Here is a 72,089-nt window from a genome sequence, read left to right as displayed (position 1 = left end):
TAAAGCATCATTCCCTTGAAAATGTACCCTTTTTATTAATAAATAATATAAACATGTACGTCACGAAATGAACAGTCAGTTATAAACAACAAAGATTGATACATTGATTAGTTTTGATGTTTCTTTTTATTCGTTTTGTATTAATATTTCTTTTTTTGTTTTAGGTGATCTACCTTCCATCCTTAGCTGTTGCTTAGTGTCTGTCTGCCCGCTTGGCTCTTTTGCTTTATTTCATAGCTATTTCATAGTTTGCTAATTTTTAAAAATTTAATACTTTCTCTTTTTTATAGTTTAGAAAATTAATAATAATTTCATCAGCAGTGGCAGCGGCATCATCTCCATCAACACATTTGTAAAAAAGTTGAGGAAAAAATTGTAAATTTAAACTAAACTATAGTTTGGCAAAGTTTTTAATGTTGTTTTTGGGGGGTTTTTTCCTATCAACTGGTTGGCTTATCTTTGTCAATGGCAGAATATCACCACAAATTTTGCAAATTTATTTATATTTAATTTGTTTTGCTTTTCATTTTTTATTTTATTTTTTATAACTGAAAGGAAACAACAGTCCATTAAATTTAACTGAAATTGGTTTTTATAGTGAACAGCAACTGATTTTGAGAAAAAAAATAGGTTTGGGAAAAAATGAAAAGAAAGCAAAAACAATACAATAAAAGAGGATGAGAAAGAAGTTTTAGAAAATAGCTCAACAACCGGTTTCCAAATTACTTGTGAATGGAAATATTTGATGGAATTTCAAATTGTAACATGATACAAAAAATGTGTCAAAACATATCTGTGTAAAAGAAGTCACGCCCAATTTAAATAATAATAAACTTTTATGATTTATATTATTTATTAGCATTGTGAAAATTCCTAACAGCTAGCGCATTGTTTAACCGCATTTTAAGCTTAATAGCTCATTATATTAATACCGAAATATATGTTTTCTCACAAAACACGTTGGGATCGCTATTATTACTTTAGACTATTATCAACATGGACAGTTTCTACTTGGCTTTCAAATTTAATCGGTTGTATTAAATGCTATAAATATTGAATTACGATGATAAACTATTTGACAATAATTAAAAAAAAAATAGGGATAATCCACATATTTATTCATACATGGAGTGTCATATCCCACTTTTACTGTATGAAAATCAGTTATATCGAACACTGAACTACTTCTGGACTTAAATATTCGGCGCAGAAAATGCATTGTATTCAAAGGCCCCACGACAATATATTAGGTTGGGAAAAAATAAAGCTATTATTTTTCGGTAGAGGGCTGTACTGATAGATTTCTCGTAAAGTATCAATCAAACAATTTCAGATTTATGATCCTTGGAAGGGTGACATTTCGCAGTAAAAAATTATTTTGCTATTTTTTGTTTGTTGTTGGAAGTGAATTGTGTTTATGGTTCCGATATTCTAACAGCCAATTATGTGCAATTTTGGTTTCGTATATTCCGTACAGGATTTTCTAATTTAAATTATGCCCTTACACCTCTTCTGCAAAATCGTTTCTTATAATTATGACTTTCTTGCTGTAAATGATCGAAATGTAGTACATTTTAGTACTTTTCAGATACTTATAGTTCGAAAAGGTATTTGCTTCCTCCTAATCAACTTATCAGTGACAGTTATTTCAAATGTAAAGTTCATATTTTCCAAATTCTGTTTTCCAGAGTACACATATACTTCATACGATTCAAATTTTACACACAAAAATCTTGGTTCAGTTGACCCTATACATATTGACAAATCATTTTTAAAACATTCATTCTGAATAGTTGGTGAGATTCCATATCTGTGTAAAATTTGTTATGTTCGGCTAACAATAGAAGTCTCTAGAGCCAATAATAAAGCTTTAGGTCCATTCAATTCCCTAAACTATCAACTTCTCGTTGCGGTGTCCTCCAGAATTAATTATATACGCCATGGGATCCAAATTTTACAAATTTTCACCAAAAAGTCTAGGTCCATTGACACGCTAAATATTGACCGATCTTCATCAAACCAGTCATGCGTAAAAACCCTTTCTTTGCGTAAAATTTCGTTATGTTCGGGTCATAATTGTGACCTCTAGAGCGACTAGAAAAAAATACAAAAATAAAGTTGGTCCATTTCATACCCTAAATATTAAACGATCATTACGATTTGTACATAACTGTGGCCTGTAATATAATGGACAGGGCGGCCCGGGGGGGCCGGACAACACTGATGGAAACATGCCATAGTAATAATTTATTATTGCAAATAGCAGACAAATCGAATAAATATATAATTTTTGTTTAACTAAAATGCGACATGCCGACTATTGGAACATAACATGCCGACAATTGGAAAAAGTGCCGACTATTGGCACAAAGGCACTATTTTACATAATTATTAATTTAATCTATTATGATACCAATTAATTAAACAAATTTGCATTCCATCGGGGATTAAACAAAATTTCGAAACAGATGAACCTAAATACAATGTTGTGGAAAAAATGCACTTGGAATGGTGAAACGTTTAAAAAGCGAAAATTCTTAAAGTGCCGACTATTGGTGCACTTACCCTACAACTTTTTATCCCGATCACTAAGTTTGCGACGGTTTTTTTTTTCTTCTATATTTCTGAGCATTTCATTTTTAAATCAAGCTTTTTTTATTTTTCTATTTTCGAAATTACCTCCATCTGTACAAAATTTCCTATGGCAAATATATAAAATTCGAATGACTAGACTTTTCCTGGTAAATACAAATGCAAAATAGTTAATTACCCTTCAAGCCTACATTTGAAAAAAGTGCCGGCTATTGGCAAAAATGATCTATATTACCTATTTGACAAATTTTTATTGCATCGGAGAGAAAACAAAATTTCGAACAGATGAATCTAAATACAATATAGTGGAAAAAGTGTTCTCGGGTTGGGGAAACGTTAAAAATCCGCAATATCATTAAAGTGACGACTATTCATTATAACCTCAATATCCATAGAGCTGGGGGAATAACAATAGGACGTATGGTCACCGTTCGTTTAATGAACCGAACCGGCTTCTAAACCATGAAGATAGTTGAAAAACGTGCAAAATCCCCAAAATGCGAAATAATGTGGAGTATCGAAATGTGAACTGAGCGGTTGATCTTTGGTCTACCTTAAAACATGGGACAATATTTATCTTTTTTGTAAGGAAAAGATTTAATAATTTCAAATTACATTAAATTTGGTTAAAAAACGAGGCCGAATTAAAATTATGAAAACCATGCCAAAAATACAAATAATGGAGAATATTAAGGGTACCGCTAACCAAAACATCATTAATGTATGTGCAAAATTTCAAAGCTCCATCTTAAATTTCAACAGCTGGACATGGCTAAATTGACATATAATCCTATTTTAATAAAGTATCTATAACGTAGTTACAATTAATTATTACAATTGTTTAATACGCACGATAATAGTTAATCTGTATTAATAATAAAATTATAAAACTAAAATTATATGCAAATAAATAATTTCTCATTAACATATTTTTTTATTATCCATTCCAATAATAAACAAATCCCCAATAAGGTCAAAGACATGCAACAAGAATTCTTATCAGACTTTTTCATTTGATGGGAAAAAAGTCTACACCAATAATTAAAGTTTCAGATGAAATGAGACATAAGAAAGAATAATAAAAAAAAAATAAAATCACAATTTCTTTCCACTAAAACTAGTTTTTGTTTTGTAAATTGTTTACATTTCCTAAAAATAACATTACGACACACAAATGAAGATAAAGAAGAGACGACGACAACAATAATAAAATAAAATGTTTACGAGCAATACTCAACCAGCCAGCCAATGCAATTGGAAGAGAGAGAGAACTGGAGAGTAGAAAACCAATTTCAAAACAAATGGTGAACTTGTTATTCACCACCGATAATTGTGATTTAGTGTGTTGAGTTTTTCACACACACACACACTTAACAAAAGGGGGACAAACAAAAACAATGGAGCTGCTAGCTGTCAGCCAGCTGTGTGTGGTGAAATGCAGTGTTGTTTCTGTTTTCGTTTTGAGATGGTCAAAAGTTTGTTTTTGGGGGAAGAAAATGCCAGCAAAGAAAAGTAGACAATAATAAAAAAAGCAACAGAAAAAGTGTTAGTAAAAAAGAATGAAATGTACCTGTTCAAAACAAGAAGAAGAAACAAAGGGATTATTGGCTTTTTAATTTCGACTTTCGATGATGTGTTGCCACTAAATTTGTGGACACTTTCTTTGACATTTGGTAAAAAAAAAACAACTGCACACTTTATTGCATTTATTGTTTACATTTTCTTTGCGTTATTTGACAGACAAAAAACAAGTGCATAATTTCCTGTCATAATATGAGATTAAATGTCTAGTATGGAGAACTTACCTGGCCGATCAAGTGACTGTCGTCGACTCATTGGCAGTTTTTTTCCTTCTCGTGGAGAGGTCAGCGAGCTACTTGAATAATCCCAGATCTATTGTACTTGTTGTTGTTGTTGCAGTTGAGGATTTGCAGATATATCTGCAGGTGTTGTTGAAGAACTACTTGGTGGGGATGACTTTTGTTTGGAATAGAAAATTAAGTTATATGTGTTCAACTCCGAATTTGAACTCGTCACAAATCGGAGATTAATTTCACAGAATAGTTTTTGATACATTATCCTCCTTCGGCTGTTGACGATAAACAAAGGCGGCAAAATTCACATTTAACCAAAAATATTTCATTTTTTATTTATTTACAATTCATGCACTACTCTGCGGTTTTTTTTGCACTAAGTTCTTTTGTTGTTGTTTTGTTTACATAGAACTTTGGAATAAATTATTGCATTTTTATTCATACAATTTTGGCATCCAATTGCTTTTTTGTTAGAATTGAAGGAGGCATTTACACATACTGATGTTGTTGTTGTTTCTTTTATTTTAAGTATACCCGCAAAAATCTGTTTAGACAACAAAAAGCCGACGTCGACGCACTAAGGTAATTAAACACGGTGAGTTGAGTTGAATATTGGCGGCGGATGACAGAACATGCATACCCGCCGCACACACAATAGACGACGCACGGCCAAACAACAAACGAACGAACACAAAAAGGTGAGTAACACACACACACTGGCTGATTGACTGACGTACGCACGTATACAATTCTAATAGAGATAGTCATACACAAACGAAATACTTGAACGGTGCGGTAAGGTGGAGAACGAACGATGAGAGTGTTGGACGAACAAGAAGAAAAGAAAAAATTGACAAAAACCGAGTCTTCTTCTTCTAATGGAACTTCTGTTGTTGTGTTGTTTTTTCAATTCGATTTTTTTCACTTTTTCCTTTGAAATTTTGCACAAATTCAATGATCCAAATATGTAACCGGCATTCAGGGTTTGTATGTCACTATTTTGAATTGGATTCCCATGTAAATAGACCCGGAATTTTGGCAATTTCTATGCACGTTCCAATTTACGCCGCCGTCTACGCAAACATTTTATGATAGACTGTGGTGGAAATAACAAAACAGCACAATCCACAGTGTGGTAAACAAATTCAACTCTGCTCTAGCACGCTCTCTCTCACACACAATATGTGGCGCTCTATTGTTTTTGTTCGACGACTATGCATTCATTCACAATAGTTGGGGGGGCCAATGGGATTTTTTTGCATTTCTCTTATCGTTGTTATTCTCAACTGGATGTCTTGCTATGTGAATGTATATATGGTTGTGCTGCTTTTCACTTAAGTACACTAATCAATCACAATAGCCGCGTAATATGTTTGTTGCCAGACACGGAGCCCTTGTATATTATAGGTTTTACTTTAAACACTCTTCTCTTTACTCACAAAATTTCACAATTCTTTTTATTCTTCATGCACTTTTTACTTCACAATTTATTCTATCTTATGTAGTTTTGTTTTTGTTATTCTTCTGTGTTCACACACTTCACTACACTACTCTGCTGATTGCTGCTTTGGGGTTTCACACACACACTACACATTACATTGCATACATTCTTCATATACTTTCTTCTTTGTAGTCAGTTTGTTGTTGTTGCTGTTGGTTTGTCACTATTGCATGTCCCAACAAGAAAACATCACTTTTTTCGTTAATTCTTATCGTTTTTCATTATTTTCTTGCAGAACTTCAATTGTTGGCACTTCCGACATGCAATGAATGTAATTTTTGGAAGGAATATTCGCTTAAATTCCCTAAATTTGACAATTTATTTGCTAGGAACCACGAAACCCTCTCGAACGTGTTTAGGGATACAGAAATCGACTTTGGACTAATCGATGTGCGTTGCAAAAGAACCAATGAGAAAATGAAAGTCGATTGTTGTGTGGTGAAAATTTATCGATTTAATATTTAATCGATAAATTTTGTTTGTGTTTTACAATAACATCCCACTACAGTCAATTTGAAATTTCCGTCAAGGCTGACCTCATTAGTACTATCTTTTGATATTGTCAGATGGGTCACAAATTAAAAAGGGTCGCCATTATCAATTTGTCAAATGAGACTAACTTCCATAATTTTGCCATAGAAAATAAAAATATATAACAGTTATATTTTTTTTTTTCAATTTATTTATGTATATTGAAAATGTGACAAAAAACCAATAAATGTATGTTGACGAGCTCATTAAGAATATTTGGTGATCTTGAGAAATTACTCTCAATTACCATTTTTTCAGCGAAAAAAATAAACGTTGATTTTTAACTCTTAAAAACGATTGTTATTTCTTCTGTTAAAAATAAAACTTACTTTAGTAAAATCTAGTGGATTCTTGCTGTACGGGAACAGACCATTATATAGCTTGTTATTATGTATATAATTACAATTTATAAACTATTGTTCTCATCATTACAATAAAGGGCTAAGCAGAATGCTCGCGTTGAGCCATCCCTCGCGTTATATGTTACCGAAAATACAACAACCACAAGAAAACGATATGCGTTTGTGTTAACCTTGTTGTGACAAGCTCTATATGTTTATTGGCGTAAAATGAGTTATTTTCTGACGGAAAATACAATAATTTTTAACAGCTAAAAACCAACGTTTATTTTTTCCGTAAAAAATATGATTCTTACCAAAAAAATGATTAACTTTTACAGTTAGCTTTTATATAACGAAACCCCTAAGTTTAGCAGTTTGGACATGTTTTTTAATTGAATTGACTAAATTTTGGATGCTTTTTGAAGATCCGAGAAATTCGAATTATATTTTCTCCAATTTCAGAAATTTGCTCCGTCTTTCGAAAATATCCAAAAAGGTCTGCTACTTTATGTATAATAAGCAAATATATATTTCAAACGACTACTTTCATATTGCAGAACACAAAGGGTTGAGCGGCATGATAGTGTACAAATTTTTCACGGATCTATAGAAGAGATAATAGAATCGTTGGAAGAATTAGAGGAAAATAGTAAGATTTAATTTGGATCCATTTCTAATAAATAAGTAATGGATGTCAGATCTAATCATTCTTATTGCATACCATGGTGTAATTATTACAAGGTAGGGTATAGCTACCAAGTGATTACAATTTTTTCTCAAGGTAGCTTGTACCATCAAATCAAAAAAAAAAAAAAAAATATTTTGTGTATGTGTGAGTATTGTCTTTAATACTATGTCAAATAAATTCAAAATAATTGAAATATATTCAAATTTAATTGAAATGAAAATTATGTTTTTAACATGTTCATCTGGAAGTAATAACTTTGTTATGGATGAAACAAACATTTAATGGTATTCCCTACTGGATTTTGGGAAGAAATCATATCCTTTCATTCATTTTTCGCGTTTTTAGTTTTGTGTTGAAAAAAATGTCAAATAAACACAAAGCACTTGTTGCGTATATTTATTTTATTTTTGACAGAAGAAGCCACACGTCATAGTTGCTTTTTTGTTATTCACCTCAAGCTGCCCTACCTTGTATTATTGTACCATGGTTTCATTTGATAAATGATAACACTTAATTTTTAAAGTTTAACTCTTGTCAGTTCATAAAAATACGAAATTTTGACTTTGACCTCATGTTATTTGTAAATCGTAACCCACAATGATATAACATTTTACTAATTCAAAGCTCAAAGTGTCCAAATTAGAGATATATGAATTTTTTTCTATCTACCTGAAATTGAGTTTTTGCCAAAGTTTTTGTGAGTTAGTGTCTTATCGTGTTGACAAAAAGTCTAAGACTCGAACCTAATTTAATGCGTAATAAAATAACCACCTTCTCATATTTACAGGATTTGTTGAACATCCGTATTGCCCATCAATGTATCGAAAAATTATTACTTTTAAGGGGACCCCACCCATTCTCGGTTTCAAAAAATTAAATTTTGTATTTTGATTTAATTCAAACCTACACTAATTCATGAATGTCCCTATACTTTATCAAGTGAAAATCTCAACAATTTTTGAAGATATAGCCGATTTGTTGTGCTAGCATCAAGTGACGACAAGAAGGCTTCTCAAACTTCAAACGCGTTTTTCTCCAAACAACGTTTTTGCGAATGGCGGGCACGATAACTCAAAAACTGATAACCCAATCGATTTCAAATTTTTGGACGTTTCTCTGTGAGTGTATAGCTATCGTATGAACTAGATTAAAGTTAATCGGTGAAGATCTTCCTTATTTTTAAACTTAGTTTGTGGTCAGAAATAGGCGATTTTCCAAAAAAGTCCGTCATTTTGTTAATTGTTGTGCGAAGTCAATAATCCTAGTTCATACGAGAGCCAGACATGTAATTTTTCTAACACCGTTGGAATTTTCGGATTCCGATGTTGCAGTGAGGAGTTATCATGCCCGCCATCAAAAATAAGGAATTTTCTTTGATCACAAAAACAACAACAAAAATTGTGGGTAAATTATTTTTCTTCCTTTTTAAATCTTCAAATACAGTATTTTTCGGTTAATTGACCCTACGGTTAATTGGTATCCACGCTTAATTGAACCACATGATAGGGCAAAAAATATTTCATAGGAAAATACATGTAAATTTTCTCGGATAATTAAACCCTGTTAATTAATTTTCCCGCTTAATTGGTTCAAAAGTCATGTCATCAAAAATAAATTTCCTTTTACTTTTCACCGGTTTATTGCATAATAATAGTTGAAAATAATCTGTAATTTTTTACATACATATTTGACATAATTTGTGAAAAAGACTAGGTGGCATCTCTACTAATTCAAAACATAGGTTTATTGCTAAGGAAAAACTGCGAGAAAGCGTAATTTGTATTTGACATTGGATCTTTTTAAATCATTAGTAGTTGCAATTATACGTGATTACTGTAATTGAACAAACTATTCAATTAAGCGGGTTCGGATAATTCGCTCCTCGGTTAATTGAACAAAAATTTGCGCAAATTTTGATGTGCAATTAACCGAAAAATACTGTATATATGTGCCAAGTTACAAACCTTGACAAGAATTAATATTCATTTAACAGTCCATTTAAAATCTTAAAAATAAAAAATCGAGGGGGGGGGGGGGTCCCTTAAATAAGCATGCCTTAATTTCTCCTACGTGTCTCCCCTTAATATTACTATTTGCAGATCTTACTTTTTTAAATATTCTTTAACATAATGTACATTAGTATTTCCGTAATCATTTGTTTCATACCACACCTGCCGGCAGAAACATGAAATAAAAAGTTGTTGTCTTTGCTTTAAAAATGTTTTTACGGTTGAAATCTAAGATAACATACAACACAAATTGCCGCCATATGATGGAAATTAATTTGTAACCAACAAAACTGACATAGTCACATTAACTCGAATTGAGAAAATTTCGAAATAAACGTATATTCCACAATCTACAATGTCCAGCCTAAAAGTATGCAATGGAAAATATCAAGTATTTGTTTTCTACAATCTAAACAATCCTACTTCAATTTATTGTTTGTATTAACATTTCGTTCATTCAAGAACAATACAAAATGTAATGTCATTGAAAAGCTAAATATTATAGAAAAATTACTGTGTCCCTTAAATACTAAATACTATTTACAAATAACCTTCCAAAGGATATGACGGGAAAAATCACAGTAGAATTGGGTGTTAAGTTTTAAGGTTTTTGCATTAGTATTCGTTCTTGAATAGAATCCTTCCGTATTATTACTTGAGTACATGTTAAGGTCTCTCGAAGTGGAATCCTTCTGTATCCTTCCTGGAGTACTTATTAAGGTCACTTACAGTAGAATCCAGTAGTATATATTGCCTTTCGTTGGAGTAGCTCCAGAACATAAAACCTATTCCAGCTGTTGTGAGAATACTTATCCATGTCTCTAACCTGTCACTTTTTCCCCTAGAGTACTTATAGAGTTCTCTAAACCCCAAGTATCCTATTACCTTCCCAGCCAAGAGTTCTTATGCAGGTCTCGACTAAGAATGACGGCTAAGCTAACTATAAAGCCGATTAGGCTTTCTCTTAATAGTAATGTAAAGTTTATAAGATCTTGAGATCAGGAAATAAATCAGCACACCTACATCAGAGTCAAGTCTGTAGACACTGCTTTATATGAAATACGTTTGCGGCTTTTCTCGATATCAAGAGAGCTTTCAACAACGTAAAGTTGGAATTTATCCACTTAGCTCTCATCAACACGGGAATATCTTTTACCCTGATGGTATGTTGAAAAGCGGAATAATCAATGCAAAAATCCACCAAATTCCTACGTTCTCTCTACCTACAATAGATGGAGTTGCTCTGGAACTCTCTTTGGAGGCCAAATACCTCGGCACCATTCAAACAAATGTCTAATAGCACTGTACTCTTGCAACAACTCAATAGGGAAGAGCTGGCGACTGTCACCTCTCATCGTAAACTGACTTTACGATACAGTTGTCCTTCCCTATGGATGTCTTGTCTAGTGGCAGGTACTTAGGAAGAAGACGCTTTTATTCAGAGCTCCTAGAAGCACTCCTTAAGGTGCTCTGACTTTGATAACAAATATTCAGCCGCTTGATATATTTTCAGGCAACTAGAAGCGCATTTAGGATGAAGGATATGGGGACATAGCGAACTTCACACTATGAGGACGCAAATGTACTAAAAATGGAGGAGATTATGAACTATTTCACTATAGAAAATCAAGTGCCTGTATTTTCCCATACCTTAATTTTTGGGGAATTCAATATAACAACAAGCAGAGAGTTTTGGGCGGGACACCTTCCCCTCTTGACGGTTTGTCAATATATTCAGACGGTTCAAAGATGGAAGAAGACATTGAGTGCGGGAGTTTTCTGTGAAGAACGTTCAATTAAGAACTCATACAAACCAAATAATAATTGCAGAGTTTTTCAAGCAGAGATTTTAGCAATGCCGAAATCAGTGGATTTAGTCAAGGAAATGTGTACTATCGATGAATAAATTGCTCGTTAGTCTAGCGGCACTTAAAGCAATCAGGTCGTGGGCTGTAAACTCTGGGGTAGTTCATGATTGTAAATTAGCTCTGAGGGATATACGGTATTTTGTTAGACTTTGTTGGGTGCCAGGTCATAGTGATATTAAAAGAACACTTGATCTTTCCATCGAATTCGTGGCCTTCTCCTTCTACTTGATCCATCAGATGGCTCACGTTTATATGTCTTTTGAGCTTGGAAATCCTCGTACATTATCACAACATGACCATGACATCTGAGTATGTCGATGGCCGAGAGTAGATGGTGTAACTCATGGTTCATTCGTCAGTGATATTCGCTGTCGACGAAGATCGGCCCATATATTTTTCGGAGAATTTTTTCGTAAACGCTCCAAAAGTTGCCTTGTGCAAGAACGAATGCTTCTGATCTATACAACAGCACGGGTAGTATCAGTGGCTTGTAGAGTGAGAGTTTGGTATGGCGAGAGGTGGACTTGTTCTAAACTGCTTATCCGTCTCCGAATATCAAAGCTGATGTTGTTAGTTTTGTTTATGGCGGTTTCGAGATATATAAAATCGTTCACTAACTCGTTCGGCGACTAATATGTGTTGTTTGGTGTACAGAATGTCATTTCTGTTTACATTTGGATCTCGTATGACCTTTTCCAGCAGGATGTTAAAAAAGTCACGGGAGAGGCTGTCACCTTGTCTTATACAGTCACTTTGCCAGACTCCTTCTCAATTCGTTCAAAGGTGGTACCTCGATGTCTTTGGCGTAGGCGAGTACCATATGCAGTTTGGTGTAGAGAGTGTAATTTCTGTTCACATTTGGATATCGTATGACCTTTTTTCCAAAAATATGTTAAACAGGTCGCACGACAAACTGTCATCTTTGTTGCTCTTGAAGGTCTCCGAGAGGTCTTTCCGACCTTAACTGATGACTTTGTGCCAGTTAATATTATCCTGCATAGCTTTATTACTTTTGCAGGAATGTCAAACGCAGACATGGCTTTAAACACTTCTGAGCGGATCGGGCTATCGAATGCGGCTTTGTCGTCGACGAAAAGGTGTAATATGTAGACGTATTTTTCGCCGGTCGTTTCCAGGATTTGAAAATATGGTCAGCGGATTTGCAGGTCTGAAGCCGCATTGATATGGTTCAATAATATCATTGACCATTGGCTTCAATCGTTCATATATCACGCTGGATATCACTTTCTATGCGATGGGAAGGAGACTAATTCCACTATAGTTGGCACACATCGTCTTGTCTCCTTTTTTGTGTACAGGACACAGGTTGCTGAAGTTCCAATCATTGGGCATTGAGCCAAATCGTACTAATCAGTTGGTGCATGCCACTGATTAGCGTCTGACCACCGGTCTTTAATTCTTCAACCGATTAATTGCTATTTTGACCTCATCCTGGCTAGGTGGTATATAATATATACCGTCATCTCTTATGGGTTCTGGTGTATTTTCTTCACCATTACTATTTCATACCAGACGCATGGCAAAATACTCCTTCCAGATCCTCAACTTCGCTGTCTATATCTGTCACTAGGTTTCCATCTTCATCCCTACAGTAGAATGTGCCGGCACCAAAGCCGTCGGTTTGGTGTTTTACTCGTTGTTAAAATGTTCGGACGTCATTCTGACTCCTGTACATACCGATTTTCTCACGCTCTCGTTTTTCTTGTTATTTCTTTTGAAAATACGTTATAAAATAAGTTCCATTTAAAATAGGTTAAGACTTCTTCAACGTATCCATCATTTTGAGAAGGGTATGGAAAATACTACTACTTCTTCACTTTATAAAAGCCCTCCTTTACCTCTGGGGGCACACTTTCATACAAGTAGATCATGTCAAGGAAACTTCCAATCTGTAGAAACTGTAGAAGAAAACTACTAAACCGGCTTTTCTTTATTTACTTCGAATTATAGATTGGTAAATGCTCAGATGGATATTTTAATACTTTAAACCTAAATTTCCAAAATCCCTTCTACCATGATAGTTGCGGCGACCACAGGATCCACAATATAAATGCCAACCCTCATGGAACATGACTCTTATTTTCAACGATACAATGAGCCCATCAATTGTTCACATAACAATTATGAAATAAGCCATTTGAAGAATCGCAAGAATTCTGCATTAAATTTGCTACAAACGATTACTTTCATGTGGAAAGAAGGCTGGAATATGGGGGCCCATTTCCAAATTGACTTGATCATAATCAAATGAATAACATCCTCGGCAGCAGGAGCGAACAGATAAAATGAAATAAAAATTATGAAAGGCACGCAATGAGATTAAACGATCAAAGATAAAAATAATGCTTGCCAGAGAATATGAAAGCGGACAGACATGCGCAAAGGCAGACTGAAAGGTAAATAGTAAAGACTGGTTGCGGCGAACGAACCAACGGACAGACAAACACTTATGAATTGTTGACATAAACATATGAATAGGCCAATGAAATAATGTTGAATGTTGCAATATAATAACCATTCGGTTGTTCAGGATGCAATCTTCTCTGATTCTCTCTCCCTCTCCCTTATGTTCTGCACCTTCTCTTGTATCACCCTCTGCTGCTTACGACGTTTTAACACATTGTTCAAATGACAATAATAATGATAATGCAACTCTTTTCTTGTCTATTTACGCTTTTTTGCCACTTGCCACATAGAGGAAGAGTCAGCGTCGGTGATGAAGCAACTTTAACTACCGATCTCGAGTTACTGTTAATGTGGGCCTATAGTGGCTGTTAAAGCCATGTTTGAATGTTGTCGGGTATATTGCATGATGCTGTTGTTGTTGTTGCCGTGGCTGCTGTTTACTTGTCTAATGTTTATTTGCTATAATATTGACATAAAATGGCATTTAAACATTAACCACAACCATGGCTGCCTGCCTGCCATCAACAACAGATAGACAACAGAAGCGGCAGCAGTTACCAAGAACGCTCTTTAAAGGAACCCCACACTCATTGAGGCACATAAGTGCAGTTCAAAAGCGGTTCCTTATATAAACAACAGCACCGCCACCACCATCGTCATCTTCATTCACATTGCCGTCGTTATCATCGTCGTCAGTGGTATCGATTTCAGCGTCAGCCGCCATGGCGGTATCATCTTTGCCTGTAATATAACTCTGAAGGTATCATAACAGTCGTCATCATGATACTCATGATTCTTTTGTATGGCGTTTATACTGTTGTTGCTGCAGTTGTTGTTGTTTCGAATGACTTCTATGTATATAGAGATGCAGCAATGGCGTAGCTGTCGGAGTAATTAAAAGGTTGTCATAGAAGATAGCGGATAGCGTAAAGGAATATTTTTGTAAATCTGAAGGTCATCTATAGACATTTGTAAAAACTCCGTTTTGAGAAAAGAGTTTTTGAGATTTTCACTTGAAATTTTGAAGGGACTTTCGTGAATCAGAATTAATGTCTTTTAGAGATTTTTAAGATTTTCAACTATAGGCAAAAAAATCGTCTATCATTGGATCTCCATAGGTTCAATAAACACTGAACACCTTCTGAAGGTCCTCTTATTGCAGAAGATCTTCCAAAAGTCTTCTGTAGGCAACAGACATACGAATAGCCTTCTATACATTCGTAACTCAGTGTACGGCCTTCTATGGCAGAATACCTATTGAAGATCCTTTATAGGCAAAAATAAATCTAAATGCCATCCATGGACAGATCCTCTCCTCGCTATTTTAAAGATAGAAGAACGTCTAACAGAAGACTTATAATGATGAAAATCCGTCCATTGGTGCTTCCTTAAAAGTCCGTATTTCACAAATCTTATTTGGATATCTGTCAATATCTGATAATTCTAGAACACTGAAAATACCGAAAACAAGGATGCAACGTTCCGAATATAAGTCTTAAAGTCCCTACTGGGAGGCTCCTATATTTCGTGCCAAAGACTCTATATCTCTTCCGAATTATAGTCCTATAAATGTTTGGGACCGAAAAAAAAATTCTTGAATTTAACCTAACAAAATTTTCTATAATCTGAGTCTTATAGGCGGCATTGAACCCAAGTCTCAAACTTAAGAACCCAAAATTAAAAAAAAAATGTTTTAACCAGTTCCTGAACTCTGGGCTGACAATTTCCTAAACCAAGTTTTAAAATCCCGCATTAAAGGCTCCAACTTATAATTGGTTCTAAAAGCAGAATGCTCCGACATGGACCGGAAGGAAAATGGGGTAAAATATTCAAAAAATCCTGTACCCATGAAACTTTCCGAAACCTGGAGTGCAAATATAAAGAACCGTATCCACAATTGAAAAGTTTGGAACCTATGAGGAAAAATCTCCGACCAGGGATGATTGTAACAGACACAGTCAGTATCCAGCCTTAAAAGTCCTGTATGTATGCTACGGATTAAAAAATAAACTATTACGGTCACAGGACTGATAAAACTATTAAATGCTGTTCTCCCAGGACTAAAAGTATTGAATACATACCTGAAAAACCCCGAATATAAGACAGAATAGTTCCCAAATCTAGGATACTGAATTTAGAATCAGATTTTTAAAAATCCCGCAAAACATTGCAGCTGAAAATATCACTATCAAATGTTTACAAGTCCTATGCCGAAGAGCCGGGGCCATAGGTTGAAAAGTGATGATGTATCCTGGGCATAAAAAATCCACACAGCAACTAATCTGAAATTGAAAAGTTCTTATCACAAGGTTTCAGAAAAAACGAACCGAGGTTCGAGTGCCAATAGTCCAAAAATTCGTGAACACAAACTACTTCAGATCTGGTTTAAACCCCGAATACTATATACAAAATTTGCTATCTCAGGAAAAAATCTAGAAATGGAAACTCGTTCCATGGGTTGAATAGTTTATTGAGGGTATACCTGACCTGAATCCATGACCCTGTTTAGGTATAAAGTTATTCGAATAATTAACTTTGATCCCATTGGCTAAATGGCGGGTTTTATCACACCGATTTTTTTTTTTTTTGACATGGATTCACGGCTTTTTAAACTTTAGTATTTACCTATGAGATTGAGGTATTTCGAGATCAAAAAATCAAAGGACCTTCAGAATAGGGACATGAACTATCCACTAGTCTGCGGTACTGATGGCAACAATATCAAAATCAGAATATGTCTGAAAAATCGAGGGATCAACAAATCGAGGGTTATTTTATATGAGACCAGAAGAAATCGAAACACAAATTACAGGCATTCAGGTTGGAAATTAGCATAGGACCTTGAACTTTGGGCTATGTACAAACATGAATTTATGTTGAAATTGTTCTGTGGAGAAGTGGTTTAACGACCAAGAACCCATTTCGTACCATAAAGATATCTATATAGGGCCCGAAACTTTATATGATGATTTTCAATTTCTGAATATAAATCAATATTTATAATCTTATGAACCAATCTTAATGAACCAAAAACGAATTAGAGCTTATTCTGATCAAGAATATATAAAGTGGTCTCCAGTAACAGGTCTACAAATCAAGACCTACACAGTAAACAAATTTTAATGAATATTTTCATAATTTCATTCATATTTATTCATATTCCATATTGTACACGTATCTCGCTTCGAATACATTAAAAATTCTTGTAATCATGATAAGATCACAATTTTTTTGCTATAAATGTAAAAATTTCATTAATATCATAACTGGTTTCCTATTTCACTCTACTTTACCACTATTTGCTCCCATTTTTCCTATCTATCTCTATCCTTTTGACAAAATGGAGAGAGAGAGTGAGAGAAAAAAAAAAATAATTGTTCGGCTGTCATTGTTTTTGGTATCGTTCTCCGTGTCTCCCCTTATATCGTGTTTGTTACTTTTGCAAACGTTCATTTGACTACTGTTATGTTGCTAATAACGCCGACTTTCCACTCACACGATTGTGACTAATTTTGCATTCCGTTGTTTCTTTATTTCAGACATTCTTAAGGACCCCTGCTATGGTGTTACAAAACTCGCATATGTATTTTCCAAATTATTTTGATATACATAAATGCCAAATACAATATATCAAACAAGTGTTGATACGAAGCCTAACCAAATGTTTAACATTCTATATGATTGTTCTAATGACGGAGAACATGAAAATGTAAGTCATAACGAAGAAGAAAAATAAAATCAAAATAGAAAAATTAAAACGACAAGAAAGCCGCCATCTCCACCGCTCCAAAGATGTATTTTCACTCTCTCTCTCTCTCTGAGAAGAATCCAGTATTTAAGGTTTTATGAATTGCATTCATAAAATGCAGAAATCCCGACATTAGCAAAAATTTATTTTTTTCTGTATAATGTTGCATTGTTGTGGATTGGAGGATTAAAAGTATGTGACTTAAAGCTGTAAAGTTCAGAAATTTCTCTAACAAATACATAATGAAAATGTTCATTTTCATGGAATAAAACTGCCTAGGGCAGAAACGTATTGGATATAAGCCCGAAATTAGACCGATCGGATTTTTTGTGTGTTACTACCAAAAATTTACTAGGCGGTTCCTACAATGGGCATATTCTCATATGCCCATTGTAGGTTACAGGATACTACCTAATATCGCATTATTGAAATTCAAAATCTCATTTCTGTTATGCCAAAGTTAGGAACCGCCTCTGTTTATCTCACAGAACGTTTGGTAAGACGTCAAAAATATTAAGATACTCATAAAACTGTTACATTGTGTCATGAGACGTGCATTACAACAGCAGCAGTAGCAGCAACACAATGTAGGCAAATAAAAGCAGCAATAAAACGCATTCAACTTCGATGGCGACAACAACAAAAACAATAATCGTCATATTAAACATGAGCCAGCCAGAGTACGAGTATTCTGAACAAACACACACAATAACAACCAAGCACAAATTCGACAACATCAATGAGCAATTGTTGCAAGAGTAGTAGCAACAGTTGAACATTCGGTGTGTATGTGATGATGACGATGGTGGCACAAGACATCAACAGCAGTTGAAATACTTCGATAGCCGTAACATTTGCAGCAGCACATTTTTCGTTAAATTTATGATATGCGTGACGCATGCGTAGAACCACAAAGATTATCAAACATTTGAAGCTTCAAGTTGCAACAATGTCGATGATGCTGCTGTCGATATGACCATGGCTAAGAAAAGTTCTTTCAAACTTTATCCATTCGTGAGCAATGGAATAAGACGACCATGGGGATAGATATTTATTTCATGATGTTAAAGATGAAATGGAATGTTGTTGCTACCGATGATCAGGATGACGATGATGATGTCGAAGATTGCTGGCTGTATTTTTCATTTATACGACACAATAATGTTTTGTCAATTGTTTACAACCCAACGACAATGAATGCTGGCATCAGGCAGCTTCATGGAGGTATAGAAAGTGTTGACTTTCGCTGGAGAACAACTGAACTGAATGTTTTGTTGTGCCTGGAATTCTTTTCTTCGCGGTTCTATTTTGAAATGTTACCGCATCATAATCCACATTTTATTGCGCCAAAAATTTTTGAACACAGAAAAATGCCGCCAACTGGAGAAGAAATATTCGTGACCATGAGATGAGGAAGGTCGGTTGGCTTGAGCAGTCATATAGTAGTTGGCTCTTAAGTTTTTTTTGAATTGACAGTAGAGTAGCAGAAAAGTTATGAAGTTTAACCAAATTTGGCAAAATGTCAATTCATAAAAGTTCCATTCTATTGAAATATCCTTTCCCTGTCGCCTGCCCAACTATCCTCTGAATTATGTGGCGGTGGTAAAGTTTTTTTTTTAACTTTGTGGTTGCCAATATTTTTTACTGTTTATTACAAATCTATGGGTTTTTGAAATTATTGCCAAAGTTTATGTCTGTTTGTATATATTTGTTGTGGTATGGTAGTGTGAGTGTAAAGTGCCGAATCGTAAAAGATCAAAGACGCAAAGTGACCACAAATGTTTGCAATAACATAATGGGAGAATGTTGACACATAAGTCAAATATTTTGTATATTGTGGTTCCATTGGATAATAAAGGGCACGGAGTGGTGGTTTGAATCATAAATGTCATTAATATGTTGCAGTATGAATGTCATGAATCTTTAAACGAATGCGATTTTAATGATTGGGCCCCATTGAGCAATATTGGGCATGCCACAGAAGGTTATAAGTAAGATTTTTCAATTTAGGTTTAAAGAAGATTGTAGTTTTTAAACACAAATTGAGCGCCGCATGACGTTTTAATAATTTACAAAATTCCAAGTTCCAAGCTCACTCCTAAATATTGCGGAACCGCGCGGATTCAAATGTATATATGGGTACAAAGAGCGAAATCTCTGGCACATTTTTGTCAATACTAAACCTAGATCTACATTTTCTCATTAAAATTCTAGTCCACTAGTCCATTCGTTAGGTATTGGTTTAAAAAAGTCTTGCTGATTGTTTTGGACTTGATCTATTACTATGTGGAATGTAAAAATATTGATACTTTGTAGGTGAGGGTAACCGTATTGGCCCTTTCCACCAGATTCAAGCATCTCGATATACATAAGGCCAACTTAATTTCTCCTGATCAAGCAAGGAGAAATCAAATTGATCATGTTGTGGAAGACGAAAGACATTCATCCAGTGTTTTAGACGTTCGATCGATACGAGAAGCGAATATCGATACCTTGTAGAAGCCAAGGTTCACACTCGTCTTAACGTAGCAACAACGGTGCGATCTAATGTAACACGGAAACTCGACGTCGAAAAGCTGCAAACACAACAGATAATTCCGCTCAACTTACCCAACTGCTTGACGAAAGCACTCCTTGTTCCGATAATATTATAGAAGCACAATGGCAGAGAATTGCCCACATCCTACAAACTGCAGCAAAAGCGACACTTGAGTACCATAGACCACCATCAAGAAACCCGTGGTATGATCAGGAGTATCGTAATGCTACTGATGTGAAAAACGCAGCATAAAGGGCAACCCTGCAGACAGTAGCAATACGAACTGCGATGGAGAATTATCGGGAGAAAAGGAGAGAGAAGAAACGTATTTTCAGAAAAAAGAAGAAAGAACAAGAAAAACGTAATCGTGAGCATATCGTGACGTACCGAGTTGCTAGATCATGTTGTGAAGCAAATCGAGATGTATAGGAGTCAGAATGAAGACGGAAATTTTACCAACGAGTAAAACACCATACCGAAGGCTTTGGTTCAGGCACATTCTCCTGTAGACACGAAGAAGGAAACCTGGTGACAGATACAGATAGGATGTTGAGGATCTGGAAGGTACATGTTGAAAAGCTTCAGATGCTGGTCAGGAGCATGCACCAGCTGATCAGTAAAATTTCGTTAGAGGAATGCATGTCCAAAGATTGGAACTTCAGCATCCTGTGTCCCGTGCACAAAAAAGGAGACAAGACGATATGTGCCAACTATAGAGGAATTAGTCTCCTCCCTTTCAGGCCTTGCAAATCCACCATTGACTAAATTTTCACTCTACGCCAAATCCTAAAAAAAAACCCACGAAAAACACATCGACACATTTTACCTATTCGTCGACTATGAATCCGCATTCGACATCTCTATCCATTCAGAGGGCTGCAAAATTAATACGACTATGCAGAATAACCTTATGTTATACAAGGTCAGCTGTTAATGTCGGAAAGGACTTTTCGGAGCCCTTCAATAAACAGGTCGTGTCACCTGTTTAATATCCTGAGAGATGCAAATGTGTACAGAATCGACACTCTGTGCACCAAACAGCATATGTTACTCGCCTACGCCGACTAAATAATAGGTCGAACATTGAGAGCGGTAACAGACGCCTTTGAACGAATTGAGATGGTGGGACTGGCAGTAAATGGCTAGAAGACAATGCTGGTGATATGAACGCGCAAGACGTCCAGTAGACCTGGACCAATTGCGGAAGTTGAAAACTACAGCTTGGGGCAGTGAACGATTTTATATACATCGGTACCGCTATTAATAAAACTAATAACATCTGGGTAGGCAACTCAAAAGCAAGGCCACCTCTCGCCCGACCAAACTTACACTCTACAAGACGCTGATACTACCCGTGCTGTTTTATGGATCTGAAGCATGGGTACTTGCATAAGCAAATGAGACAACTCTTGGAGTGTTTGAGAAAAAATTCTCCGAAAGATCTATGACCGATCTGCGTCGACGTTGGATATCGTCGTCGAATGAACCATGAGCTATACCATCTATTCTAAGACATCGACATAGTCAGACGTATCGGGTTGGTATGTCAAATTGTGAAAATGGATGAGGATACCCCTGCTGAAATGGCATATAAAAGTGAGCCAACTGATGGATCACGTAGAAGGAACATGGAGCATGGTCTTCCAAATTAGAAGAGCTGCGCACAAGATCAACACACATGGAAAATTTTTTAAGCTCGGCTTATGGAACAAATGTTCTTTCTCAAGCCAGCTAAGTAAGCACTTTAAGGGTAATTTCTTAACCGCCTTATGGCTAATAAGGCAAAAAAGTGCCATATCGAAGGAAGTAACCGATTTTAACCAAAATTTGCACATCGTAATATTTCTTCCAAACCTTTTGGTATCTCCCCCTCAAAATGGGAGCGAACGGACTTTCCGGTTTGAACCAATCTTTGCATAACCTAGTATCTTTACCAAGCCGAGATTAAAATGTTCAATATTTATAAATCCAATATTAGGCGAATGGAGTGAGTTAGAACCAAGATACTATACACAACCTATTATATTTATTAGGCCTAGATCAAGTTCGAAGGTGGAACCCGTCGGTCCTTTCCTTCTGGTCCTTGTGCGAGTCTTGAAAGCAAAAAGTTTGCCCCTCTCCCCTTCTATTGGTGTTGAGGGAACAGAAGAGCTGGAACTCTGATATTTTTAAATGTTTCATATTCAAGTTGAATTGAGTAATTATTAGCTATAATCTTAGCGCGTTAGACTAACCAGAGGCTATGCAAAATTTCGTGACAATAGGTATTTATTTGAATCTTGAAATAATAAGAAAATATCTATATAAGAAAATAATAACATGGTCTATGATATTCACCGTACCACTATGAGCCAAAAGTCATTTTTTTGGCCACAATAAGAGGTTCCGGAAAATCTAATTTCGATTCTGTCAGAAAAAAATAAAAATGCAATAGATAAGATCAGTCAAAGATATGGCAGTCAAATTTAAAAAAAATCATCAAATTATTTCTGAACAAGTTTTCTAGAGCAATGGTCACTGATTACAAATGTGAAAGCAGATTTTTAAATTTATATAACATAAATCCAAAATGGCTATTTTTACGGTCGCAAAAATATGGACAGATAACAAAACAAAGCGTCGATTGGTGCTATAACAATTTTTCAAATATAAATTATATTAAAACGTAATTAGGAAACCGTGACCCACAAAAATAAAAAATTTTACTGGTGGAACGCTCCATGTCTCCACGTTGGAAATATATAAAGTTTTTTCCTCTCTACCTGAAATAGACTTTTTGTTAAAGATTTGGATTTCTGGTCGATCGTGCGTATTTTGATGGTACATCTGAAATGGTTCCAATTTAATATTTCAGGTTATACAATTTCCTATAAATTTTTTTTTTATGTGTCCACTTTTTTATATATTCCCAAAAGAGAATCGATCGCATTTTCTTTCCTTGAAAATTTATAAATTAATGGGCTAGTATTTCTCAATTATTAACTCATTTTTTACCAGCGAGACGACGTGGGTATGGTTCCTATATAATATTTGCTAAGGATGTGCCTTGCAGAATTATACATTGGGAGAAAAAGTCAATCAGCAACAGAATTGCATCCAAATATTGTTCGACAGCTTCGTTTACTGGTATATTTCCATGATACTATATCAACTTTATTTAATCCAAATCAAACATGCTCTTATTAATTTGTTGCATTTCCCAGTAGCCCATTACAGCTTTATTACACTACATATACATGAATCTATTCATCATTATGTCCACTAAAAAAGACTTTCCCTTTTCAAAAGATTGCACAAATCAAAACTAACAGAAGACGAAGAAAAGTTCACACGCTCTCCATTACTTCACTCACTAGCTCTCATACAAATACAAATGTATACATAATCAAATAAAACAAATGTCGAATTTCAATCCTTTGTGTCATTTGGATAACAGAATAACATGAACCAAAATACAACAACACCAACAAAATAATACCGGACAGTGGATGGAACCTATTTAACATTTCGTATAAATAACCTTTATGTCTTTTAAATTAAACCTGGTCGGGACATGTACAAACATATCGTTTGGCCTGCTGCCTGTGACCGCGTTCCGCCACTCAAAGTAAATCGGCTGTAGCCACTGGACGACAGTTGGTCGGGTAGACAGAGAGAGAAAAATTGCAAAACCGACATACGGTTCATGGTCAACATCTTTGCAACATCTTTATGCGAATATGATTTTTGTGGGTTATGGATGGACTGAACAGCTAACCATGAGGATGAATACATCTGCCCCATTAAGGGGAACCATATGTGTGCGGTATGTGTTTGTGCATATGTAAGGCAGAAATATACATATTTTAATTTCACTCAAACATTGTTTTTTCTATTTTCTCAAAACATTTTTGCAAGCACAAAGAAAAACTTATAGCCTCAGCAATTGGGAAATTCATCGAAAAAAATGTTAAGGAAAATTTTTCTGTCAGTTGGTCAGATGAAAATGAAATTGAATATACGAACTTTGTATGGTCGAATGCATTATTGCCCGCCGGCCTGAATGACCGACTGCCTGTCTGACCGTCTGCCATTTGTTTTCTTCGAAAATGCCTAATGAAAATATCATCATTCGAAATGAAGACCACATACAACCTCCGAACATCAACATGTAATAGTGATTTGTGCGAACGAAGAAGTTTAAGTTTCATGTACAACAAAAAAATTTCAATACATTTTGATGATGACAAAATTATTTTTAATAATGTTGTTAGTATCCCTGAAAAAATCTTCTCTAAAAAATACACGCCTTAGATAGTCCCTGAAAAAATCTTCTCTAAAAAATCCACGCCTTAGATAGTCCCTGAAAAAATCTTCTCTAAAAAATCCACGCCTTAGATAGTCCCTGAAAAAATCTTCTCTAAAAAATCCACGCCTTAGATAGTCCCTGAAAAAATCTTCTTTGAAAAATCCACGCCTTAGATAGTCCCTGAAAAAATCTTCTTTGAAAAATCCACGCCTTAGATAGTCCCTGAAAAAATCTTCTTCGAAAAATCCACGCCTTAGATATTCTCTGAAAAAAATCTTCTTTGAAAAATCCACGCCTTAGATAGTCCCTGAAAAAAATCTTCTTTGAAAAATCCACGCCTTAGATAGTCCCTGAAAAAATCTTCTTTGAAAAATCCACGCCTTAGATAGTCCCTGAAAAAATCTTCTTTGAAAAATCCACGCCTTAGATAGTCCCTGAAAAAATCTTCTTTGAAAAATCCACGCCTTAGACAGTCCCTGAAAAAAAATGTTCTTTAAAAATCTAAGCCTTAGAAAGTCCCTGAAAAAAATCTTCTTTGAAAAATCCACGCCTTAGATAGTTCCTCAAAAAATCTTCTTTGAAAAATCCACGCCTTAGATAGTCCCTGAAAAAATCTTCTTTGAAAAATCCACGCCTTAGATAGTCCCTGAAAAAATCTTCTTTGAAAAATCCACGCCTTAGATAGTCCCTGAAAAAATCTTCTTTGAAAAATCCACGCCTTAGATAGTCCCTGAAAAAATCTTCTTTGAAAAATCCACGCCTTAGATAGTCCCTGAAAAAATCTTCTTTGAAAAATCCACGCCTTAGATAGTCCCTGAAAAAATCTTCTTTGAAAAATCCACGCCTTAGATAGTCCCTGAAAAAATCTTCTTTGAAAAATCCACGCCTTAGATAGTCCCTGAAAAAATCTTCTTTGAAAAATCCACGCCTTAGATAGTCCCTGAAAAAATCTTCTTTGAAAAATCCACGCCTTAGATAGTCCCAGAAAAAAAAATCTTCTTTGAAAAATCCACGTCTTAGTCCCTGAAAAAATCTTCTTTGAAAAATCCATAGTCCCTGAAAAAATCTTCTTTGAAAAATCCACGCCTTAGATAGTCCCTGAAAAAATCTTCTTTGAAAAATCCACGCCTTAGATAGTCCCTGAAAAAATCTTCTTTGAAAAATCCACGCCTTAGATAGTCCCTGAAAAAATCTTCTTTGAAAAATCCACGCCTTAGATAGTCCCTGAAAAAATCTTCTTTGAAAAATCCACGCCTTAGACAGTCCCTGAAAAAATCTTCTTTGAAAAATCCACGCCTTAGATAGTCCCTGAAAAAAAGTCTTCTTAAAAATCCACACCTTGTGAGAGACCCTGAAAAAAATCTTCTTTGAAAAATCCACACCTTGTGAGAGACCCTGAAAAAAATCTTCTTTGAAAAATCCACGCCTTAGATAGTCCCTAAAAAATCTTCTTTGAAAAATCCACGCCAATCTTATCACAGATTATATGACTATCTAAGTCATCATATTAATAGCGGCCAATTTTTATTATACTTCTAATTTACTTAAGAAATACTGCGAACGATTTATTTTATAGATCTGCAAGATACTTCGAATTCACTTGTAACCTGAGACTATTTAATTATTCAAAATTTATTATGCGGTCACACCCAGCAATTACAATTAGGGAATCAAAAAAATAAAGCACCTTACTGGCATGCAAAAAGGTGTCAGAATATTTATGGCAAATGTTAGCCAAAACATAAATTCCGCCGCATAAAAGCGTCCACATAGCCCCATCTAAGACTCTATAATTTTGACTGAAATTAATATCTGAATATAAAAATCAATAAGAAATTCTCAACAAGTATCTAAACTATGTGAAAGCGAACAGTAATGATAACCTGTCGTCTGGACTAATTTAAAACTCCACCTTCTGCGGTAACTCAATGCCCCATACGTAATCGCCGCAACAAGTGGCCAAGATGTTTGGCAACAATTCATGTCGTGGCTACGCGAAAGCGATCGGAAACCTGTTGCCTTAAATATTGTCTCGCACAAACCTTTGGGCTTTTCTTTTTTATTTTTCAATCACAGATAAAGTTCTAACCGAAGTCGAAATATTTATATTGCAAAAGAGCAATTCGCATATAACTGGACTAGGCAGCAGTATCAACGGACCGGACATTAAGAAAAATGGCAGCATATTTAAAAGGCAACAAAACATTTATGAAATTATAGGAAACATCAAGACAGCCATAGATTCAGGTAGTCACTGAAAGTGCTTCGCAGAAGATGTATTCAAAGTCATTGGCATAACATCGGCTTGATTAAATGAAAGGCTCGGTTGGATAGCGCAGGGGTGAGGAACATTTGTGTCCTATAGTTTTTGAAAAATATTTTTATAAAGTCCACGACTCGATTGTCCCTAAAAAATATTAAACAAACACGTCTCAGATTAGTCCTTAAAAATATTTAAAAACCAGTAAGGAAAGTAGTAAAATCGGACTGGGCCGACTATATGATACACTTCCACACTTTGGGTATATTGTACATATGTATCCTTACAATTGCATGTCAATGTGCCCTCGAGGGAACATACTCATGTCTTTCTGCAACCTATGCTGAATGTAATTTCATTTGGGCAGATTAATTTAAAATCGGACGAATATATATGTATATGTGGGAGCTATATCGAAATTTGAACCGATTTTCCCGAAATTTACCACTCATCATTCTAGACTCAATTCAGTACGCTATGCCGAATTTCGTGCAAATCGAAAAATATAAAAGGGACTTTGGTGCACTATTTGCCTAAAATCGGACGAAAATATATATGGGAGCTATATCTAAAACTGAACCGACTTTCACAAAATTTAACACACACCGTTCTAGACTCAATTCAGTACGTTATGCCAAATTTCGTGCAAATCGAAGGATATAAAGGGACTTTGGTGTCCTATTTACCTAAAATCGGACGAAAATATATATTGGAGCTATATCTAAATCTGAACCGATTTTCACGAAATTTAACACAAATCGTTCTAGACTTAATTCAGTACGGTGTACTAAATTTCGTACAAATCGAAGGATATATAGGGAGTTTGGAGCACCATTTACATAAAATCGGACGAAAATATATATGGGAGCTATATAGAAATCTGAACCGATTTTCATGAAATTTAACACACATCGTTCTAGACTCAATTCAGTACGCTATGCCAAATTTCGTGCAAATCGGTGCATATAAAGGGACTTTGGTGCCCTATTTACCTAAAATCGGACGAAAATATATATGGGAGCTATATCTAAATCTGTACCGATTTTCACGAAATTTGACACAAATCGTTCAAGGCCTAAATAAGTAATCTATGCTAAATTTCGTGCAAATCGAAGGATATATAGGGACTTTGGTGCACCATTTACATAAAATCGGACAAAAATATATATAGGAGCTATATCGAAATCTGAACCAATTTTCATGAAATTTAACACAAATCGTTTTAGACTTAATTAAATACTCTATGCTAAATTTCATGCAAATCGAAGGATATATAGGAACTTTGGTGCACCATTTACTTAAAATCGGACGAAAATATATATGGGAGCTATATCGAAATATGAACCGATTTTTCCCAAAACTCACCGCTCATTATTCTTGACTCAATTCAGTACGCTATGCCAAGTTTCGTGCAAATCGAAGGATATATAGGGACTTTGGTGTACCATATACATAAAATCGGACGAAAATATATATGGGAGCTATATCTAAATCTGAACTGATTTTCATGGAATTTAACACACATTGTTCTAGACTCAATTCAATACGCTATGCCAAATTTCGTGCAAATCGGAGGATATATAGGGACTTTGGTGCACCATTTACTTAAAATCTGAACCGATTTTTCCCAATTTCAATATGGTTTGTCCTTGGGCCAAATAAATGTGCTGTGCCAAATTTCATCCAGTTCGAATGAAAAATGCGATCTGTACTTTGTTTACAATTTAACATGGACAGACGGTCAGACGGAAATGCATAAATCGACTCAGAAAGTGATTCTATGCATATTCTCAAAAGGAACTATGGGTCTATCTCGTTCCCTTTTGTCTGTTACAATCATATGTACAAAGATATAATACCCCGTACCACAATGTGGTGAAGGGTATAAAAACAACGCTTCAGATTAGTCCTTAAAAAATATTTTTAACAAATCCACGCCTATTGATAGTCCTTTTACGAAGGTAGTTAAATGTCTGGTGCCAATTATCGCCCACCCCATGCCGTTGTTTTAGCTGGTGGAAGTTATTAACAAGTGTGACAGTTTCATGCTTCAAGAAACAGATTATGTCGTTATGGTTTAGACTGAATGTTTATTACGGCATTGATAGGTAAACAAACCACTTGGTGAGCCAGAGACAATGCCATGCCAGCCAGCCGCTGTGATGAAGGAGACTTATGAGGCAACAATTTGCACCAGTTGCACCCGGCCACTTGCTAAACGGCCTTAGCCTGTTGATCCAGTTACTGGGTATGAACAATAATTTAACACATGTTTGGTAATATGAACGACAGTGAACAAAAAAATTAGAAAAACGATTCACTTGGACTGCAGTTGGCAATCACAATAAATTGCTTGCCAACGCCAGAAGAAAATACGAAACGCAAAGAACGACGATGATGACGACGACAGCAGAAAGATGATTGGAAGGAAAACAAAAATACCGGCAATAAGAGGACGTTGTTCGATTTTGTTTGCTGCTCAAATCGAGGCAAAGTGACCAGTTGTGCTGTGTATGTGTTAAGCATGCCTGCTATCTTTATCTATGAAAACATTAATTCTTGTCATTCAATAGTTTAGCGAGATGCAAACTTTGCGTTAGAGAGTGGTAGTGGTAACTTAAAGTAACTACTATTACTGATTCGAAGATATGACCACGAAGACGACGAAGCGACAACGACTTTTGAGATGAACGAACGTTCGAACGACACTTGGCATCAAAGCTGTTGGTTGCTGGTGTTAATTCGGAAAAGTGTGAAGAAGAGCAGCTGCAGCTGCAGCTGTTTGTCTTCGTTGCGTGTGCGTATTTCGTGATCACTGAATGTGTGTGGCGGACAGCCATCTTCTTCTCGCAGCATTCTCATTTCTATTTTCATCCTCAGGTGTGGCACAAACAAATAGACAAACGGATGGACAGACATTCAGTCAAGTCGTGTGTGTTGAGTTGTCTGAAACTCATTAATTGCTTGTTTGATTAGATATTAAGAAATAAAAGAACACACATTTGCACATCATCATCAGCACAGCCTGAGATGTAGATGGAGATCCAGCACCAGCAGTAGAATAATAAGAATAAGACACAAGTTGTCAATTGTTGGTTCATTGTTGTTGCTTATTTTGGCATTGTGACAAAATGTGCAGAATTTTCCCGGGTATGTGATGTTATGTTTTGGGAAGTGTGTAACTGTGTCTTTTGTTTGTCTGTCCCATTGGAAATTTATTTTTAGATGGACTGTGGTGTGGAATAGATTCAGATTAAGCACCAAAAATTTGAATCCACGCCATAGATACTCCCTGAAAAAGTTTTTTTTTTAAATCTGCGCTTTAGATAGTTCCTGAAAAAAAATCGTCTTTGAAAAAATCTACGCCTTAGATAGTTCCTGAAACAAAATCTTCTTTGCAAAAATCTACGCCTTAGATAGTCCCTGAAAAACTCTTCTTTGAAAAATCCACCCCTTACACAGTCCCAGAAAAAATCTTCTTTGAAAAATCCACGCCTTACACAGTCCCTGAAAAAATCTTCTTTGAAAAATCCACGCCTTACACAGTACCTGTAAAAATCTTCTTAGTCCCTGAAAAAATCTTCTTTGAAAAATCCACGACTTACACAGTCCCTGAAAAAATCTTCTTTGAAAAATACACGCCTTAGACAGCCCCTGACAAAATCTTCGTTGAAAAATCCACGCCTTAGACAGTCCCTGAAGAAATCTTCTTTGAAAAATCCACGCCTTAGACAGTCCCTGAAAAAATCTTCTTTGAAAAATCCACTTCTTTGAAAAATCCACGCCTTAGATAGTCCCTGAAAAAATCTTCTTTGAAAAATCCACGCCTTAGACAGTCCCTGAAAAAATCTTCTTTGAAAAATCCACGCCTTAGATAGTCCCTGAAAAAATTTTCTTTAAAAAATCCACGACTTAGATAGTCCCTGAAAAAATTTTCTTTGAAAAATCCACGCCTTAGTCCGTGAAAAAATCTTCTTCGAAAAATCCACGCCTTAGTCCCTGAAAAAATCTTCTTTGAAAAATCCACGCCTTAGATAGTCCCTGAAAAAATCTTCTTTGAAAAATCCACGCCTTAGATAGTCCCTGAAAAAATCGTCTTCGAAAAATCCACGCCTTAGTCCCAGAAAAAATCGTCTTCGAAAAATCCATGCCTTAGTCCCAGAAAAATCTTCTTCGACAAATCCACGCCTTAGTCCCAGAAAAAATCTTCTGCGAAAAAGCAACGCCTTAGTCCCAGAAAAAATCCCAGAAAAAATCTTCTTCGAAAAATCCACGCCTTAGTCCCAGAAAAAATCTTCTGCGAAAAATCAACGCCTTAGTCCCAGAAAAAATCTTCTTCGAAAAATCCACGCCTTAGTCCAAGAAAAAATCTTCTTTAAAAAATCCACGCCTTAGACAGTCCCTGAAAAAATATTCTTTAAACAATCCACGCCTTAGACAGTCCCTGAAAAAATATTCTTTAAACAATCCACGCTTTAGATAGCCCTTGAAAAAATCTTCTTTTAAAAATCCACGCCTTAGATATTCTCTGAAAAAATCTTCTTTGAAAAATCCACGCCTTAGTCCCAGAAAAAATCTTCTTAGAAAATCCACCCCTTAGATGGTCCCTGAAAAAGTCTTCTTTGAAAAATCCACGCCTTAGTCCCAGAAAAAATCGTCTTCGAAAAATCCATGCCTTAGTCCCAGAAAAATCTTCTTCGACAAATCCACGCCTTAGTCCCAGAAAAAATTTTCTGCGAAAAAGCAACGCAACGCCCACGCCCTTGAAAAAATCTTCTTTAAAAAGTCCACGCCCTTGAAAAAATCTTCTTTAAAAAGTCCACGCCCTTGAAAAAATCTTCTTTAAAAAGTCCACGCCTTAGATAGCCCTTGAAAAAATCTTCTTTAAAAAGTCCACGCCTTAGATAGCCCTTGAAAAAATCTTCTTTAAAAAGTCCACGCCTTAGATAGCCCTTGAAAAAATCTTTTTTAAAAAGTCCACGCCTTAGATAGCCCTTGAAAAAATCTTCTTTAAAAAGTCCACGCCTTAGATAGCCCTTGAAAAAATCTTCTTTAAAAAGTCCACGCCTTAGATAGCCCTTGAAAAAATCTTCTTTAAAAAGTCCACGCCTTAGATAGTCCCTGAAAAAATCGTCTTCGAAAAATCCACGCCTTAGTCCCAGAAAAAATCGTCTTCGAAAAATCCATGCCTTAGTCCCAGAAAAATCTTCTTCGACATATCCACGCCTTAGTCCCAGAAAAAATCTTCTGCGAAAAAGCAACGCCTTAGTCCCAGAAAAAATCCCAGAAAAAATCTTCTTCGAAAAATCCACGCCTTAGTCCCAGAAAAAATCCCAGAAAAAATCTTCTTCGAAAAATCCACGCCTTAGTCCCAGAAAAAATCTTCTTCGAAAAATCCACGCCTTAGTCCCAGAAAAAATCTTCTTTAAAAAATCCACGCCTTAGACAGTCCCTGAAAAAATCTTCTTTGAAAAATCCACGCCTTAGATAGTCCCTGAAAAAATCTTCTTTAAAAAATCCACGCCTTAGATAGTCCCTGAAAAAATCTTCTTTAAAAAAATCCACGCCTTAGATAGTCCCTGAAAAAGTCCTTCTTTAAAAAATCCACGCCTTAGATAGTCCCTGAAAAAATCCACGCTTTAAAAAGTCCACGCCTTAAAAGTCCCTGAAAAAGTCCTCTTTAAAAAATCCACGCCTTAGATAGTCCCTGAAAAAGTCCGCTTTAAAAAATCCACGCCTTAGATAGTCCCTGAAAAAGTCCGCTTTAAAAAATCCACGCCTTAGATAGTCCCTGAAAAAGTCCGCTTTAAAAAATCCACGCCTTAGATAGTCCCTGAAAAAGTCCACTTTAAAAAATCCACGCCTTAGATAGTCCTTGAAAAAGTCCACTTTAAAAAATCCACGCCTTAGATAGTCCCTGACTACTTTAAAAAATCCACGCCTTATATAGTCCCTGAAAAAATCCACTTTAAAAAATCCACGCCTTAGATAGTCCCTGAAAAAGTCCTCTTTAAAAAATCCACGCCTTAGATAGTCCCTGAAAAAGTCCACTTTAAAAAATCCACGCCTTAGATAGTCCCTGAAAAAGTCTTCTTTAAAAAATCCACGCCTTAGATAGTCCCTGAAAAAGTCTTCTTTAAAAAATCTACGCCTTAGATAGTCCCTGAAAAAGTCCACTTTAAAAAATCCACGCCTTAGATAGTCCCTGAAAAAGTCCACTTTAAAAAATCCACGCCTTAGATAGTCCTTGAAAAAATCTACGCCTTAGATAGTCCCTGAAAAAGTCCACTTTAAAAAATCCACGCCTTAGATAGTCCCTGAAAAAGTCCACTTTAAAAAATCCACGCCTTAGATAGTCCCTGAAAAAGTCCACTTTAAAAAATCCACGCCTTAGATAGTCCCTGAAAAAGTCCACTTTAAAAAAATCTACGCCTTAGATAGTCCCTGAAAAAGTCCACTTTAAAAAATCCAAGCCTTAGATAGTCCCTGAAAAAGTCCACTTTAAAAAATCCACGCCTTAGATAGTCCCTGAAAAAGTCCACTTTAAAAAAATCTACGCCTTAGATAGTCCCTGAAAAAGTCCACTTTAAAAAATCCACGCCTTAGATAGTCCCTGAAAAAGTCCACTTTAAAAAATCCACGCCTTAGATAGTCCCTGAAAAAGTCCACTTTAAAAAATCCACGCCTTAGATAGTCCCTAAAAAAGTCCACTTTAAAAAATCCACGCCTTAGATAGTCCCTGAAAAAATCTACGCCTTAGATAGTCCCTGAAAAAATCTACGCCTTAGATAGTCCCTGATAAAATTTACGCCTTAGATAGTCCCTGAAAAAATTTACGCCTTAGATAGTCCCTGAAAAAATCTACGCCTTAGATAGTCCCTGAAAAAATCTACGCCTTAGATAGTCCCTGAAAATGTCCACTTTAAAAAATCCACGCCTTAGATAGTCCCTGAAAAAGTCCACTTTAAAAAATCACGCCATAGATAGTCCCTAAAAAAGTCCACTTTAAAAAATCCACGCCTTAGATAGTCCCTGAAAAAGTGCACCTTAAAAAATCCACGCCTTAGATAGTCCTTGAAAAAGTGCAATTTAAAAAAATCCACGCCTTAGATAGTCCCTGAAAAAATCCTCTTTAAAAAATCCACGCCATAGATAGTCCCTGAAAAAGTCCCCTTTAAAAAATCCACGCCTTAGATAGTCCCTGAAAAAGTCCACTTTAAAAAATCCGCGCCTTAGATAGTCCCTGAAAAAGTCCACTTTAAAAAATCCGCGCCTTAGATAGTCCCTGAAAAAGTCCACTTTAAAAAATCCACGCCTTAGATAGTTCCTGAAAAAATCCTCTTTAAAAAATCCACGCCATAGATAGTCCCTGTAAAAAAATGTTTCTTTAAAAAATCCATGCTTTATAAATACAAGACTTAGATAGTCCCTTAAAAAATATTCCTTTAAATATCCACTTCTCAGAGAGCTCTGGAAAATATTATTTAAAATTTCTGTTTTTTCCTTTTCAGAATCGAAGTAGAAATTTTAGATTTAAACGACAATATGCCAGAGTTCGAAGCCGATTTCTACAATATATCGATTGTAGAAAATCTACCCACCGGCTTTAGTGTCCTGCAAGTCAATGCCGTGGATCGTGATCAAGGTGAAAATGCTGAATTCCTCTACAATCTCAAAGAGAAACCCGATGCGAAGGGTGCATTCTGCATCGATTCTCGTACGGGTTGGATAACAGTTCATGACGATCGTTTATTGGATCGTGAAAAACGTAAATCGATACATTTAGAAGTTGAAGCTCTGGAACGAATGCCATCGTATATGGATGATATTAATTCAAAGAAACCACCACCGAATTCGGTGAAAGTGGAAATAACCCTGCTCGATCAAAACGATAATACACCGAAATTTGAAAATGGTAATTTATATGAATTTAAGGTACCCATAACCGCGTCAGTGGGCTATGTGGTGGGACAGGTATTGGCTCGAGATCCCGATGAGGGACCGAACGGTATGTTATTGTACGATATGCAAAGACCAAAGAAAAGTGGTTATATACCATTTCGATTGGATAGTAAAAATGGTACAATTTATGTGTCGGGGCCATTGAGACGGGGGCGTATTGCGGTGTTTGTGGAGGCCAGTGATCAGGTGAGTCAGATATAATATTACAATTAATTATTCCTTATTTAAATAAATGCCTTCTTAGCCTCTAAATCCCTCGGAGCGACGTTTCTCATTGGCTGTTATTACCATCGAGGTATTTGCCACCTTGGATGACCAGTCGATTGACTTCATTGGTGCTCCCTATGAATTTTGGATAGGCTCGAATGCCCCGCTCGGTACTTCGGTGGGACAAGTACGCACCACCCTTCTATATGATGGTGATGATGATATTATGTATGATCTGCTGCACACATATTCCGAAGGTGTTCCATTTGCCATTGAGGAGAGATCGGGAATAATTACAGTTATCCGTGAATTGCAGGAATTTAAACGGAAGGTTTATCATTTTGAAGCGGTTGCGAATTATGTAAGTGGCAATAATTTTAATTGGCTGTGAGTGAATTTAATAATTTGTTTTTCTTAGCTCTTTGCAAATGCCACTCAACCATTAATTATGGCTCGTAGCAAGGAACCCTTGACCACGGTACCAGCACCAGATTTAACAGATGAAGGTGTCCTCATAACAAATGTTACAATACATGTCATCAGCAAACCGGATAATCAAGTGCCATTGAGGCCTGTAATAGAGTAAGTACAAATAACACTATGTAACTAAATATTATCATGACCTTGTGGTAGATAATTATTTATGAGATGAAAGCCTATGGTGAGTGTAAAAATAACCCAGAAGAAAAAACCACCATGAGACATGTTTTTATACCCTTCACCACACTGTGGTACAGGGTATTATGTCTTTGTGCATATGTTTGTAACAGGCAAAAGGAATCGAGATAGACCCATGGTTCCTTTTGAGAATATGCATAGAATCACATTCTGAATCGATTTATGCATGTCCGTCTGTCCGCCGTCCAAGTATTTTTGTGTGAACAAAATACAGGTCGCATTTATGATCCGATTTGGAAGAAATTTGGCACATGTTACTTATTTGGTCCAAGGAGAATCCTATTGAAATTGGAGAAAATTCAGGTTTAGATATAGCTCCCATATATAGTTTCGTCCGATTTTATGTAAATGTTACACCAAACTCCCAATATTGGTCCGATTGAGACAAATTTTCCACAGAGTACTGAATTAGGTCCAGATTGATATATGCGAAGTTTTGTTGAAATCGGTTTAGATTTAGATATAGCTCCCATATATAGTTTCGTCCGATTTTAGGTAAATGGTCCACCAAACTCCCAATTTTTGTCCGATTGAGATAAAATTTGGCATTATGTATGGAACTGAGACTAAGATAGAGTGTGTTAAGTTTCATTGAAATCGGATAAGATATGGATATAGTTCGTCCGATTTTAGGTAGATGGTGCACCATCTGAGGCAAAAGTAGTGAGTACTGAGTTAGGTACACATAGACGTATGCGAAGTTTTGTTTCGTCTTCATGCAATTTGTGCACTAAATAATAAAGGTTTCACCTGCCGAGATGAAATTGTGGACAGCGCAAGGTGCTGCAGCATACTATATGGCGTATGACACGATTGTTCGATTAAGCCCTGATTTACATATAGCTCCCATTCATAATTTTGCTACTACTCTAAAGAATCCATGTCAGCTCAATTGACATGCAATTTTTCATAGATATCTGAATGGTATGTGTATGGTTTGTTCATTGGTTCCAATATCTATGTAGATCACACATTAAATTTCCAATTCCATGGTCCTCCAAAGATGTTAAGTCGGTTCTGTCTAGAGGATATTGTATATATTAGCAAACCTTGTGTGTACTAATAGTGATGAAGGGTATCATATACTGTTTTTTTTTTTTTTTTAATTTCTGAGGTTGAATGCTCAAACATTGTGTCGATGGCAGATTTTGGCCGATGCAACCCAGGTCGAATTACTGGATTAAGTTGTTCCTAGGTTAGGAGATTAATTGATCGTCCGCATAGATTAACTTGCGGGAAGCAATCGAAAGAACATCGTGAATTTATAGATGGAAAAGTGTAGGATCTAGTACAGAACTCAGTAGGTTGTTGTTTAGTGAAAATGCGGTTGGTGAGGAAACTTTATGTAATATTGCGAATTCTACTGAACGGAATGATTATACCCTACACAACTATGTTGTCAGGGTATTATAGCCGCGAAATATTGGTCCTAGACCCACCTTTACCGATCGTCATATCTCGACTAGCTGAGTCGATCTAGACATGTGTGTCCGTCCGTCGGTCCATTATAATTTGTAAACACGATACAGGCCACAGTTATGGACCATCTTCACGAAATTTTGCATGTAGGATGGGTTCTGGCCTATTGTTTTTGGTAAAGATCGCTTAATATTTAGGGGATGAAATGGACCAAATACTAAATTTTTGTCGGTTTTTCTGGTCGCTCCAGTGGCCGCAATTATGGCTCGCAAATCGTGAAATTTTACATGGAGAAGGGGATCGGGCCAAAGAATAAACATGCCTGTTTTGATAAAGATCAGTCAATATTTAGCGGGTAAAATGGACCCAGGCTTTTGTGTGAAAAATTACAAAATTTGTATTCTATAGCGTATATATTTACTCCTGAAGGGCATATAGCCGAGAAGTTTATAGTATATCCAAGAGGAGTGGTTGACCTTTAAATTGATACCAATTATATTGTCGTATGTAATCGGATGTGGGAATTATTTAATTATTTATTATTTAATAAACCATTACCACACCAGAGGGCGGAAATATAGCGCTGATCGCTTCGTTGATGATCAGATAATAATTTTTGGATGAAGTGGACCGAAAACTTTTTTTTTTTTTTTTGATTCAAAAAGCCGAACATCGCAACACAACCCACGGTAAAGTGAATCTGGATAAGTAATTAGAAGGGTTGTACTAAAAATTAGTAATATTCGGAAAATATGTCAGTGTATGGAAGAGGTGCTATTGACCTCTACTCCGGCAAGAGGGTGCAAAATCTGCAGAATGATAGAGTTCTGTGGCAATTGTGTAGGGTATCGGCCCCGTCCGACTATACTGCTCCGCTCACTGGTTTTATTTATTTCAGTAGGAGTCCTTTTATCCATACTGTGTCATAGGCAGCCGACAGATCGACAAATGGCACCGCTGTTTTTTTTTAATTTGGTCGAGAACATTTTCTAAGAAATACTAGTACTTGCTCGGTGCAGTTTCTATATTTTCTAAATTCACCTAGACCCAGGTGGGATAAACTTAAACATGTCTTCATGAATTCGGTTCAATATAGACCTTTCTAATAATATTAGGCACAGTAAGTGGAGGGCAATAGGTCGGTAACTCTAAGCTTCAGCTGAATTCTGTTCCTTGTATGGGGCAATAACTTTAGATTTCATAATGGGGCCCGGAATATGGTCTGGGTGAAGAATATCAGTATAAAATCTGGCGAACCAATCCTTGAACCAAGACCACATGCCTCATCGAAATATTGGCTTTAGACCCCATGTTTCTTCAAACCCAGTCCGTTTCAGACAATTTGGAGTCGATTTACAAATGTCAGTCCGTCTTATATCTTATATAAAGCTAATAATAAATATCTGTGTAATTCCGAAGACCTTCGCTAGCCAAAGGCAGAGGATATATATCTGTCGGTAGGGCCGAACATATAATACCCTACACAACGACCACAGAGCTCTAATTTTCTGCAGATCTATATTCCAGCCAGGGTAATATTAGGTTGGGGAAAAAGAAATCCGTTATTTTTTCGGCAGATGGCTATACTGATAGATTTGTCGTAAAGTATCGATCAAACAGTTTCAGATTTATGCTTGTTGGAGGGGTGACATTTCGCAGCAAATAAATTATTTTGCTGGTTTTTGTTTGGTGCATTCAGTTGCGAGTTACAGGGTGTTAAAAATGGATGTGAAGAAAGGTGCAAATGCAAGCCAAGCGACTAAAAATGTGAATGGTGTTTATGGTTTCGATACTGTAGCAGACAATTATGTGCAAATTTGGTTTCGTAGATTCCGTTCAGGAAACACAGCCGGTCGTCGAAAATGTCGATAAAATCGAAGAAATGATCGAAGTTGACTGGCATCGACTATAAAACTGTTTTAAACCATTGACAATTGATCGGAAACGGTTTGGAATTGGCCAACAGGAGATGTGTCGTGTTCCACCAGGACAAGCTAGAACACACACATCTACAGTGACTCGCCAGACACTTCGGAAGCCTGGTTGGGAAGTTTTAATGCATCCACCATACAGTCCGGACTTGGCACCAAGCGATTATCATCATTTTCTTGCATTGCAAAATTTCTTTAATGAATAACCAGTAAGGAAAGTAGTAAAGTCGGACGGGGCCGACTATATGATACCCTTCACCACTTTGGGTATATCCAACAGATGGAATCCTAACAGACGTCGAATTTTTGAAGGACCAATAACATGAAATTCAACATGTCATTCTGCAAACTATACTAAATTTTGGTCAGATTTAGAGTTGCTTCTTACAATGGGACAAAATTATGTAAATAAATTCAAAGCCAAATATCGAAATCTAAACCGACTTCGAGTTCTTCATTTCGTGCAAATGGAAGGATATATAGGGATTTTGGTGTACCATTTACATAAAATCGGACGAAAATATATATATGCGACCTATATCTAAATCTGAACCGATTTTCACGAAATTTAAAACACATCTTTCTAGACTTAATTCTGTACGCTATGCCAATTTTCGTGCAAATCGACCTGTACTTTGTTTACTATTTAACATGGACAGACAGACGGACGGACATGCATAAATCGACTTAAAAAGTGATTCTATGCATATTCTCAAAAGGAACCAAGTGTCTATCTCGTTTCCTTTTGCCTGTTACAAACATATGCACAAAGACATAATACCCTGTACCACAGTGTGGTGAAGGGTATAAAAATTGGTATCTAGGGAGGTTTGTGAAAATCGACTTATAGATTTTTTTTGCAAATAGGGAACAGATTGTCCATAATTTATGGGGTATCCCGTGAATATATCGGAGTGACAAAATTAATATGCGGTCCACCTTAAGGTTAAGGGTATAAAAATAATAGGATGTAAATATTTTACGATGTGAATAAAATTGGACTTTTCTCTTCATACTCTTCATATTGCTGTATTATGAACCGAAAGTAAATTCCTATGAAGAAAATTATCAATATATGTCCATGTTTGACCGATTTTCAATATCATAGTCATAGTTCTTGAAAATTATCGACATAGGCCCATATTTTGACATAGGCTCATATAAAGATCCCGCCTTATTTTCGATGCATTTCATAATCTTGGAGGTTGATAAGAATTTTGCAAAAAAGTGGTAGATATGTTCACACAGAAAGGTCCTGCACCATTCAGTGGACTTATGTCTAACATTTTCTGGGAAAATGGATGTTACCCTCCAAGGTACCGGACAATATATATATATATTAAAGGTATTGGCCGCAACTTCCCACTAATGTGGCTGTGATGTGACATGGCGGTATTTTGGAGGGTAAGAAACATCTGCCCTGTAAATATTATAAATAAGTCCATGTTTTGAAGGTTCCGTTAAATTTCCGATCATTTGAAGTTTATAGCCACCATTTCACCGAAGTGGCTATAATTTGAAACTCTGGGTTTTTGAAGGGTGAGACATATATTTGCCAGACATTTTCGATATATTTCCCGCTTAATTTTAGGATAGGCTAAAATTCCTAGCTCATTTTTCCAACCTGAGTGTCTGTAATTAGGACCAGAACTATTCAGAGCATGAACAAGCTTTATAAAGATGCCGATTGTTTTAGGAAATTCTGAATAAACAGGGTATACAAATTCTGCCCGGTCAAACTTGACTACGTTCTAACTTGTTGTTATTTTCCAATTACATTTCATTTATTTTTCTTCTTTTTACAGAGAAATCAATATGAACATAATCAAATTCCACATAGAGGAGAATATCGTTGGTGGCATTATTGGACAATTGCTCTACAAGAATGGCATAAATATTGTGAATAATGATCTTGAATCCTATCGGAGTTTACAAGCAGCACCGTCGGCGACAACAACAGTAGTATCATCACTATCCGAAACCAATATCACTTTAAATTCCCGCTTCCGCAGTAAATCTCCACGACGGCAAACACGGAAACGTCTACCAAGACGTTTGGCGCAGGATAGCAACATCAAGCTACGCTATATTATTGCCAATCAGCAGGAGGTTATAAATAAAATCTCCATAACCGAGGATGGTACCCTGTTGACTGTGACGGGGTTGGATCGTGAACAAAAAGATAAATACGATTTGACGGTGATTGTGGAATATACCACGGGATTGGTGAGCGGTGCGGGTATTTACCAAGTTGAGGTCAAAGTGGACGATGTCAATGATAATGCACCGGAATTTAATGATTTGACCTATATGGGTTTGATAAAGGAGAATAGTGCGAAAGGTTTTGAGGTGGCATTGAATCGTCCGATTGTTATCAAGGATAAAGATTTGGGTAAAAATGCTGAATTTAAGGTGGTCGTGCAGGGTGACTATAGTGATTTGTTTGATGTGACCTGGGTGCAGCAGGAAAATGCATCAGTGTTGACCAATTTACCCAGGAGACCGGAGCTATTTAATATTTATAATTTATCGGATCAATGGAATTATGATTTGAAATTTTTGGAGATGCAAGCAGATTTGAAACCATTTAATCTCAGGATGAATAATCAACCGTTCTTCAAGGTCTCGTATTCTGGAAGCCGTCCTCTGGATCGTGAAAAGGATCAGATTTATAATTTGAAATTATTGGCAATTGATACGGGCGGTTTGACTTCGTATGCGAATTTAAATATTTTGATTGCTGATGTCAATGATAATGCACCGATTTTTGAGAGGATATCGGTATTCAAAGATTCGAGGGTGGAGATCAGAGAGTATACCACCGATATGGAAATTTATTTTGTGGAATCCTCCATGGCTTCAATGCCGAATATGATGGCTTCGTTGACCAGTAATATTGTGGTGCCACCGTATTTTTTGCCAGGTTCCCCGAGACTGAATGGGGCCGAGGGGAGTTTTAATGACACACAATCTCCGCTGAGGCCGAGATCAAGAGCCCGGAGTAGAGGAAGGCCAAGGATCGCTCGAGCCATGGGAGGCTTAAGTAAATGTCCATTGTTTGCAATCTATGAGGATACCCCGCTGCTGAAGAAAATTCTACAGGTCACTGCTTCGGATGAGGATTATGGCCGAAATGCCCAGGTCCATTATGAAATTGTGGCGGAAAGTATTGATAAGCTGTATGGAGGAGGTGGAGCCACCCCGCTACCCAGTAAATTCAATCAACATCGATTTTTTGCCATTGATAAGCTGACAGGGGAGGTTATGATCAACTATCCACTGGTGGCCAATGTGGAGATTCTGCTAAATATCACTGCCAGTGACATCGATAACCTCAAGGATTCAACATGCTTACGCTTTACCATTATTGATGTGAACAATCATGCTCCAGTTTTCAAAAAGACTTGGTATAGTTTCGATACTGCCGAGGGAGAATACAAAGATTCGGTGTTGGGTCAGGTTCTGGCAGTGGATTTGGATTTTGGAGAAAATTCCAATGTCTCGTATGCCCTAAGTGATTCGGAATTGCCGTTTAGAATTAAACCCTTATCGGGTGTCATCAAAATATCCGGATCTCTGGATCGTGAGCTAAGAGATAAATATACCTTCCATGTTATAGCTTATGACAATGCTGAACCTTTATATCGTCTCTCATCCTCGGTGGAGGTTGAGGTCAATGTCCTGGATGTTAATGACAATAAACCGGAATTTATTGGCTATGACGACCTCGTCAAGGGCGATTTATATATACACGATTTCGCCGACAGGACCATGAAGGTACCCCTGTATAAAGCCTTCCTCGATCGTAATACCAAACCGGGGGCTTTTGTGAAACAAGTGAATGCTCTAGACAAAGACTACCTCGGCAATGGAAATGGTTTGGTTTTATATTCCATTCTGCATCACGACTCTCTGCCCATCTTCAACATAGACTCACGGGAAGGTATCATTACCACAATTTCCGATTTTAAGGGATACAACAACTATGGTCACCTAAATGTTACCGTAATTGCCTCAGACTTGGGTAGCCCCTCCCTCACCTCCACAGCCATTGTTTTAATCAATCTACAAGGTCAGGTCATTGTGGAGACAACCACAACGCCGAAACCCGAAGATCCCTTCCTGACGGGGAATTTATCCATCTTCCAACATCAGTACTATGAAATACAAATTCAGGAGAACAATGAATCTCCCACCGAATTAATGAAATTAAATTTCACCAAGGGTTTCAATCCAGAAACCTATAAGTGGACACTATGGGTGGAGGAGGGACAAGACAGCCAACAGGATGCATATCCTCCCTTTGAATTTGATCCGAAATTATCTACACTATACGCACTCAAATCTTTCGATCGTGAACAAGTTGACCGTTATCAGATACGCCTGAAAGGTGAAAAGCCAAATCGTGAAGGACGTACCTATACCCGTCTAGCCTATCCGGTGGTTGATGAACGTCTCGAGGGTTTGGAACACAACGAGTGTCGCATACTCATCAAAATTCTCGATGAAAATGACAATTCACCAACATTTAAAACTGCCGGACAGCCAATCATTGCAGTGGTACCACGAACCGCCTCATTTGGTTATCCCATTACGCGGGTGGAAGCCACGGATCCGGATTATGGTCTAAATGCAGAAATCAGATATCGATTACTCAATGACCATTCGAGGCTATTTGCCATCGATGAAACTAGTGGAAAAATTCGACTCATTAGTACAATTGAATCGGCTTCGGATAGGGTATATGGTTTTGATGTTAAGGCCATGGATCGTGCTGGGGCCGATGATGGTCGTAGCAATATTATAAATGTCTTTGTTTATGTCATCGATGAGAAGAAACAAGTCCGTATTGTGGTGGCGGGTAAGCCGGTCGATGTGGAAAAGAAAATCGATGCATTGATGTTGACGCTGAGTGATGCCATTGGAATGGAGGTGCGTGTACGTCTATTGGAACCACATATCGGGAGTGCGGAACCAGCGTAAGTACATGGTTTTATATTTTAATATTAAATTTAGTCGAGAGATGATTGTATAAGGCGCCACATGATCGGCCTCTCCGAATATACAAACAGCTGTAATTTCATGGAATTATTGTCCCAAAATATACTACACTGCAATTTTTAAACGTATATGAGTGTAATATAGACTTCTTCAAAGACTTCCCGGATTTTGGAATTCTATGCTAAATGTAATGGCCTCGTTGACAAGTAATTTTGTGATGCCAATATATTTTGCAGGTTCACTACGACTAAGTGACCCAGAGGCCCTGATCAAGGGATAGGATTAGACGAATCACAATGATAGCGATGGGAGGCCTTAGTGAAATTCCGGTGTTTGCTACCTATGAACATAGCCTACTGCTGAAAAACCAAATGTCCAAATCCATTTTGGAATTGTGGTCGAGAGCATTGACAAGCTAGACAGTACATTTAACGGAATTGGTAAAACTTCGATGTATGAATTTTGGGATAGTTGGATTAGTTGGCCGGATTCCCTCCCCGGTTGTCAAAAAAAACCCGAATAAGTAGACCCCATAAATATTTGCGTATAACTGCCACGTTCATGTACACACATCACAATAATTGGTATCCATTTAAAGGTCAACCACTCCTTGTGGATATACTGTCAACTGATCTGGTATATATACTTTAGGTGTAAATATATACGCCATAGAAATCAATTTTTTGTCATTTTTCATGCAAATGCCTGGGTCTATTTGACCCACTCAAATCAGCAATGTTTATTCTTTGGCCAGATTCCCTTCTTCGATAAGGGGAGAAAAATAAAGTTTTTGGTCCATTTCATCCCCAAAATATTATCCGATCATTACCAGAACCCGTCCTAGATGTAACATTTCGAGACGATTGTGACCTGTATCGTGTTTTCTAACGGACGGGAGATGGACGGCCATAACCTTGAAAACACCCAAAATTGGGCGAATCTATATCGTAATAGTTTTGCAAAAATGTAGCTCACCCTCCAAGAACCTGAGACTCCAAATTACAGCCAATTCGGTGGGGAACTTCTGTAATCGAAATTTGGAGGGACCTCTTTAGACGTGGGCTTACATTCAGCTTCCATCATCCAAAAATACAAAATTACATCCACTTTGGTGGGGAAATTCGCCTAAAACCTTCAAAATACCGAAAAAGGGGGTGGAACATTTATATGGGGCTATGTCAAAACATTGTCCTTTATTGATAACTTTCTGCATAGATTTATGTCAGCGTTCAAAAACCTGATATGCTAAATAACAGCCCTTTCGATTTGGAAAATGAGGCTAAAGACTTCAGAAGATCGAAATTGGGAGGTACACAGGAGCTATACCAAAACCGATCTAAGCCATTTAATTACCAAATTTCATAGAAGTAATAGAAATTTCAGTGCAATCTCCTTCTTAAATAGTGCAATATCAATCGAGATTTCAACAAACATATAATTTTATTCTGATCAATAAATTATATGTGTATGGAGTATCAGGTGGAAATTTACCTACCTGTGATCCTCATTCGAAACACTCCCAATGCTACCCATCGATGCCACAAGAATGATACTATTTTTCGTATTAGGAATTATTCAAAAAATAAGCCTTTTCGTACACATACGTACCAATATTGAACCTCAACATTTTAAAATTCGAGCCCATTTTTGACATTTTTCTGCATTTAGTCCCAATTTCCAACCGAAGAGGTTATAATTTTGCAAATCATATTTCGTGTTTTTCAGATGATAAAATATATATTTGCAGAACATGTTTTATATAGTCTTTTTTTTTTTGCATTATTCAATATATATATTATCCACCTAGAACACAATTTGGCATTCGGGATTCTTCTCGCACTAAATGTCCATTACATGCCCATTCTTTGGACCAGTATATAGGACCACGTTTTGACATATCGTATATAAGGTTCTCGCTTAGGTACATCGGGATTTTAGAGGCTACAAAAATTGTTTACAGACTATTTTCAATATAGACTAATTATATGATATGCAAAAATCTCAATCTATTTTAGGCATTTAATAGTATTGGGAAAACGTCTAAATAACAAAATTACAAGGCACTTATGTTTGTAAATTAAGCTAGGATCTTCGATATACTGCAAGTTCGAAAGAAAATGTGCGACGACCGCGAGACTATTTTGTGGAATAAATGTGAAAACATTAACCAACATTTTTATTCTGCCAAGTAGTATTTTAATCTCTGAAATTTCGAAATACCTACTTAATTTCATATCGCTTGGAAACTGAGGCTAGAAACTACCTTACTTAGAAATTGGCGGTTGCTTTATATTAGATTAATGTCGAAACATGGAGCTATATTGACAGTTTTCTGCAAATAAGTTTAGAAGCAACAAGAGACTGAAATGACAAAATATTTCCACTTCGGTTGGAAAATGCACGTAGAGCCATTAACACCGTAAATTTAAGGCGGTAATTTCAAAACATGCACCTATATTGGATTTTTTGTTTTATCATTTTAAATCCCTGTATATTTATCATGTGAAACCCTTGAATGCTTTCTTAAAAAAATGTTTCGATAAAAACGCGTTGAAAGTTTGAGAGTCACTCTTGCCATCACTTGATGCTGAAACAATAAATCGGCTATATCTTCAAGAGTTCTTGAGATTTTCACTTGAAATTTTGTAGGGACATTCTTGAATCAGAGTAGATTCGAACTAAATCAAAAAAATTTTACACCGAGAATGGGGGGTCCCCTTAAAGCCAACGTTATATTCCACAATCCCGGAAGAAAATGTGTCCATAATTCGGTAGAAAAACGTGTCCATACTCTATAAAATACAAACATTTGGAATGTACCGTTATATTTGGACTATCGTATAAAAAGTGAACCAATATTAACAACCCAAAGTACAAAATTACAGCCAATTCGGTTGAAAAACTTGATTCCAAATTAAAGCCAATTTGGCGGAAAAACGTATCCATATTCCCCATAATACCGAAAATTTTGAGGTACCATATGGGGCTATCCTAAAAAATCAATCAATATTGTTAATTTTTGATAGGAAGATATATTATCTAATGAGAACCCAAAATACCAAATGACGATTATTTCGAAAGTGAACCAATATATCTCATTTTCAATAAAAAAACATCCTAGGAGTAATAACAACGTATGGGCAAAATTTTAAGGCTCTATCTTGCGATGTCCGTCTATTACAACAGATAGCGGACATGCATAAATCGACATAGAATTATACTGATAAAGAATATTTACTTTATGGGATCTCTTGTTAATATTTTAAGGTGTTACAAACGGAATGGCTACACCTTATGTTGGAGGATATAAAACCTCAAACAAAAGCTACGAATCAAGATATGAAGCTACATTTTATATATTCGGTTGGGGAAAAAGCATTGTATTATTTTTATATGAAGCATAGGACTTTATTTAACATGCTTCGGATTTGGGTCAAATATGCACCGTTCTGTTGCCATTTTAAAGGTAACTTCATAATGCCTGTCTAATAGAAGTCCTGTCGTCCGTCCGTCCGTCTGTCCATTATAATTTGTAAATACGATACAGGCCACAGTTATGGACAAATCTTCACGAAATTTTGCATGTATGATGGCTTCTGGCTAATGAAGACCCCTATTGTTTTTGGAAAAGATCGGTTAATATTTAGGGGATGAAATGGACCAAAAACATTATTTTTGTCTGTTTTTCTGGTCGCTCCAGAGGCCGCAATTATGGCCCAATCACCTCGAATTGGGAGTTACATCAAATATTTACAGGTGCTTACGTTTTCAGATATTATTTAATAACCCATTACCACATTAGAGGGGAAAATATCGCGCTGATGGCTTTAAAATTTTTCATGAAGTTCCAGTTATGGTCAAGAACAACGCCTACAATTTTCGGTGATGATCAGATTAAAATTTTGGGATAAAATGGACCGAAAACTAAATTTTTTGTGTGTTTTCGAGTCGAATATAATCCGAAAATCACAACACAACCCACCGTGAAGGAAATCTGGACAAGTAATTAGAAGGACAGTACTGAATATTCGAAAAAGTAAGGAAGAGGTGTTGTTGACCTCTAAACGGGCATAAGGGGACAAATATCACGAAATATTACTCAGACTCGGAATGAACATCCTCAGAAAGTTAGAGTTCGTGGTAGTTGTGTAGGGTATCGTATGGTCGGCCCCGTCCGACTATACTGCTCCGCTCACTGGTTTATCATTAAAGAAATTTTGCAATGCAAGAAGAAGATTATAATCAATTGGAGACAAGTCCGGACTGTATGGCGGATGCATTAAAAATTCGCAACCAAGCTCCCGAAGTTTCTGGCGAGTCACCGGAATGTAGATGTGTGTGGCCTAGCGTTGTCCTGGTGGAACACGACACCTCTCCTGTTGGCCTATTCTGGTCAATTTATATTTTCAAACGATCCAGATGTTGAGACAATGGATTAGAATTTAGCGTTTGGCCATATGGAAGCAACTCACCAAATGCCTAGGAGAACCTTCCTGGCCGTTAGTCCTGGTTTGGCCACCGTTTGAGGTGCTTCACCGCTCTTGGACCATCGTTTTTGCACAGCGTTATCTCATCTCCAGTCACCTTCATTTTATGAAATACGTGTATCTCATTCCGTCTGGCCAAGGCTTCGCAAATGGAAATTGGATCCATCCTTTTTTTTCTGTTAATTGGTGTGGCACCCAAACATCGAACTTCTTTTTGAGTCCAGCTTTGTATAAATGGTTTAAAACAGTTTTATTGTTGATTTTAGCTCCTGAGCGATGTTACGACTGCTAACATGGCGGTCAACTTCGATCATTTCTCAGATTTTATCGACATTTTCGACGACGGGCCTAATGGATTACTTTTTCCCCAACCTAATATTTTAATCTTATTTATTTAAATATTTTTCCACAAATTACAAAATTTTTATAGGAAACTCAATACTGTAATTTTCTCATTTGCAGAACTGATGCCTACATTTACGCAGTGGATTATCGAACCAATTCAATTGTTGAAATGGAGCAACTGCAAGAGTAAGTTTTTCAATATTTTTTTTTTACCAAACGAAACCCACACAAAATACGAATTTGTCTTTCTCCCCTCCTAGGTCATTGTCCACAATTCAGTTGGACACGTTGCAATTGCATCAACAACAGCAGCTGCAACAGAATGCCCAAAATGGCTATTGGGATGTAAGCAAGACAATGCCGCGTATCATTGAGTTGGCTGAGCTGGGTAAAATTCCCCATAAATCTACACATAGTGCAAATTTTTGGAGCAGTTTGGAAATAGTTGCTATTGTGTTGGTGGCCTTTTGTGGCGTGGGATCGGTGTTGACGGCTTTGTGTTTTATGTGTATGCGGCAAAAACGGTAAATTAATGATGGTCAAGACAAACAGACACACACACATATACATACAAATAACTATATAAGAGACTGAATTTGAATTTAAAATAGAAGAAGCGATCTTATTTTTTTATAAACACAAATTTGATTTAAATAATTTATTACTAAGTTTGCCATAGTATTTAAAAACAAATATAAGCTAAATAAATACATTTTGTGAATTTTTTAATGCACACATACATACATAGTCCAATAAGGGGGAGTTTTCACTTGAAAGCACAAACAGAGTGGGTTTTCATTGTGTTAATGATGCCTCTGAAATCATGACCATCGGTTGATTGATTGTTGGCAGGTTGATCACTGATCACAACAACATCCAATCGCTTCCATTATTGATCACCTCAAAGGTGCCATCATCATGTTGCACTAAATCAAAAACTAACGGTACTTCCTTTCTGTACACCATCATCATACCATATTCTGCGAAACATTTAACCTCAATCCGCATAAATGTTGTGCAGAACTAGGCTCCTAGAACAATAACTCTTATCTCGACGTTTGTGTGTTTGTTTTATGGACTAACTTTACAAGTCTCTGAAACTATTTCAATAATTCAAACAATTTATGTATGTATGCCTGAGTGTGTGTTTGTGTCTGTCTAATTAAATCTTGTAAACTTGATTTCTTGTTCTAACATCTCTCAAGAATGCAAGTTAGAACATTTTATGTTCTCTTTTAGTTGCAAGTTGTCCGGACAGCATCCAACTTGCAACTAAGAACTTAAGAACTTTTATTGATTTCTTGCAAACTTTAGATTTGTTCTCATTTTTTTCTTTTCTATTTTCATTTCCCCCTTCCCTTTTGCTGTGTTCTGTTTTCTTGCAGTGGTTTATGGTCTCAACAGGAATTTCCATCATCTGAAACTGGTTTAACATATACCATAGCACGTGCTGGCCTGGATACATGTCGTAGACGTCGCCATCGGACACATCAGCAAGCTGTGGCAGCTCAAGAACAACAATTGCATCAACAGCAGTTGCAACGTCAAAGTCAACGTAAGTAGCACAGATTCCAAGAAGATAAAAAATAAAACCTGCAAAATTTGGTGAAGTTAAACGTTGGATACATGGAAGAGATTGAGAAAATAATGAATCCAAGTCAAGGGCATTCGAATTTCTTTATTTCATATTGTGTCAATTTAATTTTACATCAAATGTTACAATGGTGGAAATCGGTGCTGACCAAAACTGAGAATCGATGATTACAAGGTGTGATGAAAACAACACACAACGTATTTTTTGGCCATGACCTACCACCACAACTCTTTTTCTGGAAAAATTATTATGTTTCTCCCTTATATAGAACTCCCTATATTTCTTTTTATATGCAGAACTTTGAATGCATCCTCTCAAAACTCTTATTTACTCCTTTTAATATTATTCCAGAATCACTATGTTCCTCGGCGAAAACTCAATCGACCGCATTGGCAACACAAAAACTAACACCGACGCCGGCACAACCGGAATGGACACAACAACAGCAGTTGCAGCAAAAAGCTCAAAGCCTCCAACAAAGTCTATCACAAACACCAACAAATAGTTCACATCAGCATCAACATTTTCATCATTCGCATTCCCATTCACACATACATCAACATCAGCATCAATCGCTGCCGTCGTTACAGACACCACCGCAGCAGACGCATCACTATTTGCCACAGGTGCAACATCATCATCAGCATTTGAATAATGAGTGAGTAGACGTTTCTTTTAATTAAATCGATGTAGACGATAATAGAAGAGGGTCAATGTCAACCACATAGACACAAAAGTATAAGCAAATACATCATTTCAACAATTTCAAAAATAGGAAGAGATGGGTCCTATATCTGTAGAGGAGGTATATTTTATCTATAAAGAAGGAATGCTCCATATTTTGAAGAGGCGATGGATCCTCTAATTACAGACGACGGATTCTCTATTTGTAGAGTAGAGGATCCCTTCTATTTGTATAGTAGAGGATCCCTATATAGAGAAGGCATCCGCTGCCTATAGATGATGAATTCTCTATCTACAGAGGAGGGATTCTCTATTTAAGGAGGATGGACACTCTATCTTTGAAAGCTAGATTGTCTCTCTATAGAGGATAAATCCTCTGTCTATTGAACATGTGTTATCTGTCTGTATACTGTATATAGAGAATGGTTCCTCTATATATATGACGGATCCTCAATATATAGATGATGCATACTCTATCTATAGATAATGGATCCTCTATAGCTATAGAGGAGGAATCCTCTGTCTGTAGAAGATGGACCCTCTAACTGTAGAGGTTGAATGCTCTTTCCATAGAGGATGTATCCTCTATCCGTAGAGGATGTATCCTCTATCCGTAGAGGATGTATCCTCTATCCGTAGAGGATGAATCCTCTATCCATAGAGGATGAATCCTCTATCCATAGAGGACGAGTCCTCTATCCATAGAGGATTCATCCTCTATCCATAGAGGACGAGTCCTCTATCCATAGAGGATGAATCCTCTATCCATAGAGGACGAGTCCTCTATCCATAGAGGATGAATCCTCTATCCATAGAGGCTGAATCCTCTATCCATAGAGTATGAATCCTCTATCCATAAAGGATGAATCCTGTATCCATAGAGAGCAGATTCTCTATCTATAGAAGAACCATCCTTTATCTATAGAGGGTGTATCCTATTTCTCCCCCTCTATGGATCCTCTATGTATAAAGAAAAAATCTTTGATCACCAATGTATAAGGGAGGAATCATCAGTGCATAGAACGGTGATCCTATATATAAAGAAGGGATCTTCTATAAATAGAAAACCGGAAACTGTCATATATCTATGGAAGGGACGCTATTATATATACATTAAAGACTCCATTTAAAGAAGAATAGTCTTCTAGCAATAACCTCTATATTCAAAGTAGCGATCCTATATATCAGTCCAAGGAATTACCAATTAACTATATGCGGGAGGATAGAGGATTTTTTTATTTATAGGAGGTCTAGAATACCTCTTCCATGAATAAAATGCCTATTATGTGCATTGAAGACATCTTCAATGTATAGAATACCTTTCAATATAAATGTATAATATCCAAATCATCTCTTACTATGGAAGACCTTTTCTATGTACAAAAGACCTCTTCTACGTAAAGAAAACCTTTTCTGTATTCCGGTAAAGAGGTCTTAAAGGGGATACATCAAAACAGAAAGACACCTAAGAACCTTTTCTACGGGTACAAGTAAAACCAGTGAGCCGAGCAGTATCTTCGGACGGGGCCGATCATACGATATCCTGCACCACTTCCACGGAACTCTAACTTTTTGTTCATGTTTTTCCGAACCTGGGAAATACAGTCCTTCTAATTACTTGTTCAGATTCCCTTCACCGTGCGTTGTGTTGTGATGTTCGGCTTATAATTGTGTCCTACAGAACGACTCGAAAAAAAACACAAAAAAATAGGTTTTCGGTCCATTTCATCCCAAAATTATTATCTGGTCATCACCGAAAATTATAGGCGTTGTCCTTAACCATAACTGGAACTTCGTGAAAAATTTGAAAGCGATCAACGCTATATTTCCGCCCTCTAGTGTGGTAATGGGTTACTAAATAATATCTGAATATTGTAATTTTTAACTCCAAAGTCAGGGTCTATTTGACCCGCTAAATATTGATCGATTTTTATCAAAACAGGCATGCTAATACGTTGGCCCGATCTACTTCTCCGTGTAAAATATCGCGATTTTGGGGTCATAACTGCGGCCTTTGGAGCGAACAGAAACACCGACAAAAATTAGGTAATTGGTCCATTTCGTACTCCAAATATTAACCGATTCTTCATTGGCCAGAACCGGTCCTACATGCTAAATTTCGCGAAGATTGGTCCATAACTGTGGTCTGTATCTTGTTTATAAATTATAATGGAGAGAAGGACGGACACGCCTGTATAGATCGACTCAGCTAGTCGAGTTTGAGGAGGATGGGTATACTTAAAGGTTGGTCTACGTCCAATATTTCGTGGCGTTACAAACTCTTGGGGCTGCACGAAGCTATAATATCCTGACAACAAAGTTGTGTGGGGTGTAAAAATGGTTAGACTCGGTCGGGCCGAATTTTTATTCTTGTCACCCTGAGGTGGACATTCAAAACACATAAATTGGCAAGGGAGCCTTACATGTTAGGTATGTCAAAAGATGAATTCTGCGAAAACGAAGCGAACAAAAATAGAAAAAGGAAATTTGGGCTATAAATTATAACATCCCATTGCCGGGACCTTTATATGGAGGTTATGTAAAAGCGTATGGACCGATCTTCTGCAGATATATCGTACACCATCCAATAATTTGGTTCTAAAATTTTATATGGAGGATATACCTAAAGGTATTAGTATTTTTGATAGGAAGATTTATCATCCAATGACGAAAGGCAAAGCTATATAGGACTATATCTAAGCATGGACCTATATTGAACATTTGTGGTAGGAAGATTTTCCACATATCGAAATAGAGACAATTTGGCTAAAAACGTATCTCAAACTATCAAAATATGGAAAATAGCGAGGTACCATTATAAGGGCCTGGACCAACACATGGACCAATATTGATATTTTTTATTTATTTGTCTTTTGAGATTGGCTATATGAACGAAGTTGCAATGAAAAGGATGACGCTAAGGCACCGGAGATTGAGAGATGCCTTAGGAAAGAGGGTTCAAATTCAAGCTGGGCTCAAGCTGATTTGAGGTTTTATGTCTTTTTAGCCATTTTTGTTGAGAAGTTTTGCCAGCCAATAGGAATCCAGAATATTAAATTAGAGTCAATTTGGTTGTAAAATGTGAATGACATATGGAGGATATAGAAACACATTGTACGATGTAACCTATTTTTAATACCATACACTTATTGTTAATACCACTCACAATTCAAGACAATTAGTTTACGTTATGTTCAATATAATTAGTGTAGCAGTAAAATAGACTAAAATTTAAATATAATATTTGCCACTAGTTTTTGACAAAATTATGTCTGTTTTTAATATTAGACCACGTCCACCACGAGAATATATCGATGTTCCTCTGCCGAAATCCGTAGTTAAATCAATAGCCTTAAGAAATGCCGAAGAGGAGGCCTCATCGCCATCACCTTCATCACCGTTTGTGCTAAAATACAATTCCTGCCAACCGGTCAATAATATGAATATGTAAATATTTCTTTTGAATATTTAAATATTTTATTATATTAAATAATAATGAAAATTCTTTTCCTTCCAGCTCACCCCATTCCTTCGAGACCTCTATGTTTTCGCTGCATTCCAGTGGTCAAGATTCGGGTGTTGATTTTGTGAGTAGTCGAGAATTATATGAAACATCACCGGATTCATTTGATTCGCAGCAGTCGAAGAAGCCGTCACATAAATCCCTGTGTCCGCGTCATGCCAAGGAACATTTGGAACAGAAACACATAAAGACAAGTGGTTCGAAGCTGGATTTAAATAATACAGATTCAAGGTAAGTTTAGGGACTATTTAATGTAAAAAAATTTTGAAATAAACATTAAAGATATATAATTCAGTGTGAAAATTAAAAAGTGTAACTAATTTTACCGTCCACAAAGATTTATCTGTAATGTAGTTTTATATCACTCATTTTTATCATTTGTTCGTCTTTGTAATCCTGTAAATAACGAAAATAATTCTAACAATTTACGATTCATCAATCACCAATCATCATGTATTTTTCCATTGCATTTTTCTCTCTCTTTTTCCTTCCAGTGATAATTATGAAGATTCTTTACAGAATGATGATGCTCTAGTTGTCAGCAACTGTCGATCGCTATGCGAACATCAACTTCAACAACATCAACACCAGCAGCAACAACAACAGCAGTCGCAACATCAACAGCTCCATCAGGAACTCTATCAAAATTCACAATTCGAAAAGAAATCCTGTGTTCGGCATTCATTTTCCGGTGTCAAAGATGATCTAATGCAAAATTCCCCTGGGATATCGTTAAGGGCTCGTGGTCATATCCTGCGTAATTCGATGAATGATTTAGAGCAGCGTTTACACAATTTGGAGCAATCCTTTAAGCGACCGTTGGATTATAAAACGAAAGATAATTCATTGCAATTTTAGTTTTAGTTCGAAATGTGTATGTTCGATATATGTGTATGTCTGTGTAATTTATGTATTTTTTTTATAATAGCCATTGTGAGTGTATTTGTATGTATTTTATTTATTAGATTGTAGATTTTATTTAAAATGGTAATCCAAAGTATTAAAAACAAATTTGTGTGCAATATTTATGCAATCTATTGATATTATTAAATAATTTGTAATTATTTCTAATGTAGAATAGCTGTAATATATAGTATGTAGCTTTGTTTTTATATATTATGTATGTATTTATGTATGTATATTTAGATGTAATGTACCTGTGAATAATAAAGGAAGAATATCACAAATTTTTATTTAAATTGAAGAGATTTTACTCTGATACATATAAAATGTTTAAAAGAACATTATAGAACTAAGATCAGAAACATTTTATAGTCCAATTCATATAAGGGGAAAATATTTTGGAATCTGAATCGAATAAAACTTTAGAATTCCCTAATATATGTTTAAATTATTTCTGTATCGTTACGCATTCAAATGTTATGAAGAATCTGAAATACCGATGATTTAGCATAGCTGGTCAGTTGGCCGACACCTGTGGTATGCGGAGGAGGTCTTCGGAGTTATACACAGATTTTATTATTCATTTCATATAAGGTATGTTTAATTAAAGATGCTTCGGATTTTATGTTGATCAAATATGTAATACTAGCAAAGTGCCCGCTACTTCGTATGCGGAAAGGGAATACAAAAAAATAATAAATAACATTTCATACGAAATTCGTGTATACTGTATAATTTGTTGTACTATGGTTCTAAATTACACCCCTATTCCTACATCTAGTATCAAATTTTATCACCATTTAGTACTCTTCATGCACATAAGCACTATTTTCCGAAATCTCTTTCTTATTTCCATTATACAGAACGGCAAAAAAAATCAGAATTCAAATTATATATTTTTGCAATTACGCACAAGTTCCACATTTAGGTTTCGAACACATAAGTACACATTTAAGACTACCTTCAAGTCCAAGCCTCCATATCGCCACCACTAAATTTAGTACCAGTAAGTTCCAAAACCCCTTTGGTACTTCTTTCTAATTTTCCGTCAATGACCCACATTCCAAATTTTAGATTTCCAGAACTCTCCGTTACATAAATCGAAATTTAGTGCATTTTCTATTATATTTACTATTCGTACACATAAATTCGAGTTTTCTAAAACTTCTTCAATTCCATACTCCAACAGTAATTTTAAGCATAAAACTCAGGATCCCAGCCCTATCCGTTCACATAGATCAAAATTGTACCATATATAGTACCAATTACTACTTTCCATACTTATGATTTCGAATTTCCAACACTGTCTCAATCCAGTACTCTAACAGTAATGTTTTTTTTTCAAATATACGTTTTCCATCTCTATCCTTTCATTCCAATTTAAATTGTACTAAAGTTAGTACCATTTAGTACACATAATTACGTATTTTCAAAACTACCTCCTTGTTTCAATCCTACACTCCAACCTTACCATATTTTGTACCATTTAGTACTTCTCCTATCCAAAAGTATGAAATTCCAATAATTATAATTCCAAATCCAAAACTTAGAGTATTAAGCTCGATTCGAAAGAGTATAAATAATTTACTTAATATTTCATTCAAATGCCCTTGCCCTTACAAGGCAATATTCAAATAACAACAATTCCAAATTTAAGTTTGCCATCTCTATACGTACGCTCAAATCTGAATTGTACCAAATTTGGTACCATGTAGTACACATAATGATGAACTTTCAAAATTACCGACATATCTCAATCTTGTACTCCAACTGTAATTTTAATTCAAAATTTCAGGATCTCAGCCCAATCCGCTGATAGAAAAAAAGAACAATTTGTAAACTATTGGGTACCATTTAGTACTTTTTATTTATATAATTAAGAATTTCCTAAACTACGTCAATCCTACACTACAAGAGTAACTTTGATTCCAAAATTTACACATAATCAAGTTGTACCATTTAGTACACAAAAGTACTATGCTTCCATATCTCAATTCTACATTCCAACAGCAACCATTATTCACAATTTTAGGTTTCCAACTCTCACCGTTCACCCAAATCCAAATTGTACCAAATCTAGTGTCGTTTAGTACTTTCGTGCACATAAATACGAATTTCCAAAGATATATCTATAGGTCGGTCTTCAACAGTAATCTTAATTCCAAATTTCATGTTTTCAGCTCCATCCTTTCAAGCAAAATTCAAATTGTACTAAAGTTAGTACCATATAGTACTTTTCATACCAATAAGTACGAATTTCCTAAACTACCTCAATCCTACATTCCATAAGTCATATAAATTCCCTGTTTGAAGATTCCATGTATATCTGTTCAACTACATCCAACTTGCATCAAATTTAGTACCATTTAGAACTTTTCGTAAACATAAGTACGATTTTTTAAAACTACCACAATTTTGTACTCCAATAGTAGACCTAATTCCTATTTAGGTCTACTAGGTCTACTATTATACACTCAACTAAATGCAAATAGTACCAAATTAGTACCATTTTGTAATTGTTATACATATAAGTAGGCATTTTTTAAACCATTTTTTTAAACTATTTCCATACATGAAAACCACTTCCCAACCTATATTCTATATAACATTTCAAAATTCTAGCTTTATATTTGTTCAATATATATACAATTATAACTAAATTTAGTACTATTCGTACACGTATAGGCCGAATTTCCAAAAACCCCTTTGTACACCTTTCTAACATTCCATCACTAACCCACATTCCAAATTTCAAAATTCTTCCTGTTCGCCAGATACAAAGGGTACCATATTTGGTACATTTTAGTACTTTTCGTACCCTTCTAGTTCGAATTTCCAAAAACCCAGCCTTATCTCACGCCTACACACCAACAACAACCCACACTCAAAATTTTAAACTTCTACCTTTACCCGTTTCGTCTGGGCGATGATCTGTCTGTCAGTCACGAACACTCTCACTTAACACTAAGCTCTTTTATATATTAAGATTGAACCTCTATGTAGGAGGTACCAGAGTAGAGGGCAAACGGGTCCCACCAGAAGGAGTCGACCAATAGGTCCCATCTTGAAAATTGATCTGGGCTCGGTAACGATTATAGGTTGGGCAAAGTTTGGTTCAAATCGGATATGTAAATCTGAACCGATTTCAGTAAAAAAACTTCGCTCAGTGTACTTAATTCAGTAGGCTGTGCGATATTTTGTCTCCATCGGACACATATTGGGAGTTTGGTGTACCATTTACATAAAATCGGAAGAAAATATAGATGGGAACTATATCTAAATCTGAACAGATTTTCTACGATTTCAATAGGGTTCGTCCTTGGGCAAAATAAGTGAGATGTGCCAAATTTCACCCATATCGGAGCATAAATGCGACAATCAACTGACAGACGGACATGTATAAATCGACTCAGAAGGGATTCTGTGCATACTCGTATCCTCAAAAGGAACCATGGGTCTATCTCGTTTCCCTTTGCCTGTTACGAACATATGCACAAAGACATAATACCCTGTACCACAGTGTGGTGAAGGATATACAAATTAGAAATATTGGATTTTTCCCAAGAAAGTGTACGATTATACCATTCATATGAGACCACTTTATTTTAAATATCTTCAGTACGGAAATTAACATTCATCATATTGAAGAATTAAATTTTGTTTTATTTATTTGTTAATATTTTTTAACTTTTTAATTCGCTTAACGTATGGCGTGGATCTTCTTAAAATTTGTAAAGAGAAGCCATTGCTAATTTTTTATTTAATTTTTAATTTTCTCTTACTGTTGAGTAGTAGGTGGTTCTCAGCCAATACACTAACAGATTTTGCAGAACTATAAATGAATGTATTCATCGTTTGATGGGTAATTTTTAATTGGGGGAGTGATAAACCTTTTAAAATGTCTTTAACGTTGGAAGGCACTTTAGGGACCAACAACAGCTCTTGGAGGGTTAAAGACATCTTTGCAGATAAAGTTCAATATAGACTCATCTTCTGTGATAGCCATCGATTGTTTAAACGGTTTTTTTTTCAAATGAAGTGGCTGCAATTGTTTGTATTCTGAATTCTTCGAAGGTGAATAATTTCTTCGTCCGAAATTGTCAATATAGGGTCAATGTTCTGAAATTGTCGTAGGGCAAATTGTCCAAAAGAATGTTTTTTTTTTCAGCCTGGAAATTGTCAATATAGTCCTTTATGAAGCCCTTAGCCTTATTTTCCTACCCGAATATCTGCAATTTGGTGTTCTGATGAGGATGGCATAGACATTCATTAGTACAAAAGCAATCTCTTTGCGATCATCATTTGTGAATTGAAAAAAAATAATCTCTCCATCTATCCAATAGTGAAAGTTTCATTCAAATATCTCCCTTCGTCACAGAAAAAATCAGGAGGTATTGCCAGATTGTTTGCTTTGTGTTTCTACGTTAGTCAGCGAAATCATGAGCATACTTTTAGGCGTTACACAATGCAGAAGACAAAGTGGCACCACATTAGCATTTGTCTGTTTTTGAGGAATTGCAATTTGTTCAGTTTTCCCATTTGCCGTACCAGGCAAACAGAATCGTGTAGCAGTTATATTTTGACACATGGTCAATTTCAAAAGGCCATAACTCGGTGATTAATGAAGATATTCGAATGAAACTTTCACTATTGGATAGGTGGAGTGATGTAGTTTTTATGTATATCAGTAGTTTATCTGATAGAGTGACAGACATGCATGCAGGGAAGGTTCAAAGTAGACCAATGTGGTGGCAAGCAACCCATGAACAGGTCCCTCCCTTTGTTTTAGCATTCCGATTGTTCAGGAGATGTTTTTTCAAACGAAGTTACTTTAATTTTGGGTTCTGGCTTCTTCGAGAGTAAATAAGTACTTCGTCCAAAATTGACAATATAGGTCCATGTTCAGGCATTAACGTAGGTCAATTTTCCAAAAGGTTTGGAGTTTTTAAATGTCGTTTATATTGAACCGGATTTGGTTAACCCAGTGGGTTTAAATTTTCAATTCTTATGAATATATGCCAAATAAATCCTCATAAAGTAGGTTAACCCGGTAAAATGTTCTAATATAAATGCCGTATTAGTCTGGAAATTGACTCCATAACATGACATTGACGTAATCATTATTGGTATTTTGAAGGTCTTAGCCGAATTTTTCTTATTAGGTGTTTTGACGAGGATAACATAGCCACCATAATGTCCTGTTACATTTAGTGCCCATCTGATAATGAAGGATATGCAAATGCCAGGTGAATTGATTTGTTTTTTAGTACTAAAATAATCTCTTGGCGATCAGCATTATAAAACGTGAACATCGGTGGGAAAATATTGGACCAAAAACATGCCTTTAGCCAAATGTTATCCCGTTTGCAATCCCTTGAAAAATTCGTCGAAGACCTCATAAAGAATATAGGAAAAAGCCTACTTTAGCGCCCGACCGCGGATAGTTTGGAAATTATTACTATAGGTAGATCTTGAGGCCCTGATTACAATGGTATAATTGATCTCTCCATATTTCCATTACGAATTGAAGTTCACCATTTTTCAAAATGTTGGTCCATTATGAGCATATTTTTCGTAGCATATTACCGAACTATATATATATATTGATACATTTTTAATAAAACTAAATGTTTTTTTTTTATTTTTTTTCTAATTTTTTATTTACTTTTTTTTCTAACAATATAGAAAATATATATAAAAAACGGGATTTTTGTTGTGCTTTTACATCTAAAACATTACATGTATAAATAATTTAAAAAAAACTCATAACAAATTAACTTAACCGAAGAATTTCTTGAATTCCAAGCAACCGGCCCAGTTTTCTTCCCAGCCGGGAACAACAGTCTTGCAGTGTTCGTACCATTTGGCAACATTGGCGTATTTGCTGAAATCGAAACCGGCAACATCGAAGGTGCTGACACTGGCCAACAAAGCCAAATCGGCAACGGTCAATTGATCACCGGCAGCATATTGGTGACCCTCCAAGAAGGTGTTCAAGAAATCGAAAGCGGTTTCCATCTTCTTGAAGTTCTCAGGATCGGCGGGAGCCTTGGCGAAGATCTGAGGATAGTAGTAATCGGCGAAGCTCTTGTACAAGGTACCGAGATCGAAGTACAAACGTTGATTGATAACGGCACGCTTCTTGGGGCACTTGGGGAACAAGGAATCGGTTTTGCCGTATTTCTCGACCAAGTAGACCATAATGGCACGAGATTCCCACAAGGCGAAATCGCCATCGACCAAGGTGGGGATGGTGTGTTGGGGATTGATCTTCAAGAATTCGGGTTTCAAGTGTTCGCCGGCTTGCAAGTTCAACAATTTCTTGTTGAGTTCAATGCCCAAGGAGGCGGCGGTCATCAAGACACTGCGGCAGGGAGCGGAACCGGGCAAGTAGTAGAAATCCATTATGGTTTGCTGTAAAAAACGAAATAACAAAAGAATGATTAGTTGTGGTGGCCTTGAGAAGTTTTCATATTATTTTAGTTAATTTTTTTGTTTTGCAACAACGGATGTTGATTGTAATCGTTGTAATATGAACAGATGTTTGTTTTTGTAAAAATTTCAATTGGATTTTCAATTGTTTGCTTTAATTGAAAATTGTATGCCAGTTTGGCAATAAAAATATTTTTTCTTTATTACTGGGCAAATTTTTTCTATCTGCATACACTCTCAGGAAAAAAATACAACAAAACTAATTTATTGGCTTAAATGAGAGCACACCCAAAACAGTTATATTTGTTAACTGTTATCTGTTATCTGTTATACAAAATTCCAGAAATAGCCATATCTTGGTTGTCATTTCAAATTTTTTTTATATATTTTTTTCAAATTCACTTGGTTTCATGTTTTTTTTTTTTTTGCAATTTCCTTGCATCAATTTTATTTTCACTTGGCATCCTCTCAAAATTTTTCGTATGATGTCATATTTGCAATCTTAATTTTTTTCTTGGTCTTTTCATCCTAACACATCCGTTGTTGTTGCACTGCTGTTGCATGTCAAGAAGGGGCACTGTACTTTTGAGCTTGTTATTTTTTTAATATTCCTTAGTTCCGATCTTTACCTTTCAAGTGCTGTCTGGAGCTGTGTACGTTACAAAATTCAACGAACGACTGAAGTTTAATGGCAAGTTGATGGCTATTTAAGCTGTTTTCTCCCAAACGAAGCCGGCTGTATTTTGTTGTTGCCGCCTGTCGCCCCTTTTCGAAATGCTTATCTTTTCGTTTTCTTGAACTGGTCAAACAAACAAACGAACGAACCAACACCAACATGCCAGCACCAGCAGCAACAACAACAACTACTATTAATCGAGTGTGATTGTTGTTTGCAAATGTTTTGTGTGTCCCCCCATTCGTGTGAGAAATCGTCGAATGAGAGAGAGAGAACCCAACAGATGAGAGACGCCAACCGGCAAGTGGGTTTTTTTTTTGTTGAGTTTTATCACATAGTTTTTGTTAGTGGGGGTAATCTCACGCTCTCCCCGAATGCCTCCAAAGAACAATGTATTAAAAAACAAGCAACAATAAAAAAAACTGAATTTGTGCCAACATAAGACGTTGGTTGGGGTCGTACACTTGTACTTTGCAATAATTATTAATTTTTGTTGTTGTAATTGTTGTAACTAAGTAAAGTTGGACACAAACACGAAGTTAATGGCGAAAAAACGGTTACAACATTAAAGAACGAAAATTCCAAGAAAACAACAAAGTATTAGATGTTGTTGGTATAAAGATATTTTTTGTAGTTGATTGGGTACATATTGGGGTAGGCAACATACATATTTACATATAAATTTTTTCTCATTGTCATTTTGGGGGTTGAAGTTATTGCATGAAAACTCGCGAAGTTTCTATTATCCATAAAAGGGTTTGATAAAGTTTTGTCAAATCATCTATGATAAGCTTCATGAACCACTTATAAAAATCCACAAATATAAACAAAAATAAAGTAATAAGGTTATGACTAAGCTACGCATAGTTTATGCTCAACAAAAAACTTAGTCACAAATTTACCACAAAATTTAAAATTTCAACAAAATCGGATGTATCATAATGTTGGGTTAGGCGTTTTACATATTTTCCGACAATTGGGTTTTTTCTGATACTTAAATAAAAAATAGAGGTAAAAAAGTGTCAATTGTTGCAATGACAACAAGTCTTGTTTAGGGCCCGATCCCGAGTTTTAAACTTTCGGCTGAGGATTTAAAAATTTGTCCATGAGGCAGATGACAACCCAGCTAAGCGACAGAATCTTTTCTTATTCGAGAAGAAACAATTGAAAAGCGTTAAGCTCGGCTGGGCTGGGAACTTTGGATACCCTCCACCATAGATATACTGACAGGTACTTGAAATTAAAATATAGGGAAAATACCAAAAAGTGAACCTATACCGACATTTCTACAAACCGAGTATGTAAACCAAAAAGTACATCAAATACAAATGTCAGCAATTTTTAAAGATATTTATACCCTCAGCGTTATGGCTATGTAGACACTTTGATACGGTGAAAATGTGCTTTCAAAATATTAGTTCTAGACCCCATGTTTCTTTCGACCAAACCCGTTTCAGAAAATTTGGATTTCATTTAAACTTAGCACATCTTAATATTTCTTCCAAAATTAGTTCAAGTTCGAATATATGTCCACTTCTTCTGGTACCTCCCACACAAAATGGTCCACATTGTGCAAAAAAAAAAAAAATAATAATTTTATAATATCATGCGTACGGACTATCCTATTTGAACAAAACTTTGCACAACCTGTTATCTTTTTGAAGTCTAGATCAAGTCCGAAGATAGGGCTCTGCTGTGTGTAACTCCGAAGACTGTCCTCTCCTGTGTGTAACTCCGAAGACTTTTTCCGCAAACCATAGGTTGAGAGTATATATCTGTCGGGAACGCTGACTGACATTTTTTTACTTGATGGTAGGGTGAAAAATCCCCAAAATACTGCAATCTAGAGGGCATCACCAACGTACCCAGCTTTTATTTCGGGAGGTCGCACAGTGGGTTAGAATAATTAAAAATAAAATTAATTTAAAAATAAAATTTTAAGTATCGTTAAAATTTTTTGCACCCGGTTACAGTATATAAAATTCTGCAACACTTGTCGTTAAAATAAATGTCAAAAGTGGTCTGGTGTTTTTGTAGTGAAACTTCAAAGTCAAACTTTATAGAAATTTTTGTGCCAAAAAAGGCTGAAAAAAGTGAAAAAGTTCCCCTAGAAAATTTTATTTATTTTAAAAAGTATTGTAAAAGTTAAACATTTTTCAATGGAACCATGAAGTTCAGGTTATTTTGCAAATATTTCGTTAACATTTTAGTATCAAATTGTGTTTGGAAGTGATTTAAATGTAGTTATTTATATTGAAAATGCCAAAAAAATTAATATTTTTATATTTTAAATGGATAAATAGTTATTATTCGCCCACATTCGTTTCATAATTTTTGGTTTATCTTAAAGAGGACATAAATCTGTGTCATATTGCAAAATTTTACGCTGCCCTTTTGTGCCTTTTAGAAGCTACGCATTGTTTAATACAAGTGTTGCAGCAGTCAAATTAGCTAAAAGTCACATTGATTTCGTGACTGGTGCTGTTGTTGAGTGTTGTGTTTTCTTATTTTTCATGTTATTTTTTCTAATTATTTTATTGGTGCTATTTTTGTTTCTTTTAATAATATTCTTAGTTACAATAATATTTTGTTTTTGTTTATTTTAATAATATTCTTTGTTTTGACAAATAGTGATAGTGTTGTGCAGTTTCAAGTAATCGGGTAAAAGGGTTTTTATTAGCATTTTTTATAGATACAAGTTCGAAAGCTGTTTTTATGATCGTCGAAGCTTATGGTGAATTCGAGGGCTCAAACAATGAATGACAAGATGACATTTTTAGCTAAAGAAATAAAAAAACGCACCAAAACGCTAAAAAAATCTACCGAAATAACAAAAATAGATGTTAATTTAATAAACAATTCACGTGTCGGTTATAGCTGTATCCAGTGGCCATAAGATTAATAGTGAAAAATTTCAAATATATGCACACAATACAGGACGACTTTTTGTTGAAACGTATCCTTTGTATAATATGCCTACCACTTTGCACAAGTTTTTTATTCACGGATTCTAAATTGTGTCAAATGCCCTTTTACATATTGAGCAGTTATCAGAAGTTGGTGATGCTGCCGACATAGATGGCCTGTCAGAAACAGTGACATAAATGACATACATTTCCGACGTATAATACATACGTCAGAAACGTCGGAAACCCACTCAAAACCATTAGGTTTTTGATAAAATAGCTATTTACATTTATCGAATTTCAAAATTTTTTTCTTCAAAAAGTTCAGAATTTTTTATCAGTTCTAGTAAAGAATAGCCAGATATACAGTAAAAATAATATATGTTCTTGAAAATTACTGTATATGGTGATAATATTGAAATAAATGACGTTTACTACATTTTATACAGGTATATGACGTTTTCGACGTTTACACCTTTTTGACAGTCGAAAACCTGAAAATTCGTCATACGGACCATCCCTGGCTGCGTGGATGATGATGATGTGGATGATTAACTTTAAGATATATAAAATTCAATGTTTATGTTATCATATTGTACTCCTTACACTATATACCTACACTGATATTTGGCATTACTTAATAAAACTATACTCAAATATACTTAGAAAACATTTTTTTTAACTTATTTTAATGGTATTAACTGAAAAATAAAGAAAAATTATTCTAACATAGCTTCCCTGATTTGATCCAAGAAAACATGGTACTCTAACCCACTGTGGGTCGGGTGGAAGCTGTTTTTTTTTTTTCAATATGAAAATTGGTATTGCAGAAAAAAATTTGTATGAATACGTCCCTGAAGGCTATACCTTAACCGGTACCAATGTTGATTAGATCGTGTAGGAATTACCGAATATTTGTAGTTATCATTATAAGAGGTGCTATGCCTAATTGTGTACTGATAAAACTCTATTTTGAAACTAACATTTTTGCATCAGAACACATTTCTTTACGCTAAATATTAAAAATATCGAAAATCGGTAGGTATCATGGGGGCTAGGCCTATATCATATATAGTTCATTACCGAACCTTACGTTCTAGCTTTTTATCTCGATATCCTCCGCATAAGGACAGTAGTAAAGTCAGACTATATGATACCCTTCACCACTTTGGGTATATTATACATATGTATCCTTACAATTGCATGTCAATGTTCTCTCGAAGAGACATACTCATGTCTTTTGCAACCTTTGCTAAATGTAATTTCATTCGGGCAGATTTAGAGTCGTCTGCGTGCCATGGGACAAATTTATGGAATATATATATATACATATATATATATATATATATATATATATCGACATGCAAATGTAAGGATATACCCAAAGCGGTGAAGGGTATAATATAGTCGGCCCAGACCGACTTTCCTTACTGGTTTTTTATCAGTGTGTTGACCATCTGTGGGGAGGTACCAGAAGAGGTTGTCCTATATAGCACATCTTCAAATTTAATGTAGGTTCAGTAAGATATTACGATGTCCAAACATTTAAATCGGTTGGCCATTTTGTGTCGGAGTTACCAGAAGGAGAGGACCAGCGGATCCCACCTTCGAACTTGATATAAGTTGGAAAGAATTTTTTCCGATATGCACAGATTGGATCAAATCGGATTTCCATATTAAACAAATTTCAAAATATTGGCCGTTTGTGGGGGAGGTGCCACGAGGAGTGGTTCGTTTAAGTTTGAAAGACATTTTTCCGATGTAGTTGGATTAAATCGGACATTTCATACGATTGTTATTGGATTAACAAATATTAAAAAAAAAATACCCTCTGTGAGGAAGGTACCAGAAGGAGTGGGACGATGTGCCCCATTTTTGAGACTATCTAGGCTAGATAAAAATATTACGATGATCAAAACGTGTATGAAATTAGGATATTCTCACTTCGGCACTAAATTCTTCAGAATATCGAAAATGTTGTGAGACCTAAATGAGGGAGCTAGTTCAAAACTTGAACCAAGAAATAATATTTGAGGGTATATATATGTCGGCATAAACATCTGACACTTTTTTACTTGTATTTTATTATTTCGTTTTTTCGAAAAGCATACGTCCAAATTTTTTTAGCCCTTTAAGAACCGATTTTTGTCTTTACCTATATAACTACCATTTTTTCTTTATAAGATTTAATTTTTTCAAAATTTCTTTACACCCTAATTAACATTCACACGAGCCCCTTTATATATTAAACAATAATATACATACATAAACGGAATCCAACAACAATTTCAATAAAAAAAAATTCTAGTTGTCGCAAAAAAATCTACAACCACATCTGCTCAATAATTGAACGGAATATTTTTGGCTTGTTTGTTTGCTCATTCCATGGGCTCTCTCCCCATCAAGACCGGCAGATAGCAGAGAGCTACGAGAACATTCTTTTTTTGTTTATTGCAATTTCTATATTTTTCCCCTCTGTCGTTTTTATTATTAATACACAGAATGTGGATGAGTTGTCTCCTTCTATACACAAACTGTGTATGGGCAACAACAACTTGTTATCCTCTAATGTTACGCCGGCATAAAAAACAATAATGACAATGATTTGGCAAAAAATTTGATTTTTTTAAATATTTGTGAAATAACTTTCATGCGCAGAATGGAATTATTAGTTTTTTCTTACTGTGGAAGATTTTGTATTCTTAAATAATATTAGAATTCAAACAGTGTTTACTAACGCCTTGTTGAAGGCGAACATAAGCCAAATTAGTTAAGTTTTGTTGAAAGTGTGTTCGATTGTAACACCAAACCCCGAGGCTCGTTATTATTTAAGTCGGTCCTATCCCAACACTACATTAGTTGAATTAATCAAAATTAATCTAGTGGCCTTTGATATATTTTTTCAGTATTGTTGGCGGGTTATTTGGGATACCATTTGTATTCTTTTTTTCCAAAATTGTCAAAAAAAAAAAAAAAAAAAAACTGGGATTCAGCCGGACTATTTTGCAAAAAAAAAAAAAAAATATTAAAAAAAAAAATTAAAACTCCACACATCTTGTGGTCTTTGAAAAAATAAATTTTAAAAAATCCACGCCTCTTATGGTCCTTGAACAAATCATTTTTAAACTAGTGAACGGAGCAGTATAGTCGGACGAGCCGATACCCTACCTTCCACGAAAATATAACTTTCTGTGGTTCTATATTCTGAGTTTGGACAATATTTGCACCCTCTTGTCTAGAGGTTAACAAGTATAACTAATATTCAGTACAGCCCTTCTAATTACTTGTGCCGATTCCCTTCACCGTGGGTTTTGTTGCGATCGAATCGAAAAAAAAAACAAAAAATAAGTTTTCAATCTACTTCATCCCAAAATTATTATATGATCATTACCGAAAATTATTGGCGTTGTCCTTGACCATAACTGGAACCTCATGGAGCATTTCAAAGCGATCAGCGCTATATTTCCGACATCCATCGTGGCAATGGTTTACTAAATAATATTTGAATACGTAAGCACCTGTAAATAATTCAATCTGAGTACATACGATAATATAATTGGTACCAATTTAAAGGCCAACCACTACTCTTGGATATACTATCAACATCTCGGGTCTATGTCCTTCAGATGTAAATATATACGCTAAAGAATACAAATTTTGTAATTTTTCACACAAAAATCAGGATCCATTTGACCGATCTTTATCAAAACTTCCATGCTTATTGTTTGGCCCATAATTGCGGCCTCTGGAACGACAAGAAAACCGACAAAAATTAAGTATTTGGTCCATTTCATCCCCTAAATATTAACCGATCTTTAACAAAAACAGTGGGGGTCTTCATTGGGCAGAACCCATCCTACATGCAAAATTTCGTGAGGATTGGTCGATAACTGTGGCAAGTATCGTGTTTACAAATTATAATGGGCAGACGGACGGACGGACACACATGTCTAGATCGACTCAGCTAGTCGAGATATGACGATCGGTATACTTAGACATAATTCAGTACGCTGTGCCAAATTTCATGCAAATCGAAAGGTATATAGGAACATAGGAACTTTGGTGCACCATTTACATAGCACGATTTTGTCGAAACTTGACACATATCGTTCTGCACCTAATTCAGTACTCTATGCCAAATTTCATGCAAATCGAAAGATATAGAGGGACTTTTGTGCCCCATTTACCTTAAATCGGACGAAACTATATATGGGAGCTATATCTAAATCTGAACCGATTTTTCCCAATTTAAATAGGGTTCGTCCTTGGGCAAAATAAGTGACTTGTGTCAAATTTCATCCAAATCGGATCATAAATGCGACCTGTACTTTGTTTACAATTTAACATCTGCAGACGGACGGAATGCATAAATCAACTCAGAAAGTGATTCTATGCATATTCTCAAAAGGCCTGTTACAAACATATGCACAAAGACATAATACCCTCTACCACAGTGTGGTGAAGGGTATAAATACTCGCCACTTGTGATCCTTGAAGAAATATTCTTTAAAAAATCCACGCTTGTAATGATCCTTTAAAAACATATTTAAAAATCCACGGTTTTGCGAAGCATTGATTTTGAGGCATCTGGAAACCTACCTCGCATATCCACCAAAAAATCTCCAAACCACACAACATTCCCCAATAAATAATTGTATTTGTCTTAAATAAAAATAAATATTTACACAAAAATTATTTTATTTGGGTATCAGTGTCTTCATCTCCAAGGCACCAGTCCAATTTTCATCAGCACCCGGTGCTGTCTCCTTAACCAAAGCATACCATTTCGTCAGATGTTCATATTTACTGAAATCAACATTCACAGCTTCGAAAGTACTGACCGAGGCTAACAAAGCCAAATCGGCCAATGTGAGATTATCGCCGGCAGCATATTTCGATTCCGACAGGAATGTATTGAGGAATTCGAATGCCTCTTCCAATTTCTTCAATTGCTCAGGATCGGCAGGTTTCTTCTCTTTGAATTGTGGATAGAAATAGTTGGCGAAACGTTGATACAGTGTACCAATATCGAAGTATAGACGTTGATTTATAACGGCACGTTTCTTGGGACAACTAGGGTACAAAGGATCATCCTGCTTGCCATATTTTTCAACCAAATAGACCATAATGGCACGTGATTCCCAAAGGGAAAAGCCATTATCGACCAGCGTGGGAATGGTGTGTTGGGGATTGATTTTCAAAAATTCTGGTTTCAAATGTTCACCCTCGAAGAGGTTAAGTGTTTTTTTGTTCAATTCAATGCCCAAAGCTTTGGCTGTCATTAGCACTGAACGGCAGGGTGCCGATAAGGGGAGATAATAGAAATCCATGGCTGTGAAGAAATGATAAGAAAGAACAAATATTAAAAATTATTTTTTTGGAAAAGTAATTGCTGATAAAAATTCAGAATCATAAAACTATTTTTTGAAAACTTACTTTTTGTGAGGTTCAACTAGTGCGGGAAATATGCCGATCTGCTCGGTATGATATTTGATGGCTAACTGTTTGCACGGTATGCCTGAATACATAGAATATAGTGATAGCTGTTGAAAACTAAATATCTTAATTCAGTGTTATTTATTAGCAGCGAAGAGAGAGCCTTCGAGAGAATAGTTTTTTCGGGTATATAGAGGAAGAGGTGTGAAACTATTCTCCCAACATATATTGTTTGTTAATTTAATGCAAAAGAAAAATCAACACAAAGCAACAATAAATTATTTAATATGCTAATGATGTTTGTATAGCTGTCACCGTGCACAGTGGACGAAATTGCAAAATTTGCGGAATTAATTAAATATTTGAAAACTTTGATAAATATAAACCAGTAAGGAAAGTAGTAAAGTCGGATTGGGCCGACTATATGATACCCTTCACCACTTTGGGTACATTCTACATATGTATCCTAACAGACGTCGCGTTTTTGTTATATATCTATATCTGAACCGATTTCAGGGAAACTTGCCAGAGACTAATTTGTATTACTTCAATACGTTGTGTCAATCGGCCTAGCTATGGATCTTTTCACGAAGCTTAGCAACATCATTCTAGACTTAATTCAGTACCCTATGCCAAATTTCGTGCAAATCGAAAGATATATAGGGTATTTGATGCACCTATTACCTTAAATCGAATGAAAATACATATGGGAGCTATATCTAAATCTAAACCGATTTTCAGGAAACTTGACACACATCTATCTAGGCCTTATGTAGTGCGCTATTCCAAATTTCGTGCAAATCAAAGCTTTAAAGGGACTTTAGTGGACTATTTACCTAAAATCGGACGAAACTATATATGGGAGCTATATCTAAATCTGTCCCGATTTCCCCGAAACTTTGCACACATCATTATAGACTTAATTCAGTACAATATGCCAAATTTCGTGCAAATCGAAAGATATATAGGGACTTTGGTACACCATTTACCTTAAATCGGACGAAGATATATATGGGGACTATACCTAAATCTAAACCGATTTTCACCAAACTTAGCATACATTATTACAAACGAAATTCAATACGCTATGCCAAATTTCGTGCAAATCGAAAGATATATTGGGACTTTGGTACACCATTTCCCTTAAATCGGACGAAAATATATATGGGATTTATATCTAAATTTCACCCGATTTTCACGAAACTTAGCACTCATCATTCTAGACTTAATTCAGCACGCAATGCCAAAATTCGTGCAAATCAAAAGATTTCCAGGGACTTTAGTAGACTATTTACCTAA

At 35.8% G+C, this 72,089-nt stretch overlaps 3 protein-coding genes across 3 annotated transcripts; 1 reads left to right on the top strand and 2 right to left on the bottom strand.

The window, feature by feature from the left end:
• Window positions 1–34,117: 34,117 nt before the first annotated feature.
• Window positions 34,118–55,295, top strand: LOC133338665 (cadherin-89D-like; the record flags this gene model as incomplete). The annotated part of the gene is made up of 12 exons (XM_061546835.1): window positions 34,118–34,754; window positions 34,813–35,136; window positions 35,194–35,357; window positions 40,609–43,782; window positions 48,754–48,822; window positions 48,897–49,160; window positions 50,022–50,191; window positions 50,582–50,888; window positions 51,124–51,149; window positions 54,169–54,361; window positions 54,432–54,668; window positions 54,932–55,295. Coding segments are annotated over 12 exons (5,929 nt in total), but the record flags the coding sequence as incomplete, so codon positions are not given.
• Window positions 55,296–61,087: 5,792 nt separating this feature from the next.
• LOC133338664 (glutathione S-transferase 1) lies at window positions 61,088–61,787 on the bottom strand. Its single transcript, XM_061546834.1, has one exon. It carries the CDS (start codon window positions 61,743–61,745, stop codon window positions 61,119–61,121), a length of 627 nt encoding a protein of 208 aa, XP_061402818.1. The 5' UTR covers window positions 61,746–61,787; the 3' UTR covers window positions 61,088–61,118.
• Window positions 61,788–70,051: 8,264 nt separating this feature from the next.
• Window positions 70,052–70,694, bottom strand: LOC133338666 (glutathione S-transferase 4). Its single transcript, XM_061546836.1, has one exon. The coding sequence runs from the start codon at window positions 70,682–70,684 to the stop codon at window positions 70,052–70,054; it is 633 nt and encodes a 210-aa protein (XP_061402820.1). The 5' UTR covers window positions 70,685–70,694.
• Between the last annotated feature and the right edge of the window lie 1,395 nt (window positions 70,695–72,089).

This window comes from Musca vetustissima, unplaced genomic scaffold (genome assembly GCF_032173495.1).
Source record: "Musca vetustissima isolate MV318-11 ecotype Yass unplaced genomic scaffold, APGP_CSIRO_Mvet_v1 utg61145, whole genome shotgun sequence".
Taxonomy (NCBI): Eukaryota; Metazoa; Arthropoda; class Insecta; order Diptera; family Muscidae; genus Musca; species Musca vetustissima.
This window is presented reverse-complemented; position numbering and strand designations above follow the sequence as displayed.

Bases quoted from the DNA above. Each gene is read 5' to 3' on its own strand.
- LOC133338666 (XM_061546836.1), bottom strand. From the start codon at position 70,684: ATGGATTTCTATTATCTCCCCTTATCGGCACCCTGCCGTTCAGTGCTA.
- LOC133338664 (XM_061546834.1), bottom strand. From the start codon at position 61,745: ATGGATTTCTACTACTTGCCCGGTTCCGCTCCCTGCCGCAGTGTCTTG.